Raw genomic sequence first — 72,089 nt, 5'->3', positions numbered from 1 at the left:
GTGGGGATTGACCCATCAATTCACCATCACCATAAGGACGGTAGCTAACATGCGCACCATCGTGAGTAACCATATTATCCCGTTGTAGACATCCCATTTTGACCAACCTTAAAACTTGGACACTTTATATTTTGAATATCCCACGATAAAAATTGGAATATGCTATTTTGTGAATTTCTCAGCATAAAAATTAAATTGAAGTTTTAATCCCAAACCTCACCCATTTTTGTCAAATTATTTTATCACTAAAATATTTTATATTATTTTATTAATTTGAAGCATTTTATAATTTCTTATGTGTTTGTACATATTTTAGGTTTTTTGATATAAATAAAAAATAAAAAAAGAAGAAAATAGAAAATAATAAAACAAAATAAAAAAAAGAGAGGTCAGTATTTGTTTTTAATTTTTGGGTGAAGAAAAAGAAAAGATGCTAAAGAAAAGATGCTGAGAACATTTGGTGGAAGATAGATGATTATGTTTTTTGTGCTGGGATAGAAGGAATAAAGAAAGGGGGGCTCAAACAAAATTGGTGTGTTGAAATTGGGGGAGTTGATGTGTGTGGGTGGAGGATTCTTTTATGTAGAGATCATATAATGAGTGGGTGCAGGGGGTGGTGACAAAGGTGGTGGAAAAGAATTTGTTTAAAGAAAAAGATAGAGTGAGTGATCTGGGCACTATGAAAAAAACATTATCATACATGATCTTCAATCTCATCTCTATCTGGGGTGGAGCGTTGATCTGAAATAAATAAAAAAAAACATATATTGCTTTCTTATCTCTTGGCTGGGCGTATGGGCAAAAGGGGTGAGGACAGCCCATACACACAGACCACAGACAGCGCACACTATAGACAGCTATCTATCTCTCTCTCTGCTCTAACACACTGCTACACCACACACACAGACGGTCGATACACCAGACACACACATGCACTCTCTCGCTCGGATTGTTGAGGAGGGTTGATTTCTCATCTGCAGACACAGATATCACATGCATCACACACTGATATAGACACACGGCAGCACACTCGGATGAGGGAGAGGAAGATGGATACACGCTACACACCACAAAACACACAACACACACACGGCTATCATAGACCCATCACACACATGCACAGAACACAGCCGATACACATTCATATAACACACCCACACACCCACACACCCACACACCATGCATGACAGACCCATAAACACATTCATATAACACACCCCACACACCATGCATGAGAGACCCATAAACACGGCATCACACACCCACAAACACGGCTATCACAGACCCATCACACACATGCACAGAACACAGCTGATACAGCACATTAACACACCTCACACATATATCACATATCACACACATATCAGAGGGATATCACAGAACACAACGGACAACACACACACAAGCTCTCGATCTCTCTCCCTCTCTCTCTCTCGGCACCTGGGCTCTCTCTTCTCTGTGGTGCATGAAAACAATCAAGGTAGCATGTTTGGGTTTTGAGAGAGAAGCACTCAACACAGCACAGCAGATCCATACACACACAGATGCATCCACACACACCCAACACATTGACACACACATTAGCACACACGCGCATACACACTGGTTTTGAGAGGGAAGACAACACTCACACACAGACAGCACAGCGACAGATATGCACATGGCCTCTTCTCTCTCGCTGGGCCTCTGGTCTCTCTCGGATGAGCTCTCTCTCTAGCCACCCAAAAACTCTCTCCCTCTCTCTCTCTCTCTCGCCTCTCCTTCCACGATCTCTTTCGCACCATCACCCCAGCGTAGCACCGTCGCACCTCCGTCGATCCACCATTGGAGCATTATCCGAGGAACTACATACAGTCTTGGTGTTTTGTGTTGCTATTCTTCGGTGAATAGAGAATACGAACTACAGCTTCGAGGATTCACCAATGTATATATAAACTGAGCAATTCCTTGCCTTTGGTGCTCCACCACCTGTAATTGAACTTGTTGCACAAAGAATTCTTTGAGGACTTAAAGGTTAAATCTTTTCTCGAAATTCTTTGGATCATTCAAACTGGAACGACGGAAAAGATTCATTTTGGCTACCCACTCAGGTGGTTGGGTTTGAAACCAAATCCCAATCATCAACATCAGCGCCTCAACATCAGTTCTTGGGTTTCCCTCATCGCTCTCGATTGCTACTTAAATCGGTGTCATTCTGCTTGATGGTTGCTTTGCCAGGAACAAGCAAATCAAGTCAATAACGAGATCTTTGGCTTCAATGGATCAAAGTAATACAGGGAGGTTTGCAGCAGTTGTCTGAGTGACCAAGAGGCAACAATTGCGCTAGTGCATACAGAACCTGCTGGATTGAAGTCAAACGAATGGCCAGGTGTTTGAAACGTTGGGCTTCCTAATTTTGGGCCAGCAATGCTAGGTATCATGGAAAACCTTTCATGAAAATAATCATGAAAGTTTTGTGACCCTTGGATTACACTTACAATAAATCACCACACACTAATCAAGGTAATCTAAGGATCATAACTCTTTCATGATCATTTTCATGATCCCTAACTTTTCTCATTTTGGGCTTTGGGTTCTAGGCCCGGTTTCAGTGGAGAAAAGGAGTGGATGGTGCCAGAGGGTTACTGAGTTGAAGTTCTTTATTTTATTTTTATTTTGAGTGTTTGTGAGGATTTTATTTCGTTCATCTCCCTCGGATCTATAATATTTAAAGTGTTGTAATAATTCATGTTAGAAATTGAGTGCCCATGTGGCATGACCCTTCTTTAAACCTTTTGAATCTTATTCAAAAAAGTTTAAATTTGAATTAAAAACCTATTTGGATAACCACTCAGGATATCTATATCTATCATATCAACTGATATGGATAGATGACATAGATATCCTATATATCTAATATGATATGGGATATAGGTAATCAGAAAAATAACGTACGTTTTTTGTTTTTCCTATATACTGACTCTCTCCCATAAAACAACGATCAAGCCATTTATACTGTGACTTGTGTGGGTGATACTCATTTTATAGTATCACTTTACTGCTGGGTTGGTTGTTCACATTCTGGAAGCACGTGATTTACCCACGAGATCCTTCACTTCAGACTCTGCTAAAAGGTATGACTATGAAATTTTTTTCATCCGTTGCGTTATACTTTGATTTACATAGGTATCAGAGCATATATGGGTATTTTTGTGTTTTCTTTAATCATGTGTATAATTTTTTATAAATATGTACACATTATATACATGAATATTAATAAAGAAGGAAGATGTCCACTCTCATTAGATTAAGAGCATAAAATACCTCATTTTTATGTTCATTAAATCTCATTTTTAATACCATAAACATATTTTTTTTGGAAAATGGAGTCCGGCAATACCAAAATTGGACCAAAAAACACCCTGGAAGGCGGCACGTGGTCCGCATGCACCACCTGACGCCGTGAGCGGCTTCCATGCGCTGCCACGCTCTTCTACGCACCAGACGCGCTTCCGACGCGCCTCCACGCGCCATCACGCTCCCTTTAGCGGCGCCGTCCGGGCCACGCACGCGCGCTGTGCCCTGAGCCGTACGCTAAGCCGCGTTCTGAGACCGCGCTAAGCCGCGAGTTGAGCCGCGCCGTTTTCCTCCGCTGGCTTGGCTGCTGATGTGAAGGCACTGTTTGTTTTGTTTTTAATTCTGAATCGCGTTAAATGGTCATAAATAATTCGTTATAGATTTGTTTTATGTGTGGTTGGTACTATTAGACTCAGAATTAAAATTTTCATGTTTTGTAAAATTTTAAAAATTTTATGAAACTAAAAAGTATTTTTTCTATGATAATAATTCATTATTTATGCTTTAAAATGCTTCTGGTATTGCATGAATAATTTTCTGGGATTGAAATTTTTATTGTAGACTACTGAAAAGTTTTACTATTTACTGGTATAATTGTTTCAGTTTATCAGATTCTGGAATTTTTTATTTCTAATTTTATGTGTGTTTATTAGTTATTTAGAATTCCAGAAAATTTCAGAATGATGTACTTTTTATTATGGCATAATCTGAATATTGTATACAGCATATTTTTTTAGGATTTGTAATATGTTGCAATTAAAGAAGCATGATTAGTTTTTATTTATTTATTTGAATTCCGTTATTAAATGAATGTAGCATGAGTTATTTGTAAATTTACATTAAGATGCTATTGTATGAAATTTATCATATTTTATATATGCCATAAGTAGTGGGAGATTGATTGTGCACATGGAATTAAATTAAATTTTGATAATTATCACTAGAGGCGCAAGAGATGATTACGAGCATAGCAAATTTTCGATCTTGAGACATGTGTAAAATTATCATTATTTAATTTAGATTCTTTTGTTGCAAAATAATTTTTTGTGTTGCTATCATTAATATCCCTTGCGCATTTGTTTACTCTGTATGTAGAAATGGCTGCTAAGACAGTGGTGACAGACTTAACTAAGGGAGAGAAATTGGATGGCGATAATTATGATATATGGCGCCGTAAGATCCAATACCTCCTCAATGAGCAAGAAGCATTGACCACACTTGAACAAGTGATGGTTGAGCCAGAGCAGGGCAATACAGCTCAACATCGTCGTGATCTTGAAGTCTTTCAGACTTGGCGTAACAAAGATCAGTGTGCGCGCTTTACTATGTTGAACAACATGCACAACAACTTGATTAGTGAGTTTGAGCATTGCCCGACTGCATTTGAGATATGGGAAGCTCTCAAACAAAAGTTTGGTATTACCTCCTTGGCAAAGCTACGTGGGCTGACTATGAAGTTTGACTCCTATCAGAAAAGGGCGCATCACTCGATGAAGCAACATTTAAGGGTCATGTCAGCCATGATACGTGAGCTTGCGGCTGCTGGGCACAATTTGACTCAAGAGCAGCAAGTACAAAGCTGTGATTCGCTCTCTGCCAAATTCTTGGGAGTAGATGAAGCAGAACATGATGCATAATGGGAGTGTAAAAACATTCGAAGACATATCGCGTCATTTGGAACTAGAGGCTGAGCGCCTTGAGGTGGCTAAGTCTGATAGTTCTACTATGGTGGTTGAGTCAAGCTCACGTAAGACTTCTCAGTTCAAATGTGGAAAAGCAAAAGGTGCCCCTAAGAAGCAAGCAGCAGCTGCGCTAAAGCCCAATGGCGCTAGAAATTTCAAGCATAGGGGCAAGAGAGGTGGCAAGAAGGTAAAGGCTAAATTGACATGCTTTAGTTGTAACAAAGAAGGACACTTCGCTCGGGATTGCCCTGAGCAGAAGAAGGTACTCCCTTACTTAATTTCTTGCATTCAATGCTTTGTGTCTAGTCAAGCACTAATTGCTCATTCTCCTCATTTTTGGGTTATAGACTCCAGAGCAACAGACCACATCGCGAGGGACAGAGTAGGGTTCGTTGAGTATCGCCGAGTACCTGCTGGGAGCAGAAAAGTTTACATGGGGAATGAGTCCAGCGTGGAGGTACTTAGCATTGGCACACACAAGCTGGAAATGCGACGAGGGCGCACCTTGTATCTTCATGATGTTCTTTATGCTCCGGATATTCGGCGAAACTTAGTTTTAGTTATTAGCATGATGAGCCATGGTTTTAGCTTTTGTTTTGAGAATCATGGTGTTAGCATTTATTTGGGAACAATTTTTTTGGTTTTGATTATTTTTCATATGGTTTTTTAGTTTTGGATGTGGATGATTCTAGTTATAATAAAAATGCCAATGGCTCTGTTTCGAATATTGCATCTTTTTGTGACAATGATTCTATGAGATGGCATGCTAGATTAGGCTACATAGGGCAAGGCAGGATGACTAGATTGGCTAGAGAAGGTCTTTTAGGCCCACTCGCTAGAGTCACTTTGCCTACTTGTGAGCACTGTCTTGCTAGTAAGGCAACAAGGAAACCATTTGGGAAAGCCATAAGGGCATCTATCCCGTTACAACTTATTCATTCTGATATATGTGGACCAATGAATGTGAGGGCAAGGCATGGAGCCCCTTATTTCATCACATTTATAGATGATTGCACGCGTTTTGGTTATGTCTATTTGATTTCTCACAAGTCAGGAGCATTGGATTGCTTTAGACAGTATGTTAATGAGGTTGAGAATCAATTAGACAAGAGCATTAAGGCTCTAAGGACTGACCGAGGACGTGAGTATCTATCTGAGCAATTTAAAGTGCTCTGTGAGGAAAAAGGAGTTATCAGGCAATTGACAATTCCTAGGACTCCACATCAAAATGGTGTAGCGAAGAGAAGGAATCGCCCATTGCTTGACATGGTTAGATTAATGATGGCACAAGCTAATCTTCCCATTTCTTATTAGGGAGATGCTTTGTTGACTGTTGCCTATGTCCTTAACCGTGTGCCCTCCAAATCAGTTCCTTCCACCCCATATGAGATGTGGACTGGCAAAAAGCCTGATTTGGGCAATTTGCGGCCTTGGGGTTCGACAGCTTACATACACAACACTTCTCATAAGTTTGGGAAGTTGGGCCCTAGAGGAAAGAAATGTATCTTCATTCATTATAGTGAGCATTCTAAGGGCTATGTGTTTATTGGGGAGCATCCGGATGGAAGTGTGACTGAAATTGAGTCACGAGATGTGAATTTCCTAAAGGAGGATTTCCCTAGCAGAGGTGAGGTAACTAGAGAAGAAGAACTCTATGAGATGGAAGATCTACTTGAAGGCGTACCTAGTAGCCTAATAGAGAATGAAGAGATAATCCCTCAAGCTCCTAGGGACAGTGAGAGCGATCTACCTGCCGATGGATTAGATCCAATGGATGAGGATTCTCAGGATTCTCAACTACGTAGAAGCAAACGTGGAGCCATACCCTGTCGTCCTTTTGAGATTGAAGGGGAGGCATTCATGATTGCTCCGAGTGATGAGATGGAGCCTAAGAATCTCAAAGAGGCTCTCTTATCCCCTGCTAATAAAGAATGGAGTACTGCAATGGATGAAGAAATAGAGTCTATGAAGAAAAATCATGTCTGAGACTTGGTTGATTTGCCGCTAGGGCGCAAGACTATTGGGAACAAATGGGTTCTCAAAATCAAGCGCAAAACGGATGGTTCCATAGAAAGGTATAAGGCTCGCCTAGTGGCGAAAGGTTACACCCAACGAGAGGGTGTGGACTATGAGGAAACTTTTTCACCAGTTGTAAGGTTTGCCTCTATTCACCTAATCCTGGCCATAGTAGCTCAGTTGGACTTAGAGTTATATCAAATGGACGTTAAGACTGCATTTCTCAATGGAGAATTGGATGAAGAGATCTATATGGATCAACCAGAAGGCTTTGTGGTAGTAGGCCAGGAGCGCAAAGGTTGTAAGCTTCAACGATCTATTTATGGCTTAAAGCAATCATCCAGACAGTGGAATCTGAGATTTCATCGAGCCATTGTTTCTAATGGGTTTACGATGATTGATGAAGATCACTGTGTGTACGTTAAGCGGTCCAAGGACATTTTTCTGATATTGTCATTATATGTAGATGACATATTATTGGCTGGAAATGACAAGGAGATGATTGTCGCCACTAAAAGGTGGTTGTTCTCTACATTTGAGATGAAGGACATGGGTGAGGCGAGCTATGTGCTCGGTGTTAAGATCCTTAGGGATCGCTCTAGGAGACTTGTTGGTTTGTCTCAAGAGACTTACATTAAGACTATCCTAGAGTGATTCCAGATGCAGAGTTGCAAACCCATTGACACTCCTGTTGCGAAAGGCGAGAGCCTAAGCCTTGATATGGGTCCTAAGACTTAAGAAGAGAATGAAAAGATGGCCCGTGTTCCCTATGCAAATGCTGTTGGAAGCTTGATATATGCTATGATGCGTACACGCCCTGACATTTGTTATGCAGTCGGATTGGTGAGTCGTTACCAATCCAACCCAGGACCAGCTCATTGGAAAGCAGTTAAGAGGATATTACGATATCTTAGAGGGACTGCAGATTACACACTTTGCTACCAAAGTTCAGATCTACATCTAGTTGGCTATTGTGACGCTGACTGGGGAGGAGACTTAGATGAGCGTAAGTCTACCTCAGGATATGCTTTCATACTTAGCGATGGTGCTATTTCTTGGAGCAGTAAGAAGCAATCCTGTATCACCTTATCGACTATGGAGGTTGAGTTTGTGGCTTGTGCCGTTCAGGAAGCCGTTTGGTTGAGGAGATTCCTTCAGCATTTGGATGTTGTCACACACACTTCAGACCCTATGACTATCCATTGTGACATCATGGCTGCACTCGCTTACGCTAAGGATCCTAAATACCACGACAGAACCAAACACACTGATGTGAGGTTCAACTTTATCAGAGACATTGTGGCCCAGAAAGAAGTGATCCTAGAGCACATCCATACGAGTCGCATGGTTGCGGACCCTTTGACTAAGCCCATTGCTAGAGATGTTTATCTTACTCATGTTAGGGCTTTAGGACTACGCATGTGGTGATATATTTATGTGTATTCAGTTGAACTCATATTTTTTGGGATATTTATGCCATTAGTATTCATATTTGTTTCTATTACACATTTATGTTTACTACTTTTTGCAATGGTTTGTGAATTAGCATACACAAAATAATTAAATTGGTGTTAGCAGGCAAGATTGGCTCACTCACATGAGCAATCGCCCTTAGCGCTAGGTAGCGAGTAAGGATGAGACTAGTGGCTTATTGTATTTTGAGCAAATAGAGAAGCTAAAATTATCCACTAGCTATGTCGCCTTGGTTGGAACCAAGATGAGGTCTTGTTAGAGACAGACCATGGATATGAGAGTACCCACTTTTCCATGATGTGCTTGTTATGGATAGCTAGATGCGAGATCTCATTTGATGCCTGAGAGGCGAGCAAATAGAGAATTCGAGTTAGACGTTAGGAAGCGACTTGTGCGCTTAAGAGCGACTAGACTAAGATCTGTATGGTGTGTGAGTTTAACATCACTCTTTGGAAGAGTTACTCCACTATAACATGCATTCGTACTGCATGTGCTTATCGACCCGTTAGCGAGGTGAAAGAATGGATCCCTGCTTTTTCACCGTGTAAGTCCTAAAAGTCATTTTTCCCTAAATGACTTTACTTTGTGCCTTTTTTTGACCTTTGACTATGTCATAAGATGAGGAGTTGATGTTCAGCTACTTTGGTATGTTGCCTGCGGTCATGTATGATTCGGCTTTAAGGGACATTACTGGAAAAGCGGTCAATTTCAAATTGAATGATATGAGAGTAAAAAGAAGATCATCTAGTTCTACATCTCTACTCTATATTCATTGTCGACAACTCACATTGCTCTTTATAGAATGCTGATTGGGTGTGAATATAATGCGGGACCTAGAAGAGTCAAACATGCTCTTTGAGGGATTAGAGATGTTTTTGGACCAATGTAGCTAGATGGGTCTGGGTACATGAGACACTATTTCTGTTCATTTTGGGTTGATGTCTCTATGCTGACTCATATTGAGTTTCTAGTATAGAGCTTCCACATACAGGTGTTCTCAGCGGTCGCACGGTGCATTGGCTAGTATGAGATTGTTCATTTTTGAGGAGATTGAGATAGAGATGTGGCAGTGTCATGCCAACTCATGTGCGAGTGAGAGATGTTAGAAATTGGGCGCCCATATGGTATGACCCTTCTTTGAACCTTTTAAACCTTATCCAAATAAGTTTAAATTTGAATTGAAAACCTATTTGGATAACCACTCAAGATATCTATATCTATCGTATCAACTGATATGGATAGATGACATAGATATCCTATATATATGATATGATATGGGATATGGGTAATCAGAAAAACAACGTATGTTTTATGTTTTTCCCATATACTGACTCTCTTCCATAAAACAACAATCAAGCCATTTTGCACTGTAACTTGTGTGGGTGATACTCATTTTGTAGTATCACTCCACTGCTAGGTTGGTTGTTCACATTCTGGAAGCATGTGATTTATCCACGAGATCCTTCATTTCAGACTCTGCTAAAAGGTATGACTATAAAAAAAATTTCATCCGCTGCGTTATACTTTGATTTACAATTCCCCACCCCGCTTCTTTCTATCCCATTCTTTAACCGCTTTCCCTAACTGTACATATGTATATATCTAACATACCATGCATATCCATGTTTTGCATCCATGTTCCATGCATCCTGATTCGGCTAAATTTGCATTTGTGGATTTAATCAATTCCTACATGATTATGTGCTCTATCACATGTTTTGCAATGTTTCACATGTCATGTTTTAGAAGCCGAATCTTTAGCTGCATCTCGTGAGTGAATTACATTAGGAATTTGTATATAAGATCATGCATATTTTTACTAACTTTGTTTTGTAGCTGTTCGAGGGACGCCGAATCTTTAGCATCCCATTTGTGTGTGTTTTTCTTACTATGTGTTAGCATTCTACCATGAGGCTATTTGCTTAAATGATAAATTGTTTGAATGCCTGTGGATGAAGGCTTGTTGCTTGAAATTGGACTTATTCAACAAATGCACGTTTTAAGCCCACTTTGTAATGGCAAATTCACAAACTGTAAGCCCACTTTGTCAAGTGGCAAATTCAAACCCTTGTCGAAAAACAAACATGACATTGAATTGTTTCAATTTGAGCAAACTAGTCTATACTTGTATGCTTCATATAGTAAATTTTAGGATTTACTACATAATCAGAACATGAACATATAAAGAAAATAAAATTCATATCATGGTTTAGTAGAGGCCGATCTTTTGATTGGGTGAGCGGGGGTGCTCATTATTGACCCTCCCCTCTCATACCTAAGGTTCTGAGCCAAACATCCTTGGTTACGACGAACAGTGGCCTTGACACTGAGTCATGGGTTTCCTAATTTTCCAAAATATTAGGTGGCGACTATGAGATCTGGTGACGCAGTCCATTTTTGTTTCCAAAATAAAATGGATTTTCAATAAAAGTTATCAAATTTAGACTCTCATCTATGTTTCACATTGCACTCGTGAGACTAGATCAAAGAGATCTCGAGGGTCCAAACTGTTCAACGAGCACAGGCACCCCCTGGTCATGTTACACCCGCGCATCACCACCACCGCCATCCTCCAACATAAATGCACAATCTTCTCTACCATCGACATTACCTATGAGTTGTATTTCACTGTTTTAACACCCCAACCCACCAATATATGGTGGAGGATTGTAGAGAGAGAACACAAATTGAAGCAACGGATATAGTGGGAACAAGCTAGTTTTGGCCTTCTAATTAGGATTCGGGGTTGTCTAGGGTTTTGTAATGGAAATCCATTTTCAAAGATTTCTTGAGGAAGAAGATAATGGATTTTCAATGGCGGTTTGATGCGTGTAGTGAGAGTAAGGGCTTCTTGGTGGTGGTGGAGACGATGGTAGTGGATGAGAGATGAGGAGGGTGGCAGAGAGATTTAGGAAATTCACGGAATGACAAGAGAGAGGAAGAGATGGTGAGTTTGCATCTTTCTTTTAAAATTTAGGGTCAAAATATATATATTTTTTTCAACTTTTTCTGTTTAAATCTGACGGTAGAGGCCAAATTGATACGATTTCAAAAAATTTGAGAGTAAAATTAAAATTATTCAAAGTCTGAGAGTGTAATTGATCATCAAGGCAAAATATAAGGGTAAAAATAAAATTTTCTCAACAAAAAATAATCAAACTGTTTATTTTTCACAAAAATAAGTTTAAAAATCAACATATTTTTTTTTAAAAAAAAATTGAACATAATTTTGCAAAGACAATTTTACTCACATGATAATTAATTATTTTAATAAGGACTTTATAACAATATAAGTGTAATATGGTAATTTTTCACACAAAAACAAATTTTTTTTTTAAAAAAAAAAAAAAAAAAAACCCTCACAAACCTTTCTCTATGACAAAGAAATATGACTTTTTTAACAATCAACAAATTCAATAACTTTTCTTAATTCTAAAAAAATGAAAAAATAAATATAAAAGAAAAAAACAATTATCAATCCTTTTGTCACAGTAAACAAACATTTCAACATATATTCTGATACTAACAGCTCCATTTGAGGATAATTTTCATCCCTCACCCCTTAAATCTTTAGTATCTGACATAAATGCACACACAAATGCAACCACGTGGATGTTATAAGGGTGCCAATGTAATATATATTGCTATTATAAATTTAAAATTCAACTTTTCATGAACATATAGTCAAAACATATTTATTTTTTTTTTTTTTTAAAAACCCAAAAATGTTAAAGTAAACACAAAAAAAAAAAAGCAAAAAAACAGCACGTTGACGATTTTCATTGATATACTAGTGCACTAGTCAAAAAAGAGGATCTGACAATCATACAATCATCAATGAAGCAGATTTGATCCAGTGTTCTTTCCGTCGAAAATCCGATCGGGGTTTCTGCAATTTCGTTGTATGCCTCTTGCCCCAAATGCTACACCTCTTTACTGAGCTCAGGAATGCTTGATCGACAATGATTTCTGAATTCAGTGTACTTTTTTCAATGTCTCTTGTTGGTAACGATTTTCGAGTACTCGATGAATTCCTCTGAGCTCAATTTTCCATGATGAGAGTCAAAAACCGGTATAAAAAGAGCAAAGATGAACCAAAAGTTGTTTCAGAACCTAATGATTTAAATATGATTCCCAACCATCTTTCTTTAGGCTCGGTTTGTTTGTTAGAGATGGAGGGTGAGATAGTACATAATATACTGTGGGCCTAATATATCTATTGTTTGGAAATTTTTTTAGAAGAGGAGATAATATACCTCTTCATTGTATATCCCTTATTTTGACTGGATATACAATAACACTACCCCCCGTTATTGTATATCAGGGGGGAGGGGATAAGAAAATATTTTACTTTTTTACCCCTTGCTATATATAATAACCCACACAGGAAACCCTACATCATTCTCACCATCTGTCGTTGCAAGAAGAAGCGATGGAGAAACGGTGCTGACCAGTTGCCGATCTACCCCCGATTGCCGATTTCTGTCGCCGGCATCAAACATAAGGTTCTCCTCTGTCATTTACTTTACCTAAACACACAGATTTTCTATTTTCTTTATTCCTCAAAAATCGCCTGCATCAATCTTTATTCCCCATTGTTGATTTGTGTATATATGCAAAATCTGTGTCTTCTCTCTTGTATGTGTGATAGGTTTCCATAGCTTTGAGCCAATAGGGCTCAGCTTTGGCCAAACCTTCATATACATTGAGCCCCAGAATAGCTTCTACGCATCCTCATGCGCCACCTGAAGAAGGCATGTGAATCCCAGTCTCACACACGTGTCATACGCAACGTAAATATCACCGGCGTGTCATCTCAGTCTCAGGTACGTGCCCGATGCGCGGTGGAAGGAAAAAAGAAAGTCCCTCTGCACGTGATAGTGACATCATCACCGCGTCCGCACCATGTCATCAACACGTACCTGCCACGTCAACGCCACGTGTCCGTCACGCTTCTGCCACGTCATCGCCACGTGCCTGCCATGTCAATACGTTGTTTGACCAGTCAAAGAGTCAGGTTGATCTGACCGGACCTGGAGATAGAGAAATTATCCGATGCTACGCGGCTATAGTACATCCACAGATCTGAACCGTTGACCATATTTTTGTTATATCTGAGCCATTTGATGTCTGATTTTGGTGATCCAATAGTGTTTTCCAACTATTTGAAGTATTTTGAAGACATCTGTACGATCAGATTTTTGAATTAGAGGTCCTATAAAAAGTAAGAAGACGATGGAGGAATTCACATCAACTTCAGGATCCATGATCAAGTTAAATCCTTCCAATTATGCAATCTGGAAGCCGCGGATGGAAGACATCCTATATTATAAAGACCTGTTTGACCCTATTCCTTTAAAAGAGGTTAAACTGGAAGAAATGAAGGATGAAAACTGGATAACGATGAACCGGAAGACTGTCGGTTGTATCAGACAATGGATTGACCATAGTGTGTTTCACCATGTCGCCCAGGAGACAAATGCATATGTCCTTTGGACAATGTTAGAAGGAATGTACCAGTCAAAGACCGCCCGAAACAAAGCCTTGGTGATGAGAAGGCTTGTAAATCTAAAGTTGAAGAATGGTATGTCTGTCGCCAAGCACACCACTGAATTCAAGAATTTGGTGAATCAATTTGCAACCGTTAAGATGCCCTTGGATGATGAAATGCAAGCCGTTCTACTACTCAGTTCTTTACTGGACATGTGAAGCCCCTGAAAAATGTATTTTCTTTAAAAACCCTTACGTTTGAATTATTTCCTTAAAGTCCCTTAGCTTCTTAAATTATTTCGAATCTTGCCGGTTAACATTTTTAATTTTTATCGGAACAAGAATATCCTAGCCAAATTAGGTTCCTTAGCCTAATTTAATTTAATTCTACATGAAAAAGGTTCCAATGCATGAGTTTAATTCCAAGCCCTCACTTCTTTTATTAATTTCAAGATTTGCCCCAAACTAGTACATGTACTTTTTATACTATAGTGCCACCAAATCAATTTGTGGATCTATATATATATATTGGGAATATCTCTATAGTACACATATATGGAATAGAATATATTCCATTTCCCTTCCCCATGGTCGGCCAACCTAGGGGAGTGTGAGGGATCAATTTTCAAGGCTTGTAATCATGGCATTCTAGAAACAAAGGTACCAAGTACCCCTAAATCAAGGGATTATGTTCCCAACCTAGTTCCATTCCAACTAGAGGCTAACTAAATTAAGTCCCCTAATCACTCCCTATTCCTTTAGACTCCAAGTAAATCCCAACTTCTCAATCTAATTCCAATTAATGGGTCTTTGTGTCTTTTCACACCAAATTTGCCTATATATACAACCACCCTCTTAGCATAGCATACACAAACAACACACACACGCCTACATTCGGCCTAGAGGAGAGAGGAAGGAAGAGGAGAGCAATCTTGTTCAACTTGGCCTAGCCTAGCAAATAAGGCACAACACAACCCTCTCTTTTATTCTCCTTTTTCAAATACATGCTCTTAAGGGTTCTAAGCATTGTTTTCAGATGTGTTTTGGTGATTTTATTGTGTTAAAAATGAAAAGAGTTGAGCCATGATTCTACTCTTCTTGTAGTTCCCCTTATTCGGTACAAAATTATCTTTTTCATACCAATCTCTCAAACTTTCCAAAGGCACGCCTTCAAGATAAATTTCTGACTTTAATATATTATTTAGCTTATTTTCGTCACACAAAAGAAATGAAAATTTCCCTTAGTGGATCTCTTTCCTCACAAATCTTCTTGTTGAGTATTGTGCATTAAAAATCTGTTTTTACAGCCAACTTTCAAAAATTCTAGAAAAACGTAGACAAATCTTCTGGACCTCATTTTTATGCCAAAATCTTCCTTAAGAAGTTAGTTTTCAAGGAAAATTGGTTTCATTGAAAAAGAGTAAGCAGTTTGTAAGAAAATCCAATTTTCGTAACGGTCGGCGAATCTGGACAGCGCTGAAGTGTTTCTTAAATAACTAAAAATCTAGAAAATCTATTCCATTTCCGAAATATTTTCTGGAAACTAGATTAAATTTTCTTAGAACCATAGGAAGGCCGAGTTCGAGAAAAATCTGAAATGACCCTTTCGATTTTAATCTTTAACTGGTATTAAATCTGAAATTTCTGTATAGCATTGGTATTTCATGTTATTGTGTTCATGAATATGCTTGTTAATATATATGAATGTGTCTTAATATGATAACACACTTGCCATGGTTGTATATCTTATATGTTAGCCCTTCAATGATACTTACACTTATGCAAGTTTATTCTTGTTACTTGCTTGTACTAACTAATTTAGAACATTAATCTAAACAGAAACTTAATGGGGTGGCTAATGGGGTCTCGATCATATAAAATATTATTATGAGATAAATTTATGTCCCAATTGAATTGTTTGGCGAGGCGTGTTCGCTTTTGAAAGTTACAGTCTTGCGCAAGTAGTTGTTCGGAACCCTTGAACGAAGTAGCTGTATTCGGACCTTAGGTGGTTTGGTGTGAGGGAATGGGCAAGGCCCTATTTTAACGTCTCTTTTGAGGCCCTGTGGTTGGCGCTACGAGGTACATAACCATTGGTAGGCATCCGAGGTAAGGTCTACAACAAAGCAGCAAAAAAAGGGGCATACCGAATAATCCGCGTCCGATTCTTGTGGTTGGGAGGACGAAGTCTCTTTGAGGGATTTCTAGTTTACTAACATCTAACTTTGTAACCCTTTTCTTTTTTAGTTGAATATCATGCTTCATTACTTGTTGTCATATTTGTGATTGTGTATTGGACTGGGAAAAAGGGACGGGGTGTGTGTGCGTTTACTGGGCATTCAAAGCTCACGACATTTCATGCCAGGTGCCGATGAGGAGCTTATAACTGGAGACGATGAGCTAGAAACCTTCGAAGACTTTTGGCTATCTTAGAAAAGTTAGAAATTTCCCTTTTGATATTTTGTAAGGTTCATATGAGGATTTAAATTTTCTTTTGGGATGTTATGTAATGGAACGAGCTTTTGTAATTAAGGATATTCGTGGTTATTATGTACTTGTATTCTAACACCTATATAACCCTAACATTGCTTATGAGACCTTCTATCAATACCTCTTAAGATCTGTCAAAAAGGTTGTGCGCTACCTAAGAAAGTTAGACTTAGAAGGGAGGCTAATTTGACTCCTCCGGCAATCTGGGATCTTACTTGGTTGTTGACCATAGGACTCATTAGTTACTTTCCCTTGACTACAACCTATAGTGTAGATTTGGAGCGTCACAATTTGGTATCAATGCCTAGGTTCAACCCTTAGCCTGCGCAACCCAATATGCGACTCTAGAAGTCCTTACCCCTTTACCTTATCGTATTTTACTATCATACTATTATATTTAAAAGAGACTAACAAATAAAAATCTTTTTCCACCTTAGGATGTCATTGGGAGGCCATCCAAGACCCGGCGTCAGTCTCGACTCGTGGGGCACTTTCCGTATGTAGGGAAGGAGGGCCTTGTCTGTCAGCCTCTACTTTAGCCGCCGACGCTATGCGATTGCCGCTGAAGAAATGATCATAACAGAAATACGTAAGGTGGAAATAGAGTACTCCCGCTATACGAGTGAGCAGAAAAGGTCCCTGGTACGGCGCCGCCTACAATTCTTAAGTCGGGCAGCGAAGAAGACAATTTGAATGGAGCAAGATGACCAGAGAATGGACTGCTTGATACACCGAGCTTTGGCCACCATAGCATTCCACCAACTACCGACGCAGGCTGAAAGTTATGAATCTCGTTATCAAGGGCCAGTCAACAAACAAGCAATGGATATGGAGCAACCACTCGAACAGCAAGGGGCAACCCAAGCCTACCCTATAGAGGTGTCATCTGAACAAACAACCAATGGTATACTCGGATGTTTGTGGCCCAATCGAAGTGGAGTCACTTGGCGGCTACAAGTATTTTTTGACTTTCATTGATGATGCATCAAGGAAGTTGTGGGTGTATTTCTTGAAGACGAAAGATGAGGTATTTCAGTGCTTTCAGGAGTTCTATGCAATGGTAGAAAGAAAGACCAGAAAGAAGTTGAAGTGTTTTCGCACAGACAATAGTGGTGAGGATACTTCCAATGTTTTGAAGCATATTATGCCAGTAGAGGTATTCAACATGAGACAACAGTTCCCGGTACCCCACAACACAATGGTGTGGTAAAGAGGATGAATCTCACTGTTGTTGAAAGAGTCAGATGCATGCTCAAAATGACAAAGTTGCCAAAGTCATTCTGGACTGAAGCCGCCCGTACAGCCTGTTATCTTATCAATAGGTCGCCTTCAGTCCCGTTGAATTTTGCGATACCTGAGGAAGTCTGGTCCAGAAGAAAGGTATCACATTCTCACTTGAGAGTGTTCGGGTGTAAGACATTCGCACACATCTCCAAGGAAAATAGACAGAAGCTTGATGACAAGTCTACTCCATACATATTTGTGGGCTATCCAGATGTAACATTTGGGTATAAGTTGTGGGACCCAGTGAACAAGAAGATGTTCAGGAGCAGAGATGTTGTGTTCTAGGAAGACCAGACAGTAGCAGATTTTGAGAAGTCTGCAAAGTCAAGAGATGTCATCACTTCAGACTTGTTCCCATCTTTTGAGCCATCACAAAATGCTAGATGTGATGATGTGCAACAAGAAGTGCCAAAGTTACAGGATCCTATGCCAGAAATTGAGGATCAGGAGGAAAGAGATGAAGAACCGGATGAAGAGGGTGTTGAGCAGGGGGAGCAACCCCCTTAACCAGAGGCAACTGGGCCTCAATTGTGGAGATCTGAAAGAGCTGTCGTGCCATCAACCAAATATCCCGCTTTTTAGTATATTCTGATTACTGATGAGGGGAAGCCCGGAAGTTTTTCTGAAGCAAAGAGTCATACAAAGAAAGACTGTTGAATGCAAGCCATGAAGGAGGAGATGAGTTCTTTGCAGAAGAGCCACACGTATGAGCTTGTTTCACTTCCAAAGGATAGGAAGGCATTGAAAAACAAATGGGTGTACAAATTGAAGAAAGATGGCAACGGTAAAATATTACAGCTTAAAGCTCGCTTTGTGGTCAAAGGTTTTGGGCAGAATAAGGGAATTGACTTTGAAGAGATCTTCTCCCCAGTTATGAAGATGACTTCCATTCGAGTAGCTCTGGGATTAGCAGCTCGCTTGAATCTGGAGGTAGAACAGATAGATGTCAAGACTACCTTTCTCCATGGTGATTTGGAGGAAGAGATTTATATGGAACAACCAGAAGGATTTGAAGTTAAAGGGAAACAAAATCTAGTCTGCAAACTGAAGAAGAGTCTTTACCATCTGAAGCAGGCGCCAAGACAATGGTATAAGAAGTTTGATTCATTTATGGTGGATCACGAGTACACAAGAACAATAGCAGACCAGTGTGTATATTTCCGAAGGTTTTCGGATGGAAACTTCATCATCCTACTGTTGTATGTCAATGATATGCTAATCATCAGACATGATATTGCTATGATCAACAAGTTAAAAAAGGACTTGTCGCAGTATTTTGACATGAAGAATTTAGGCCCAGCACATCAGATTTTAGGCATGAAGATTGTTCGTGACAAGAAAGCCAGGAAGATATGGCTGTCACAAGAGAAATATGTTAAACGAGTGATTAAAAGGTTTAACACGAAAGATGCCAAGCCAGTCAGCACACCACTGGCCAACCATTTCAAGGTGACAAAGCGTTCGTGTCCCACGACCAGCTCTAAAAGAAAAGAAATAGAGGCAATCCCTTATTCTTCCGTAGTAAAAAGTTTGATGTATGCAATGGTGTGTACCCGGCCAGATAGCTCACGCAGTTGGCGTTGTGAGCAGATTCCTTGCCAATCTAGGAAAGGAGCATTTGGAGGCAGTCAAATGGATTCTTCGGTACTTGAAGGGAACTTCAAAGATGTGCCTATGTTTTGAGGGAGCTGAACCAATTTTGAAGGGTTTTATAGATGCCGATATAGCGGGTGATCTTGATGGTAGAAAGTCTACATCAGGATTTCTGTTCAACTTTGCATGGGGGAGCTATTTCATGGTAGTCTAAACTGCAGAAGTGTGTTACTTTATCTACAACAGAGGCAGAGTACATTGCTGTCGCAGATGCTAGAAAGGAAATGTTGTGGTTGAAGCAGTTTCTCCAAGAATTGGGTCTACAACAGGAAGAGTACAAGGTACATTGTGATAGTCAGAGTGCAATTGATCTGAGCAAGAATTCCATGTACCATTCTCGTACAAAGCACATTGATGTCCAGTATCATTGGATACGCGAAGTGATGGAAAAACAGTTATTGGAACTGGTCAAGATCCACACAGATAAGAATCCAATTGACATGCTTACAAAGGTGGTCTCGATAGACAAACTCGAAGTATGCAGGGACATTACTGGGATAGACTTCCAGTAAGGATCCTACTCCCCATAGGTGTTGAGAGGGAGAATTATTTAGTATCCACACCATTGTGAACTTGGCTATGGAAGTCAAGTATGGAGGCTACAAACTTGCTGAAGTTTTTCAAACATAGGGTGGCCTACCATTAACTTTGGCAGTTGGTTGTTGGCAAGCAGAGGTTGAGTTTGGCATTCTCGTTTGTGTATAAAATGGGAAGAGGTGAGCTGAGTTAGATCAATCAGAAAGAGAAAGACAGAGCAGAGAGTGTAATCTATGAGTGAGAGTGCTATAGAGAGAGAGTGAGGTGTGAGACTTGTAAACTCCCTCCGGAAAAAATTCTATAGTGGATATCTCTCCCGTGGATGTAGGCTATTGCCGAACCACGTAAATTTCTTGTCTCGTTTCTGTGTGTGATTGATTTCTAGTGTGCCTTAATCCTAACAAAAGTAAGTTAAATATTTTTTAAGAAAAATATTGTAATATCATTTTCTAAATAATGATTGACTTTTAAAAATTCCGTAAGTTAATTTTTACAAAGTTGCCTCTCATTCACTACTTTTTTAACAGATTTAGCCTTTTTAAATAAATATTTTAGCTCATTAAAAAGTCATAAATGACACTGTATTGAATCAAAATTTCTATTTTAGGCAATTAAATATTTTTGTTTCAAGTGTCAACCAAATGTGAAAAAACAAAAACAAAAATATGTTTCTGTATAAAATCAATTTACAAGAAACATATTTTTTTATGTAAAATATTTTACATCGAAACAAATAAAATCTTAAAAAAAAATTTAACAAGTAAATAAGGGTGGCCTATAAACAATGCCCACATAAAAGAGTACAAGAAGTAACAAAATCGAAATGATACATACCGATTCATCGTAAAGCTTCCTTTTGTAGTCTAGCTGTAAATTGTAATCTATGCTGCTGTCACATAGAACCAATTTTTAATGTGGTCCAAGAATTTGACATAGGCATGTCGCATTGGACTCTCACAAAGAATAGTTTCAAAAACTACCCAAAATCCAAGGGTGAAACCAATCCCCATGCTAACATAAAATCCTGAGATAATAAACCTGTCCTCATTTTCTTGAATCCCTTTAGTAGAAATTGGAGGTTCCACAACTACTTCCTCTCCTGGGCACTTATTTGGCAGTGGAAGCCCACAAAGTTCAGGATTTCCAGAATATGCAGGGGCATGAAAGCTTTGCAATTGAGTGCTTGATGGGATTTTTCCTGATAAGTTGTTATTTGACAAGTCCAATATGCTCAGATAATTTAGATCAGCAAGGCTTGCAGGAATCTCACCAGAAAGTCCATTTGCAGATAGGTCTAGCGCTTCCAACATTTTCATCTGACCAATATCTTGTATGATTATTCCAGCCAAATTGTTTCTTGACAGGTTCAAGGAAACCAACTCTGCAAGACTCCCAACTTGCTGAGGAATTGTTCCGTTTAATTTATTGTTAGAAAGATTAATGATTTTTAGTAGTCCTAGATTTTTTCAGTACTCCCTTTCTTGTCCTTTCCATTGCACAAATGCATTGCTCTCAAAATAGTTTTCATTAAGGTAAATAACTGGTCCAAGGATTATCGAGTAATTGAAATCAATGGATTCTTCTAAACTATTACTTTGAACCAAAACAGAAAAATTGTTGAAGCACTGTGGTAGCGCTCTCGATAAATCATTTTGAGAGAGGTCCAAAACTTGAATATAGTTAAGGTGGAAAATATGCTGAGGAATACTTCCATAGAATTTATTGGATTGTAGACTAAGAACAATTAACCTTGTGAGATGCATCCCTATCCATGCTTGTATTTCTCCTGTCAAACTATTTTGTCCCAATTCAATAATTCTCAACTCTACGCAATTATTCATTGACTTTGGCAATATCCTCGACCGGATCGGGCCAAGGCTGGGTCCGAGTCCGGGTCCGGGTTCGTGATCATGGATTGTGGATCTTGGATCTTGGGAATTGGGACTTAAGACTTGGGACTTGGGCTTGAGGCTTGCTGAAATGGGTTGGGTTTGGGTTGGGCCGGATTGATGGCCCATCAACCTAATCTTTTTTGGACTAGGTCAGATTGGTGGCTATAGATATATGCATATGTGTAAATTGTGTGTAACCTCTACACTTATGGTGATGATTTACATCATCAGCTTTGCTGCATTTGTTTATTTAGTTTTGCATAAATGAATTCTGTATTTGTTACTGGAAGGCTCTTCCCCTCTCATCTTTTGTGTATAAAAACCATCCTCTTTGGTTGGAGTACATAAATTTTGATCTCATCCAACATAGTTAGTCTACAAATATAATTCTTCCTATGTGAGAGAGTGATGTCATTGTCAGTTCGCCAAAGCTATACAGAAGGTGCTTCTGACTTAGCTGGTTCCAACCGTCGTATCTTGGGAGACAGATGTCACGCCCCAAAAATTGGACAATTAAATATTAAATTAGGACTAAACCCCAATCAATATTCCATCATCCAAATCCTAAAGGTGAAACAAAAAAAAAAAAACTAAACGCCAACTAAGCCATCCACCATAATTTCATAACTAACCAATACCTCAACATTAAGGTAGCAACAACTAGTCAAAACAACTTAAATAAGGTACGGTTACAAACCATGCCAAATTATTTCAATACTAAAGTCATAAAAAAAATAATAAATACATAAATTAATATCAACCCTAAGCTCAAGAAAACAAAAAAAAGTTCAAACGATATGTCCTACGATCATAGTTATTTTTTGTCACCCCCATAGCCTCAACTAATTTTGCAAAGGAAGTTCGGCTGCACTCAAACAGAACGCACCCGAGTTGCCAAGAGACAAAACGGGTCAGTATACAGGTATATTGGTATGAGTACAAAATTTAACACCCACATGTCCACCAGACACAAACAAAAATACATTTAATTCTTATTACGGGACAAGACAAGTAGTTCCAACCGCACCGAGACGAATGGGTAGTTTCCCGAGATACGGTGGCATTTAGTTTTTTGTCTGTACACAACGAAATATAAATTGATTATAAAATAAACAAAATAGAAATAAAAATATAGTGGGTCAGCCCTGCATAAAAAAGTTAGTAAGTCCCACCGTCCTGCAAAAAAAAATAAAGTTAGTATAATTTAATTATAAGTAACTTGCTGAAGAAGTATAAAAATACACTGTTTCATGCTTAAATAATGCGAATTAACCAAAACTTAAAGAACAAAAGTTGTACAGAATCAAATTTTCTAAAAGACGGCGCGAACGAATTTAACAGAAACTGAACAGGTTGAGAGAAAAACTTGATAGAAAAACCTAGATAGAATTCAATCGAAAAATCTGAAGTTGAAAATGAACAAAAATTACCCTAAGATGATTTGTTTCGGAAAAGTTCAAAACACGAAAAGTGTGTAGAATAATATTTTACTTCATTTTATGCAAAACCAATAAAAATGAGTTCGTTTCGTAGGTTAAAACAGCATCTAAAATCTGCATTGCTAAAATGAATCAAAACTATAATATCTAAGATCATCTGATTATAAGTTCTAATCGATCTTTTTAATAAAAAGTTAAAACACAAAAGTTGTCTAGAATCACGTATATATGTCCCTTCTCAAATTTCATAATTTATCGAGATCATTTACTATTTTTCAATGTAATGACCCCAAAACGACCCCAAAACATGTGTCATATTTATCAGTAATTAATCATGTGTTTATGCGAATTAATTGAAGAATATCTGTTTGACTTAGAAGAATATCTGTTGAGATGAGAACTTTGGGACTGAAATTGATGACCGTAATGGGTTCAGAAAACAAAATTGAGCGCGTCTATGAGATACCGGGAATTTTTAGAACCATTTGGGAAAATAAATTGAGGACTGAATTTCGTCTGAATCGCTAAGTCTTGTTTGGCTCAAGATTATGGCACAATTCTATTTTTTTATGGTATATATATGTATATAGATAAGGATGTTGACCATGTTTTGACTCAAAACAAAAGAAAGAAAAAAAATCTAGAAGGAGAGAGAGAGAGAGAGAGAGAGAGAAGAATTCGTGGAGGGGAGAACCAAGGGAGGAAGAAGAGTAAAGAAAGGGGAAATCAAGCTATCTTCTTCATTTAAATAATCAAGGTAAGGATCTTCTCTAGTTTCTTGAAATAAGGTTGATTCATGCATGACCTCATGGTAAATAAGTGGATTGAAGAAGAAATATGTTTAATTTGAGCCTGTATGGCATGAATAGATGATTTATGTTTATATTTGGCATTCTTGAGGAAGAACCTCCATGGATATGAAGAAATAAAGCTTTTACATGAATAGTTATGATTCTTCACCTCAATTCATGGTTTGATCTTGTACATGATGCATGTGGGTTTTGTTGAGAAGTTGTAAGGTCTAAATCAAGTGGTTTTCAAGTGTTTTGGGGCTTGGTTTCCATCGTTTTGAAGTTATTTTTGTTAAAGGAAAGGTTAAAGCTTTGGAAGAGCTTAGAATTTCAGATTTTCGCGCAGTCCGCTCGAGCGGAGGTATTCCCGCTCTAGCGTGAAAATCGGCCTCCCAACAGTTTTGGAAAATTGTGCAGTCCGCTTGAGCGGACAAAGTGGCGCTCGAGCGGGGGACTTATTTTCAGGAAAACTTTGGAGGTTGTATTCAGTTCATATATGGCATGAATTACTTGATTTTATCATGTTATTGGCATCATTTGGCACCTCATGAACATGAAATTTCATAAGGAAATGATAGAATGGCATGAATTAAGTGATTTAATGATAATGTGTATTGAAGAAATGTGTTATAATGTTGATACTTGCAGGTCAAGAGGCGAAGACCGTGCAACCGGTTTTGGAAACCCACTGTGAGTAACATTTCTGTAAAGATATGTTAGTATAATCTATGTTTAAAAGTGCTACATTATGCTATGGTTTTGAAATGATAAATGTTTTCTGTGAGCGAATGTCCAGTTTGCGAATCTAGTATGGCATCCATAGATAGTCCTAAGTGGACCAGTTTACGAGATCTCGGTATGTGTTTAATCGGTGTCCGGGACCGGTTACTCTAGTCGTTGGACGACAAATGTTATGTCCTATGGAGTATGCCATTATGTATGTTCTGATATGAGATGATTATGTTTATGAATGATTTATTTTATGGATATATGAAATGTGGGATTCGTTCACTACCCCTTTACTTTAATGTTACTTGCTGAGCTTTAGCTCATTGTTTGTATATATGTATTATAGGTGAGCATTCTGGAAGTCAAGCCTAGGCGGAGTCCGAGCTGAGTCGCCGTTTTGAAGCCTACCCGGTGTTTTGGTGCCTCCGAGTTGGGGCTAGGCCGTTAGGAAGCTTGGTTTTGGTTGTACATGTGGCGTGAGCCTATGTCTTGTATATGAATTTTGATTATATGTGATGTAATGTAGTGGGTAAATTAACATTTTTGGCATGTAATGTATGTTCATATAAATGCACAGCTCTTTGGACTATTAGTGTTTTGTTTTCGCTTCCGCAAGCCCCGGTTATGTATGTTTTGTACAGAAAGGCCTGTGGTAATCTAGGATTACTGGCCGGTCTCGTTGCCAAACTCCTAGGGGCGAGTTTGGGGCGTGACATTCAAGATGTACAAATTAATACAATTTACACTATACTAATAAACTCATGATTAAATTCTTTGTACCTTAACTCCACCACTTCGGCATCCACTTCCGGCCTACATATATATCCCATGTGTCTCCTGTATACCTAACACCGCTCCGAAGCCAAACTTGCTCAGGGATATCGTCCTGAGTTTGACTCACACTCCCCGGATGATTAGCATGTACGTACGCGCATAAATCAAAACATTCGTCTACTCATGAGAACGAGGCAACAATATACATATAAAAACATCTCACTTTTGAAAACAAACATAACAATGCCAAGCCTAAGGCATTTAAATAAATCTCATAATCCTCATTTTTTTTATACACTCTTTCTCTCCAACACTCAAATAAAATAACAATCCATGGAATCATGGTGGAGTATAAGAAATTTATCTATGGGTTCCTAATTAGTTTTAATTTCATATAACACAACCATAAAATAAATCCATATAAAAACCCTAAACCTGACATACACAACTAAACAAAATAATTAAAATCAATTAATCATCTAAAAACCCTAAACCTTACATACACAACTAATCAAAATAATTAAAATCAATCAATCATCTAAAAATCCTAAACCTTACATGTACAACTAATCAAAATAATTAAAATCAATCAATCATCTACATGCAAATATAAAATCAATTCAACATCAAATAAATAAATAAAAATAACGAATTAAACATAAATCAAGGGAAGTGAGTTTTGTACTCACAATATTTTTTTAAAAATCAAATAATTATTTGAAAAACTAATAAAACCACAAAAACAAAACCCTAATCTTTTTCTTCCTTTTTTTCTCCTCTATCTCTCTTTTTTTTCTTTCTCCCCACTGTTTCTCTCTTTCTCGGCTCTATATCTTGATTACTCTCTCTCTCTCTCTCTCTCTCCTTCTCCCTTTCTCACGGCTGCTGCTTTTCTTGGAGAACTTCACTTTCGTGATCCAAACTAGGTCAAGCAACTTATATTAAAACCTAATTGACTATTATATTATATCTTACACTTATCACATATATATACATAGATATAATATACGTTTTATCAATATTTAAAACACCTTTTATATATATATATATATATATATATATATATTTAAATTAATTATATATAATTAAATACACATTAAATTAATTGAATATCACATTAACTTCTCATGTGACCACACAATTAATAAATCCAAAAATAAAATAAGATAATAATAATCATAATAATAATAAATAATGACTTAAGAAAATTAGGGTCGCTACAACAGACATCGGCATACCTCCAGCACCCGCGATGAGACAACGAATATGTTTTAAGAAGACTGTGGTATTACATAGGCTTCGATTTATTTTCTTTTTCTTGTTTCAATATATATTTGTTATATATTTCTGTTTATCAAATTGTAATCTCCAGTATAAAGTAGTTCTATTATTTCTTATTCTATAATCTGAATTTAATTAAATATGAATTTATTTATTTTAATTTAATTATACATTTTGGACAATTGTGTAATCATGTTTACTATTAATCCATAACAATAACAGCAATGTTAGGTATCACGAAAAACCTTTCATGAAAATAATCATGAAAGTTTTGTGACCCTTGGATTACACTTAGAATTAAGCACAACACATTAATCAAGATAATTCAAGAATCATAAATCTTTCATGATCATTTTCATGAAAAAATTTTCATGATCTCTAACTTTTCTCTAACAATAATTAGACTTCATAAGAAAACAAGCATGAAGAGAAACTTAGACTAAACTCTCTCTCTCTCTCTCTCTCTCTCTCTATGAGCCACATGACCGTTGTAGACACAACTAGCTCTCATGGCAGATCAACCGAAGAGGATGATTACTTGGCAAAGAGCACAAAAAAAATCAAAGGGGATATGATTGAGAAGGAGAATGAAGTAATAGGTAATGAGCAAAAGGCAGATCAAACCCACGATCCAGAGGATGAAAGGATGGAAGATTTAGCTACAACCAAACTGCGAGATGAAGATATCAATTTGTCCCAAGTCAAGCTGAATGAAGTAGAAGAACAAAAACCCTTCAAACAAGTCATTCTCCATTTCAGATTCAATGAACACATCAATGAAAAGAATTTTGACTGTGAAGTGGAAGTTCTATCATCAGATAATGAAGATGAAATGCAAGACGAGAACGATGAGAATAATAAGGAAGTAACAGAGGAATCCGAAATTGAAGGCATCCCCAAAGTAAAGATACTAGCTGGGCTTCTTAGAAAAATCAGAGAACCATGGAAGAAATGTCTAATTGTTCGACTCTTGGGGAAAAAAATAGGCTATAAACTTTTTGTTAACAAAATGAAAAAGATCTGGGGACTCCAAGCAGATTTCGTAACCGTGGATATTAGTAATGGATTCTTTATTGTCAAATTCAAAATGATGGATGAATACACGAAAGTCTACACTGGTAGATCATGGGTGACTATGGATCACTATGTGACCATTATAAAATGGCCACACGATTTCAAGTCTGATGCTACTGAGGAAGACACTACTGCTATTTGGGTTAGATTCCCAAATCTACCAATTGAGTATTACGGCCCTGTTTGGTAAGGCTTATTTCCAGCTTATAGCTTAATTTAAGCTATTTTGATGTATTTGGTTTAGCTTAACAATACAGCTTATAGCTTTTTGTAAGTCAAAAATCAACTTATTCTTTGAGTGGGGGGAGGAGAAGCTTAATTTATAAGTCAAAAATCAGCTTATGTTCACAGTTATAAGCTATAAGCTGTTAGGTTATAAGTTATAATCACTTTCCCACAACTCTACCAGACGGGGCCTATATCAAAAATGTGTTACTCCATATCGTTAAGGTTTTGGGAAAACCATTGAAGGTGGACATCAATACATCAATGGCAGCAAGGGGCAAATATGTTTGTGTGTGTGTGTCGAAATGGATCTGTGCAAACCATTAATATCACATTTCATGAGAGGTAAACGTAAATATCTCATTGAATATGAACATTTGCATTCATTTTACTTTTATTGTGGCAGGATCAGTCATCGGAAAGAAAATTGCTCTGACATCTCATCAAAAAAGACACAACAGAAAGCCATTGAAAGATAGGGAAACCAGAATAGGCCAAATGGGATGAAGGACCTAACTGGGCCAAGCCCATCAAAAGGGTATCAACCAAGAACAAATGGAAATAATAAGGAAGCTACTGGGTCCAGCTTTGGCCCATGGATGATAGTCCAAAATATAAAAAGGCAAGGAAGAAAGCCCAAGGCCTAGAGACAACCAAACAACACCCCAAGAAACATATTTGAAGCCCTACAATACTCACACGATGAACCACAACATGGTAATAGTCCTGAAGCCCAAGTAGACTAGGGAAATCGTAAATTAGAGATGAAAAGCACGGAAATACGGTTCAAATACAAACAAAAGACCGTTAACCTAGGAGAGAAAATAGCAGGTCAAATCCCTAAGATGGATTGTAAGAGATAAGATGCACGAGGTCATCAGAGAAAGCAAAAAAATGGCCAATGAGGATGCAACAAACACAGGGGTTTTAAATCACACTGTCATTGACACAACTACTCAAGGCCTGAGCACCATCAATTCCAAGCAGATTGTCATTTCAAACACATCTTTTGAAGCAATAAACCCTAAAGCTAGCAAAGAACCCCTAGACAAAGCTAAAACCCAAAAATAGAGGGAGAAGAGACTCCAACCGAGAAAATGGAGATAGAAGAACGTTTGAAGAACACAATCAACCATAGAGCTTCAGAAAACAGAGTGATGCTATGCCTGGAACAAGGGAATGAAGCCTCTCACCTCGTCGCTTTAGATTGCTGGATAGAGGAGGTGAAATTAAAGATTCAATTGTCGTGGCATTTCGAAGCAAGCTAGAGTTGGCACCTAGTAATAGTGAAATTCAAGCTTCCTATGGAAGAAACCATCATGGAGTTAGGAATATTCTGAGTGTACCAAAAAATTCCCCAATCCCAAATATAACCCAAATGCCTGTTACGGATATGCTTTTTTCGGAAGTGTCATGGGGCGGGAAATAACAAGTTCAGAAGAAGTATGAAGGAACTGGTCTTTATACACACACCATATATCTTGGTCCTAATGGAAACAAATGTGGAGTTAAGCTTAATGGACATGTTCTTCAACAGCCGTGGATTCACAGCATCTGCACACGTGGACCCAATCGGAAGAAGTGGAGGATTTAAATGCTATGGAACTCAACCTAAGTCAATGTTAGGGTCTCTGAAGCTAACTCCGAAATGATCTTTTCCAGCATTTCCAGATAAAACTACCTTTAATGGCTGCTCGCTGCTGTGTATGCTAGCCCCAATCCTAGAACCAGAGATGAACTCTGGGACAGCTTAGAGCATCTCCAACGGTTCACCTAATGTTTCACCAAATCTGAGTAAAAAAATGGCCATTTCCTCAATTTGATACTGAATGCTCCAACGGTTCACCTTCATCAAATCTCCTTCAAGACAACCGGATGGTCGACCGATTATGGGAAATTTTTTTTTTTTTTTTTTATCTTTTTGAACTGTTTGAACCGACCATCGTGGGTCGACCAGTTGGTCGACCGACAAAGGCAAATTATTTTTTTTTTTTAACCTTTTTAAACTATTTGAACGTACCTTCACAGGCCAATTTTCCATGCACTGGTTGACCGGTTGGTCAACCAGATGGTCGACCAAGGGATCGACCAGGTGGTCATCCAGGTGGTCGACCACCATGTGTAAAATTCTGAACCTTTTCTGCTCCAACGGTCACACACAGTGATTTGCTGAAATCAGTATTATGTCCTCAGTTTGATGAATTGTTTGGTGAATTCTCATTTTGATATCGATTTGGTGCAACCGTTGGAGCACCAAACAGTAACTTTTTCATCAAAATTTAAATTTGATGTCAAGTTTGATGAACCGTTGGAGATGGTCTTAGAAGACATAGCACATAATAATCATATGCCACGGCTACTAACTGGAGACTTCAATGACCATACTGGTCTAGAGGAAAAGCGAAGCTTCTCTACAAACCAAAACCTTAACCAAAGTCAAAGCCGCAGTCGAAAGTTCGTGACCCATATCGACAACTGCAACCTAATGGATCTAGGCTACACTGGCCCTAGCCTCACTTGGTTGAACAATAGACAAGGTTGGGAAAAAACTCTTATTCGCCTTGATCGGGCTCTTTACAATGCGGAATGGAGAACCCGTTTTCCAGAAGGCTTTGCTCGCAACCTACCCAGAATACTCCAACCATTCACCTATGCTAGTCTGCACCCAAGGCAAGCTTCCTAATAACCCTCTTAATAGGCAGTTTACATTTGAAGCTACTTGGATTGCTCATGAGGGCTTCAGAGATGTAGTTAATTCTAATTGAGATCACTCTAATAATGACCTCCTTGATAAATTACATAATATGGCCATTACTTCTTTGGACTGGAATAAAAATGTTTTTGGAAATATTTTCAGAAATAAAAGATGGCTTTTTTGGAAGAATTGAAGGGATCCAAAAATCCCAAGCTAGAATGCACACACACAACCTGCCAGTTCTGGAGAAAAACTTGATTGACCAATATAATCAAATCCTCTATCAGGAGGAGCTGCCCTGGTTTAAAAAATCTAGATCCAAATGGGATCGTAACACCAAATTTTTTCATCTTACTACTCTGATTAAGAGAAGAAGACTTAAAATTGAGGTTCTTAAAAATCATAATGATGTTTGGATTGATGACCCCTCTGAGCTCAAAAACATGGTCCTAAACTTTTTCAAAATTTTGTTTAATAATCCTATTGCCAACTCTTTAGACCACTGGTGTAATAAAGCTATTGTTAAGTTGTATGAAGAGGATAATAGAGACTTAAATAGGGCTATCATTCATACTGAGATCAAGAAGGCTATGAACAATAGTAAAGCCTTTAAAGCTCCTGGGAGGCTATCTTCTACCACAAGTACTGAGATATTATTGGTATTGATGTGTGTTCCTTTGTTAAAAATTGCTTTGCTAACAACTCTATTTCTAAGGAGATCAATAGAACTCTAATTGCACTAATTTCTAAAGTCAATAGCCCTGAGAGAGTTAAACAATTTAGACCCACCAGTCTTTGTAATGTGACCTACAAGGTCATTACAAAAATTTTGGTGGATCGAATTAGACCTCTCCTCGATAATATTGTTAGACCTAATCAGAGTAGCTTTATCCCTGGTAGGAATACCAATGATAACATTATCATTAAGCAAGAAGCTATTCATTTTATGGGACATATGAAAGGTAAAGCTGGTAGTATGGTCATAAAAATTGATTTTGTGAAGGCCTATGATAACATATCCTGGAATTTTCTTAGAGAAACTCTTCATGAGTTTAATCTAAATGAGAAGTGGATTGAACTCATCATGTGATGTGTCACTACCGTGCAATCTTCTATTTTGTGGAATGTGGAAGCTTTAGAGGAGTTTAGACCTATGAAAGGTCTAAGACAAGGGGATCCCTTATCTGTTTGTGCTTTGTATGGAAAGGCTTTCTAACATGATTAGCCATTTGGCTAAAAAGAAAAGTTGGAAGGATGTAACAATTGCAAAGGGTGGACCTTGCATTACTCACCTTTTCTTTGCAGATGATCTTATTTTATTTGCCAAGGCTAATTCTAGAAATTGTGACTTGATTGCTGAAGTCATGGAAGAGTTTAGCTCAATTTTTGGACTTACAATCAATTTCCAGAAATCAAAGCTTTTTGTATCACCTAACATTAACAGAAGAAAGGCTAGGGAGTTGAGTAGTATATGTAATATTCCTATTACTTCTGATTTGGAGAAGTATCTGGTAGTACCTATTTTACCTCAAAAAGCTAACCGTAGCCATTTTAACTTTATTTTGGGAAAATGCAAAGCAAGTTGGCTGGGTGGAAGATGAAAATCTTGTTTATGGCAGGAAGAACAACTTTGATTCAATCTGTTACATCTGCAATGCCAACATATTCCACGCAAACCTTGGCAATCCCCAAGAGGGTGTGTAGTAATATTGATCGTATTAATCGAAATTTCCTCTGGGGGGATATTGTGGATAGGAGGAGAATTCATCTTGTTAAATGGGATGATGTGTGTAAGAGAAAAAAGTTTGAGGGGCTAGGAATCAAGAAAGCTAGTGAGCAAAATGTTGCCCTGCTATCCAAACTTGGATGGAAAATTCTTAATGAGAATAGCTTGTGGATTAAAGTTCTCAAGCCAAATATCTCAAAAATTCCAATCTTTGCAACTGGAATAAAAGAAAGAAGACTTCTAATATGTGGAGAAGTATAGCAAAAATCTAAGAACATCTTGAAAAAAATGGGTTAAATGGTCCATTGGTGCCAATTCTAGTGTCAATCTGTGGAGTGATTGGTGGTGTGGTGGCGTGGTGACCAACCACTGGAACATACTATTCCCCACTCCCTAATTCCCCCAAATGTTGGTTCTTAGTTGATTAAGGTGAATTTTCTCCTTAATGAAGAAGGTGATTGGGATGTAAATACTATTAACTAGAGTTTCCCAACCAGTGTAGCTGAAGCTATCATTAAAGAAAGCCCCCCTCTTTACAACTCAAATACTGATCAACCACACTGGAAGGGATCTCCGGATGGTTGCTTTTCAACATCCAGTGCTTATAGTTTGTTTATGGAACATGATGAACAAAGCGAAAATTGGCAGTGGCTTTGGAAATGCAAACTTTCCCAAAAGATTAAGTGCTTCCTTTGGGTTGTGCTTCATGGAAAGCTTCTAACTAATTGTATGAGGGTGAAGAGGGTTACTGAAAACCATCTTGCCCTTTTTGCAATGAGTTGGAAGATTTGGATCATCTTTTTAGAAACTGCTCTAATGCTAAGGCTGTGTGGATGGTTGTTTTTACTAAAAATTGGTACCTAGAGATGAGAAATTCATCTTGGAGGAACTGGATTTTAAGGGTGTGTTTGGTAACGTTTACGTTTTCAGTTTATATTTACAAAAATTTTATAAACTGGTTTTTGTTTATTTTTTGTTTATTCTTATAAAAACATAAACTACAAACGCGCTTGGTAATTGACAAAATGTTTTAAAAAAATTTAAAATATAAAAAAGAGTAAGAAATGGTAAGTAATGGCAAGTGGCGGCGAAAGACGGTGGTGGAAAGTGGTGACGGTGGGTGGTGGGTAGCTGGGTGGTGGTGGTGGTGGTGGTGGTGGTGGTGGTGGGTGGGTGGGTGACGATGGCGGGTGGTAGGTGGTGGGTGGTGGTGGCAGGTGGGTGGCCAATGGCGGGTCGGTGGTGGTGGCAGGTCGGTAGTGGGTGGGTGAGTGGGTGACGATGGTGGGTGGTGGGTGGTAGGTGGTAGCGAGTGGGTGGTGATGGTGGTGGCGGGTGGCGAGTGATGGTGGCAGGTGGGTGGCGGATGGCGGACGGTGGGTGGTAATGGTGGGTGGGTGGGTGATGGTGGCGGGTGGTAGCGAGTGGGTGGTAGTGGTGGTGGTGGGTAGCGGATGGCGGGTGGTAGTGGTGGTGGGTGAGTGGGTGACGGTGGCGGGTGATAACGAGTGAGTGGTGGTGGTGGGTGGCGGGTGGGTAGTGGGTGGTGGTGGTGGTAGTGGTAGTGGTAGTGGTAGTAGTGGCGGGTGGGTAGGTGGCGGGTGGCTGGTGGTGGTGAGTGGCTGGTGGTGGAAGGTGGTGAATGGTGGTGGCAGGTGGGTGGTGAGTGGTGGTGGCAAGTAGGTGGCGGGTGGTGGTGGCGGGCGATAGATGGTAGTGGCAGGTGGCGGGTGGTGGAAGGTGGTGAATGGTGGTGGCAGGTGGGTGGTGAGTGGTGGTGGCAAGTAGGTGGCGGGTGGTGGTGGCGGGCGATAGATGGTAATGGCAGGTGGCGGGTGGTGGCGGGTGGATAACAGGTGGGTGGCGGGTGGTGGTGGTGGTGGTGGTGATGGTAGCGAGGGGTGGATGGTACGAGTGGGTGACAGGTGGGTGGTGGCTGGGTAGTGGTGGCGGATGGTGGCAGGTGGGTGGTAAATGGTGGTGGCAGGTGGTGATGGGGGGTGGGTGGTGGTGGCGGAAGACGGTGGTAGAAAATGGTGGCGGGTGGTGGCTAGTGTTGGGTGGTAAAAAAAAAAAAACTCAAAACTCAAAACGGAAACACATTTTTTGTGTTTTCATTTGTTGGCCAAATTTATAAACTGAGACCACTGATTTATAAATCAAAAATTTTATCAAACAAGTTTTTATTTGAGTTTTTAAAATTTTTATAAATATAAACAAAAAAATGAAAACGTAAGTGTTACCAAACAATGCCAAGTAACTTAAAAAAGAAAAACAGTACTGGTAACAATACTCCTTGGTACATTGTGTTTTCAGTTGTTCTTTGGCAATTTTGGAAAAGTAGGAACTCAAAAATCTTTGAAAACAAAACTCTTAGCATTGTTGAGAGTGTCAAATTTATCAGTTTTTTTCCAGAGAAATTAACCAAGCTTTTAGAATGTCTGTTACTAACCCAAGATCAACACTTACGCTAATCAAGTGGATGCTTCCTCCTTCAGGTACCCTCAAGATGAACATTGATGGATGCTACAGAATTGCCAAACCTGGAGGCTTTGGAGGACTGATTAGAGATGAAAAGGGAGCATGGATTTGTGGCTTCTATGGCAGACTAGAAAACTGTACCAGCCTTGAGACAGAGCTATGGGCAATGTACAAAGGCCTTACCATTATCCTCTAAAAGGGCTTCAACAAAGTGATTATCGAAACAGATGCAGAGGAAGTGGTGAAATTGCTTGTAGAACTGAGGAAAAATATCTTCTCAAAGGCTTAGTGGAAGATGCAAGAATAATTTTCAATGGATGTCAATGTACTACACAAACGTCTACAGAGAAGGTAATCTATGTGTAGACGCATTGGCCAATCTCGGGGCAGATCCACCTGAGGATATGCTTCTTGTTAATGACCCACCTGCAGAAATCAGAGCTCTCCTGGTTTCAGACATGGTGGGTTTAGCTAGGGAAAGGGCTTAGTCCCAGTTTGGTTCTTTTAATTCCGATGTATCTATAAAAAATAAATAAATAAGAAAACAAGCATGAGATAGTCATACTGTGATGCATATTATCCCATCCATGCCAATGCCATAACTATTGACAACACTGATAATCCAAAACAAAAGATTGGAGTCCTTCAAAACGCACACTTAATCCAAAATAATTAAATTACACACTTGAGTTATTTATTTAAGTAGCTACATCCTTCGTGAAAGAAATAGAGGGCCTAAGCAAAGAGGGTACCAGCAACTCCACTTCATATGTCACGAACTCACCATCACAAGCTCATGTCTTACGTATAGCAGCTTCCCTTGAAAATATAGCAACCAAAAAAAAAAAAAATGTTAAGCAGCATCAATTATCACTTAAAGCAAAATAAATATTGGGCAGCCATTAATAGTTCGTAAATTTATTTAGAATCATAGAAAAATCTAAATGTTTAGAATCTAATCATAAAATAAAATTAGATATAATCACAAGATGGAATCCATTAAAAATGCGTATCTTATCATCCCATATGAAAGGATTACATGTGGTTCTGTGATCGAATTTTGTACTCATAGAAGAGCTGCAAAATCATTGCATAAAAGAGCACTTAAGTTCAGTTATTAGGCTTGAAAAAAAAAAAAAAAAAAAGAAACGAAAAAAAGAAAGAAGCATAAACGACCACTTCATTGAGCACATTGTTACACGATTAGTTGATTTTGTAAAAAGCGAATTACACTAACAGTCCTTATAGTTTGTGACTTGTGTGACTTTAATCCCTGACTTTTCAATTGTGATATATTTGATCTTGAATTTTGAATATTATTCCAAATAAGGACAATCAAACATGTTTTCTTTGTAAATGGTCCATTTCAAGGGTAAAGTCGTCATTTAAATTATTTTGTGTTGGTTAACTTGTATGTTATTTGAAATGTAATGACATTTTTTCAATGAATAATGCTGAATTTTTTTATTATTATTATAAAATTCTGTTTGAATTGATTTTTAGAATCAATTTTTCAAAAAAAAATTCTAACAAATTAAAAATTAAATTGGTGAAAAAAATTAATAACACATCATTTTTATATAATTTTATCTGTTGAGAGGGTAGAAATACTTTTTTAAAATTTATTTTTTTTTAAATTTATTTTCGTCAAATTAGTTTCAATTTTTTCAAAAGTCAAATATGGCGACAATTTTGATGTCATTATTAAACTAATCCATTAAATTAAAAAATCCAAAACTAAAAATATTTCATATGTTAAACATATCAATTACACATTAAAAGTCTAATAACCATCAATTACATGATAACCATAAAAAAATATCTATTAAAAACAAATACAACCATCTATTACATTATGACCATCCAAAAATGTCAGCAAAACAACAACCCATTATATAATCATCATCCATATATATACTAAAAATTAATTTAATAAAAAATATATAAAAATAAAAGATTTATTATTTTATATAATTTTATCTTTGGTAGATAGAAATAATTTTTAAAAATTCAAAAATAATTTTTTAACATTTATTTTCTGTCAAATTGGTTTATATTTGACCAAATTAAAGACTTTACCCTTGAAATGGAGCAACAGTGTCTTCAATTGTCCTTATTTGGAATGTGATTCAAAATTTAGAGTCAAATGTATCACAATTAAAAGGTTAGAAATCAAAGTGGCACAAGTCTCAAACTACAAGAACCTTAAGCGTTATTCGCCCTTTTGTAAAATTACAATAGAAGTGGAGAACTCATGGGGGAAAAAAAAAAAAAAAAAAAAAGCTCTTCGACCAAAAAATTAAATTTGAAAAGAAGTTGGTTTTTTAAACATCTAATGTGTTAATGTAACTATCAGACCATTGTTTGGTCATGAATTGATGTGGAAATAGAACTTACCACAGAGCCAAAGGTACTTGTACTAAAATAGGACTTGAATATTTTGATTAGAAAATAGAACTAAGATAAACCCACGGTTTGCACTTTGCAGTTAAAAAATCTTGGTTACAATTTAAAAAGAAGATTTTAACATGTAAACAAGGGTGGCCTACAAACAATGCCCACAAGAATACAAAAAGTAACAAAATCGAAGTGAGACATACCGATTTTCCTTAAAGATTCCTTTGTAGTCTAGCCATATTCAATACTGCAGTCACATAGAACCAATTTTGTATGCGGTCCAAGAATTTGAAGTAGGCATATCTCAATGGACTGTTACAAAGCACAGTGCCAAAAACTCCCCAAAATCCACGGGTGAAACCAATCCCCATGCTAACATAAAATCCTGAGGTAATAAACCTGTCCTCATCTTCTTGAATCCCTTTAGTAGAAATTGGAGGTTCCACAACCGTTTCCTCTCCTGGACACTTATTGGGTAGGGGACGCCCACAGAGTTTTGGATTCTCGGAATATGCTGAGGCATCAAAGCTTTGCAATTGAGTGCTTGATGGAATTTTTCCCGACAAGTTGTTATTTGACAAGTTCAATACATCAAGAAAAGTTAGATAAGCAAGGCTTGTAAGAATATCACCAGAAAGTCTATTTGCAGATAGGTCAAGAGTTTCCAACATCTTCATCTGACCAATCTCTTGAATGATTCTTCCAGCCAAATTGTTTCTTGACAGGTTCAAGGAAACCAACCCTGCAAGACTCGCAACCTGCTGAGGAATTTTTCCAGTCAATTTGTTGCTAGAAAGATCAATCAATTTAAGTAGTCCCAGTAGTTCTCCATACTCCCTCTGTTGTCCTTTCCATTGAACCAATGCATTGCTCACATAGTATCCTGTGAGAGACGCACCATCTGCATATGTATTGTAGGGAGAATAAATGGTTCCTTCTGAACTGTTACTTTGAACCAAAGCAGAAAAATTGCTGAAACATTTTGGTAGTTTTCCAGATAAATCATTTTGAGAGAGGTCCAAAACTTGAATTTGGTTAAGGTAACAGATATCTTGAGGTATGCTTCCATAGAATTTGTTGGATCGTAGACTAAGAATGATTAAGCTTGTGAGATGCATCCCTATCCATGCTTGTATTTTTCCTGTGATTCTATTTTGCTCCAAGTCAATAAATTTCAACCGTATGCATTTATTCAAAGACTTTGGCAATCTTCCAGAGAAACTATTGTTGCGCAACTGCAATACTTCAATGGCATTTATGTTGTGTTTGGTTAGGGGATTTGAAGAGAGATTTGAAAAGAGAAATGGAAAAGATAGGTAAAATGTGAATAATATATACAAACTTTGAGTTTCCAGTGGAATCAACTTAGTGGTACATTGCCTGATTTCACAAGATTTTCATCCTTGAGGGAATTGGATCTCAGTCACAACCAAATTGAATGGGCCTTTCCCAGAAAGTTTTGGACAACTTCCCAGTCTTGTTCAACCAAATTACTTCGAATTCTTTCCAAGGCATAATCTCTGAAGCCCACTTCTCAAACCTCTACAGTTTGCAATATTTGGACTTGTCTTTTAACCAACTAGTTTTGAACTTTAGCTCTGATTGGGATCCTCCTTTTCAACTTCACCAAATATACTTGGCATTTTGCAAGTTGGGGCCTTATTTCCCAAAATGGCTTCAAAAGCAAAATAAAATTTCCAAGCTTGATATCTCTGGAGCTGGAATTTCAGATACTGTCCCTAGTTGGCTTTGGGATCTATCACCCAAGTTAAATTATTTAAATCTTTCTTGCAACCATATAAATGGCTTGTTACCAGATTTATCTTCGAAGTTTACTGATTTTATCGGCATAGATTTAAGTTCTAATCGCTTTACAGGTCAAATACCACCACTTCCATCCAATTGAACATTTTTGAATCTCTCCAAAAACATGTTTTCGGGGTCAATTTCTTTCTTATGTGCAGTTTCTAGCGCTGCAGTTTTGTCCTATCTTGACCTCTCAAGTAACCTATTATCAGGAGGACTTCCAAATTGTTGGGAACATTTGAAAGCACTTAGAGTTATCAATTTGGACAACAATAATTTTTTTGGAGCACTTCCTAGCTCAATAGGTTCCCTAACGCTGTGTTTGGTTGGGAGATTTGGAGAGGGATTTGGAAAGGGAAAAAGAAAAGGTGTGTGAAACTATGTGAAATATATTATTCACATTTTACCTATCTTTTCCATTTCCCTTTTCAAATCTCTCCTCAAATCCCCTAACCAAACACAACATAAATGCCATTGAAGTATTGCAGTTGCGCAACAATAGTTTCTCTGGGAGATTGCCAAAGTCTTTGAATAAATGCATACGGTTGAAATTTATTGACTTGGAGCAAAATAGAATCACAGGAAAAATACAAGCATGGATAGGGATGCATCTCACAAGCTTAATCATTCTTAGTCTACGATCCAACAAATTCTATGGAAGCATACCTCAAGATATCTGCTACCTTAACCAAATTCAAGTTTTGGACCTCTCTCAAAATGATTTATCTGAAAAACTACCAAAATGTTTCAGCAATTTTTCTGCTTTGGTTCAAAGTAACAGTTCAGAAGGAACCATTTATTCTCCCTACAATACATATGCAGATGGTGCGTCTCTCACAGGATACTATGTGAGCAATGCATTGGTTCAATGGAAAGGACAACAGAGGGAGTATGGAAAACTACTGGGACTACTTAAATTGATTGATCTTTCTAGCAACAAATTAACTGGAAAAATTCCTCAGCAGGTTGCGAGTCTTGCAGGGTTGGTTTCCTTGAACCTGTCAAGAAACAATTTGGCTGGAAGAATCATCCAAGAGATTGGTCAGATGAAGATGTTGGAAACTCTTGACCTATCTGCAAATAGACTTTCTGGTGATATTCCTACAAGCCTTGCTTATCTAACTTTTCTTGATGTATTGAACTTGTCAAATAACAACTTGTCGGGAAAAATTCCATCAAGCACTCAATTGCAAAGCTTTGATGCCTCAGCATATTCCGAGAATCCAAAACTCTGTGGGCGTCCCCTACCCAATAAGTGTCCAGGAGAGGAAACGGTTGTGGAACCTCCAATTTCTACTAAAGAGATTCAAGAAGATGAGGACAAGTTTATTACCTCAGGATTTTATGTTAGCATGGGGATTGGTTTCACCCTTGGATTTTGGGGAGTTTTTGGCACTGTGCTTTGTAACAGTCCATTGAGATATGCCTACTTCAAATTCTTGGACCGCATACAAAATTGGTTCTATGTGACTGCAGTATTGAATATGGCTAGACTACAAAGGAATCTTTAAGGAAAATCGGTATGTCTCACTTCGATTTTGTTACTTTTTGTATTCTTGTGGGCATTGTTTGTAGGCCACCCTTGTTTACATGTTAAAATCTTCTTTTTAAATTGTAACCAAGATTTTTTAACTGCAAAGTGCAAACCGTGGGTTTATCTTAGTTCTATTTTCTAATCAAAATATTCAAGTCATATTTTAGTACAAGTACCACTACAAGAATTAACACTTTTGCCGACCAAAAAATTGGTCGCTAAAAGTCCATTTTTGGTCGGCAAAAATTATCCGCGACCAATTTTTTTGGTCGCTACTTTGGTCGCCAATTGAGGGTCGGCAAAAGTAATTTGCGACCAAAATTTTGGTTGGTCGGGAAAAGTCGGATTTGCCGACTAAATTTTTGGTCGCGAAATATATCATTACCGCGACTAATTCATTTAGTCGCTGAAACACTTTGGTCGCAAAAAGTGATATTTTCCCGACCAAAAAGTTTGGTCGCCAATTATCACATTCAACGACCAAAAAGTTTGGTCGCCAATTGTGACATTCTGCGACCAAAAAGTTTGGTCGCCAATTGTGACATTCCGCGACCAAAAGGTTTGGTCGCCATTTGTTACTTTTCGCGACCAAAACTTCTCGTCGGCAAAAGTGAGTTTCCACGACCAAAAGCTGTTTTGGTCAGCAATAAATGTATTTTTTGCGACCAAAACTCTTGGTCGGCAATTGTCATTTTTTAAGAAAAAAAATTATTTATTTGTCGCGACTAATAAATTGGTCGCCAAAGCAGAAAAACAATGCACCTGCAATTCCTAATAATTCATTCAATCCATAATAAACCTATAATTTTAAAGCATCATTCAAATTAAGGATTGGTTTGGGATGTCCTAAAAAAGTGCACTTTTTGACTTATTGGTGGGTTTGGGTTGGGTTTGGATTGGGTTTGATGTGATGTGTTAGAGAGGTGATGTGATTTAAATAAGATGATGTGACTTAAATAAGATAGTGACTTTTTGACTTATTTAGTACATGCCAAACTAGCCCTAAGTGAACAACCTTGGTTAATGATGCCACCCTGGTTAATGATCCCACCACATCAAACAATTATTTGTACCCCCAAAGTCAAATGTAGTGCTAAATTTTGTACATTGCCATTCATTTAATTAAAATCCAAATTTAATTTCCTTCAAAAAAAAAAAAAAAAGTATATAACTTGCTAACCAAGTCCAATGTAATGGCAGATCAATCATGAGCCTTGTGAAATGCACCTCCTCAGAAGACAAATTGAACAAAGACTATGGGATCTGAAATAACACAATCAAGATTACATCACCTTCTTATTGCTGGCTGCATCTTCCGCTTGTTTAACCAATGCTGTACCTTCAGCAGTAACATGCTGCATAAAGAAAAACCCAGCCAAACTTCAAAATAAACAAGGGGAAGAAACAAATAATACCAGAGGCACAATGCTACATTCTTTACAGAACAATGTACTGCAAGTTAAAGACCAAAACCTGTTTAACCAATGCTGGCTGCATCTTCTTATTGCTGGCTGCATCTTCCGCTTGTTTAACCAATGCTGTACCTTCAGCAGTAACATGCTGCATAAAGAAAAACCCAGCCAAACTTCAAAATAAACAAGGGGAAGAAACAAATAATACCAGAGGCACAATGCTACATTCTTTACAGAACAATGTACTGCAAGTTAAAGACCAAAACCTGTTTAAATATACTAGAAACCGGATTTAAACCTCCAGGTATTTTGGAAAAGAGCCTATACATCCTTGATAAATCCTCTATCTACAAGAGAACAAGAAAAAAATGTTAATAAACTTTAGTTAATTGCAACTGAAATAACAGCAAGAAGGCTTGAATAATAACATTGTCCAAGTCTGATAAAAAAAAATGGTCCAAATGACTACCTTGTCATCCCTAAGCAATGCATGACATCCAGAGTGCTCCTGCTCGAGCAATTGGGTTGCATAAACGGACAACAATTCATGTTGAACTTTCTATAGGAAGACAAAATTACCCATAATTATAACAGCGAAAGTGCATATCTTCAAAATTGGCCTGAAAATAAATAAATAAATAAAAGAAGTAACCATTAAAAGACTAATTATTATTGGGTAGAAAGAAATTTAGTATCTAGTAACCATTAAAAGACTAATTATTATTGGGTAGAAAGAAATTTAGTATGACTTTACAAGAGGAAGAACAAACCTCAAGCAACTTCAGCTCGCTACTAGAATGTAGGTAATGAGCAACCCTATCCTTCTCTCGTTTCAAACACTCCTCAACCTAGAGTTACAAAAGGATTTTTTAGAAATTATATAGGATTATCAAACAAATATATCTGACCTTAACAAGAAAAAAAGAAAATGAATAGATGTTTACTTTCAACATATAATCTGGACAGGAATCTTCCAAGATCCAGTTTGAAGCCTTTCGAGAATAATAATCCGCGGTATCTTTCAGCATATCTGCTTCAAAGTCATTCTCACAATGATCCATTTGTCCCATTCCGATCTCAACAAATATATCCAAAACAAAGTCATTCTCACAATATATCCATTTGCCGCATTCTTATGAGATGATCCAGCTTCTTACGGGCTGATAATCTGCATACATACCCATCATTTGTTATGGATGAAGATCAAGCTGACTATTATAGCTAAAGTATATATAGTCAGCATATCTTCATTTGCTCATAAATAATCAAGAAGAGGGACTGCCCCCTATAAGCTCGCAATTGTAAATATAGTCAGCATATCTTCATTTGCTCATAAATAATCAAGAAGAAGGACTGCCCACTATAACTGAAGTACCCATGAGGATGGCAAGATCTTTCAATCAGAAGGTAAATGAACAAGCAAAGTCATGAGAATCATGTGGAATGTATTTTCACTTCTCATTTAAACTAGGCTACCAATAAATGAAATAACAGTTTGTTTTTTGTTTTTTTTTAAAAAAAAAGAACCATCTCTAAAAATAAAACAAGAATAAAACCATATAGTACTTTCAGCATGACTTTCAAATCAAACCAAAATATGTTTATCAGATTCGGAGATGTGTTGGAGTCATCATTTCACTAACATACATTGTGATGTTCAAAAGAAGCAAAAATTGAAAAGAAAATAGGAACAAACCTCAAGCCCAAGAAATGGTTCGTAGCTGATATCACAAGAGTATGGTGCCCCAACATACTAGATGCAAAAAATCCATAGTATGATAAAGGTAATCCAAATCCGAGAGCATAAACCAAAGGAAAAAAAAATATCCCTGAGAGCATAAACCAAAAAGGAATTTACCTTTGCAATACTGACAGCTCACAGTTTCCTTGAAATTGGAAAAAAAAAATCAAATGATTTCTTGTATAATGTGCGCTTGCTTGCTTACTTGCGTGCATGTGTAAGAGTGAGAGAGAGATGAAAAATAGAAAAGATTGGAATTGGCCAAACCTTGAATTTACATCATCTTGCATGCTCATAAGGGCACAAATACCTCCACAGCAGCTGTGGCCAATGACTAGTATATTTTCAACCTGTAGAAAACTTTATATTTACCAAAATGTTTTCCCATCAAAGTTTGTCGCCAAATAGAGTGGCCAATTTGTTTGACACATTGATATCAAGAGGTCAATTACAGCAATTCCAGTCATCTAATATATTTGTGTACGGTATTAGTGACTTAGTCATGAAACACAGAGACATTTTTTTTAATAATGAATCAGCAATTCCAGATTATTCATTATTGCAACTATATCATAGTCCACTGTAAGCAACTCTAGAATGAGAACATAAGCTTCATAATTGGTTACTAATTGCTATACTTTTGCAGACAATTCCCTTTCTCCAAACTTATTCTTACTTTATCTCTTTTTTTTTTTGTTTTTTTGAATGACACATGATGTCAAATTCTTTCAGATTTTTGAATTCCTAACATGTCAGCAGCAGTCCCAGTCAATGTGCAGACCATAAGCAACCAATAGTAACTACACACATTTTTTCTGCCTTGGTTGACAAAGAATAAAGCAACTTGGCAGAAGATTTGTCTACAGAAGTAACTTACTTCTAGAGAATTGACGGCAAATTCAAGGGCAGCATTTGTTTCTGTTGGTCCATTCTGCATCAGAAAATAAAAAAGCATAGGCCTATTCAGAATTTTGCTTCTAAATACACTTATCACAACCATATATTTCCGTTTTCCCACATTTATGCTTACAATAAATGAAGAACTAGTAGTACTAAACTAAAGCCAAGAAAACACAAATGCAATGTATATGGTACCTCAAATGGGGGCACCAGATTTGCCACATTGCGGACTACAAAGGCTTCTCTGGGTTGAAATCCTAGGATGTAGGAGAGACAAACCCTAGAGTCTGCACAAGCAATGACCATGAACTGTTCTTGCAAGCATCAGTTAAGAAAATCTTAACCAGTTCAGCACAAAATTGAGGCAAATTGCCAATGTAATCCCCAGATGGCTCCAAAATATATCATGGACTACAAAAAAGTTAACCCTAAAAAACCCATCATACCTTCGGTGCTTGACTCTTGGCAAGATTTTCATAGCATTCCAAGTTCTCCCTGTTCAAAGAAAACATCACATCAGGGAAACTCAATTTTCTGTGAAGCTAAACAAGAAGATGTCAGAATTATAAGCTTGCTTACAGGAATTTCTGCCTTTTGAAACTCAGAAACTGATGTTTCATTTCATTGAACAGATCAGACCCATTTTGAGTTCCTATTATGCTCTCTTGTTTGCTATTTGTGAGCCCCTCAGTCAGCCCTGGTGGTTCCATCGAGGCCTTCAACCTCAAAACAGGATTGCTTCTGTGAATTCAATCATGGAAGGTAGAAATTAAGAACAGGATACAAAACATGTTACTATGTTTAGTATCGGCAAAATACATAGTGCATATGTTTCAAATCAAATCAAATACATTCTCATCTTTTGAGCTCAATCCCGAGGTTGCATGGTAGCCTGTAATCTTAAAAAGAATGACTTTCCTATAAATCAATAATCAGACAATAAAATTAGAAGCTTATTATGTAAGAGTTAACACAACAAAGAAGAAACATGGCATTAAGCTCCTCCAGTATAACCTATGAAGCACAAATACTTTTACAAGAGAATTGTTTCCATATCATACAAATCACATCCCAATACAAAAAAGAAAAAGACAACAAAACGGGGAAAAACAAATAAATTACTAAAACTGAACCAAAAAATAAAAAACACACAACATCAGATGCCCTGACAGTGACAAAAAGTGAATCTTATCCACCAAAAAAGAGGAGAAAATATCAATTTAACACACAGTTTCTAACACATAGAAGATCCTTCCAAATAAGAAAGAAATAAAGATTGAGAACCAACAAAGCAATTGATGTTAAAGAAGATATACTGCTTTAGGCAAAAAATACACAGATACATCTACAGACTCTATGTTCTATGCTTCCATGATTTTGTTTTGTCCACACAAAGTAACATGAAAGCGAATGTAGCTAAAACAGAAACAAGCATTAATCTATTTATTTATAAGCAGCAATTAACAAAGCCAAAGATGATTTCAAGACTACATAAATCCAATCGACTAATTACAATCAAGCAATGATGAATTCAAATCAGATGTAAAACCCAACCATAAATCTAATCCGATCATCGTTAACTCAAAAACTAAGGAATGCATGCAAAAGTACTTTTTTTTCCATTCATTAACCAGGATAGGCATATGAAATAGTATGATATAATGAATTTTTTGAAAAGAACCAATCAATTTTCAGGTTGAAAACCAGACAACTCTCAATTATTAAAGAAAAGACAGAGAACACAAACAGTTCACTTTTGAGGAAATGCAACTTCAGTGGTAGATACAGATCTTACTTTTGAAGATCCAAAAATATATGAAATTGTACCACACAAAATAAACAACATACATCGTAATTACCAAGTAATTCATAGAAAATAGATTTAAACCACACGATGTAATTAGACTAGGGAGTACTGAAATATACAACACACAGAAATAAACCCAAGAAACATCTGATTTTTGGAAATCGTCTTACTTTGACTTAAACTAAGTTAACCTTTTAGAGAAGAAAAAGTTACATTCATGCAGTCATTATCCATAGTGGCTGTCCAGTGATTTTAAATGCTCAAGGCACACCAAGGCGCCAGATTCAGGCGTAGGCGCAAGGTGAGGCGCACCTTTTTGGTAAGAAATAGATAAACTAATAATTCAAACTTGAACAAAAGCAAAATGAAAGAACACAGGTAAATTGTAGAAGAATTCTCAAAGCCATAAAAGCCACATATCATTCCAAATGCAAAATAGTCAACATTCAACAAAACTAATAATTACTAAGCTTTACTCTAATAGTCATTCTGTATCAAATTTTATTGTCCTTAGATAATTTATTGCTTGTACCAGAATGACCTAAACATTAATAATCACAACATTATTTTAGCTAACAGTTTTTAAAGTTAGAACTTCAATTTTGAAGTTAGTAATATTAATTTCACTATTTGACTTATAAAAATATGTCTATTATATGAAAAGTATAGTGATACGGCATGCAAAACTAATACTTGATGGAGAGGATTATTTCATCATTGGCGACATCTACTGACCATAAGAACAATTTAACCCACCATAAAACAAACTACAGCTTGATGGTAGTTAAATTTTCAAAATTCACTGCACCTTATAATTATAAATAAGTTTCATTAGTTATGAAATTAGCCGTAGAGAATGAGGAAAAAAGACTAGACATAGATAGGAGCACAGTGAAGATCTTAGCTCATAGTATAACAATCAACTAAATGGTAAAAACATAACCCTTATTTCGTGTATTTCCCTTGAACCCATACCTAAATGTGGTCCATTAGGTAAGCCAAAGGCACTCCTGCCTTCCTAAGATCCCACAAAACTCAGCCTACAGTTCTGACAAATTAGAAATGACAATCTACAGAACAAGCAGTCTCATTAAATAAACAATCACTGTAACTCTTATCAATTCTCGAGTCTTTTTAAGCCAACATACTAAAGTTAAAGTTACTCTTAATTATCTCCCAAAAGCAGATAATTCCAAGAAATTATTCAGTGACTTGAATTCCTTGAACATTTAACTGTGAATAAAAATAAATAATACTCACAAATTCAGCAACAAAGTGTTGAACAAACTTGATTAGTTAGAGATATTATGAAAGGAAACATATTTCATTATGCCACTTAGATTGTTTCGTGCAGTGCAGTGCCACTTAGATTATTTCATTATGCCATTTCATTATACCACTTAGATTTTTAAACCTTTTTTTTTTCTTTCCCATTTTGTCAATCTTTATTTTGAACAGCTACAGCAAGCAACAAAGTTTGGTTCCTCCTCAAAAGATTGTTTTTGCCATTAAGGATGTTAATTATTAAAGAGAATGCGAGGGGAAAGAAACTATTAGAATCAAAGTAAATTTCAGGGCTTGAATAAATGAAGTAATCCTGTGTTTAGCATTGTCATAACTTTGCATCAGTTCTGAATACATCCCAGTAGCAGCATCTGCAGGTTTAAAAATAAATAATTAGTCAAATAAATGTGAAACGAACAATGCACAGAGATCGTAAAGTGATACAAAGTGCAATCAAAGGCAAAACCTTAAACATTGTTAAGAGTGAAATATATCTTACGAGCACATTGGGACGCAATCTTTCATACTCCCATCTTCAGGTCTTGTCTAACCACCAAAACCTGCCATCACAATTTCCCAACTTGGAATTTGGAAATCAGAATTAAAATAAAATAAAAAATAGAAAAATAAAAACTAGTAAATGCATGAATCATCTTCAAAGTCAAATGAAACCAGTTATATCTATATCTATACCTACATCTTTCACCTTTATGTGCTCACATGACTATATAAGAAATTGAATAGAATCGTATATATCTTACAACACTGCAATCAAAAGTCCACTATCAAAGTAACAATAAACTGGGTATATTATTCTCTGCTTAGCAATATTTAGGAAAAAAATTAATTAACCAACAATTTGGGCTTGTAACTATCATCTGTCCACTTACGACGTTTATTAACTATTGCAATTGGATCACCCAAAAAAAGCACTTTTTTGCAATTATATTGCAAAATATATATATACAATAATAAGGAAAACGGAAATGGCCATTGCCCAGTGCTGGTCTACATTAGTCGAGGATTCCAGATTGGGTGGATTGGTATGGATCTAACTTTTCTTCTTATTTACACAAAGTCGTAGTTCATTGCACTAAAACCCACATTCTCATGGTTATAAGCTCGAATTTTTTACAATTATATTAATAAAACAGGATGTCTTAATTTTTGATTATGTGAAAAAAGTGTAAAAAGTTTTTTCTCAGCTTGCTCAATTTTTTTCATGTTGTGTTGTTGACACAAAATTCCAAAAACAAAATTACACTAATTTCACCCAACATATTGACAGATCAACCCACTGAAATAAATCATCCAAAGAATGGTCACACTAATCACATCAAAATCAAATTAACTTCATGATAGAAATGAAGAAAAGTACTTACACCAAAATCAGAGAGCTTGAATTCGAGATCGCGAACAAATGAAACCATAAAAGGGTCTTTAGGGTTTGGCACCAGAACTTCATTCGCAGTTATAATCGCTTTAATATGTTCCAAATTCACAACAATAGCCCTCTCTCTTCGGAGAATCGCAGAGGGGTTCGAGAGCTCTGGTTCAACAACCCTCAAATCCTGAGCCTGGACTCCACTCCTCCGCATTATCTCTTGCTTCCCAGTTTATTGTTACACTGTCTTGGAGTATGAATATCATCGACTCCACTATCAAAGTCCTCACCATTGACACATAACACACAATCAGAAATGAACAAATAAACTAAGAGTCACAGATCTAAAAAAAAAAAAAAATCACCATTGACACAGAAATGAACAAAAAATCACCATTGACAAACAATCTTAGTCACACAGAGTGACACAGATCTGAATAACACAAAAAAATCAGAGATCGGAGAGGAAAGAGAGACAGAGACAGCGACATAGAGATCCGTACCTGGGAGGTCGATCGGTGCGATGAGAGTATGAGGTCGATCGGTCAATCTTGCGATGAGTGAGAGTCGATCTCTTGCGAGGTTGATCGGCCGAGATGAGTGATGAGATGAGAGTGAGAGAGTGAGTATGAGAGACTGATCAGATGAGAGTGAGATGAGAGTGAGAGACTGAAAAACGAGAGAGAGTGTGAGATGAGAGCTGCGTAATGCGTTTTTGAGTTTAGGGTTTTTTTCTTTTCTTTGTTTTGTTTGGGTACAGATGAAGTGAAGTGAACGGTCCAGATCTTCTGGAAAAAAAAAAAAAAAAAAAAAAAAAGTTATGCGGGCGGGTTGGTCGGGTGCGGTTCAATCCCGCAACCCGCCGACAATCCGAAAATTAGAAATATTTCAAATCGCATCCTATCTTATTATATTTGCGAAACCGTCCATACGCGTACGGGTAGGGTCGGCTAGGACGGGTTGTGCGAGTCGAATGACCCTATGCCCAGCCCTAATTCCCACCTCCACGTTTCAAATTTCCTTCCCAAACTTTTGGCGACCAAATATCATATTAGTCGCAGAAAAAGTACCTTCGCCGACAAATTTTTTTAGTCGTCAAATCTCAATCAATGGCGACTAAAATATTAGTCGCTAAATGTACTAATTTGGCGACCAATTTTTTTTGGTTGTTGAAAATAACTTTTTGGCGACCAAATTTTTGGTCGCCCAAAAATATGTGACCTTCCGCGACCAAATTTATAGTTGGTCGGCAAAAACATACCACTTTCTGCGACCAACTCATTTTTTGGTCGCCAAAATATAACCTTTTGCGACCAATAATATTTGGTCGCCAAAAATAATGATCATTCGCGACTAATTAATATTTGGTCGCCAAATGTCATTTTTTTGCGACCAAAATTTTTTTGGTCGGTAAAAGTGGTCGGCAATTGTGTAAATTCTTGTAGTGTACCTTTGGCTCTGTGGTAAGTTCTATTTCCACATCAATTCATGACCAAACAATGGTCTGATAGTTACATTAACACATTAGATGTTTAAAAAACCAACTTCTTTTCAAATTTAATTTTCTGGTCGAAGAGCTTTTTTTTTTTTTTTTTTTCCCATGAGTTCTCCACTTCTATTGTAATTTTACAAAAGGGCGAATAACGCTTAAGGTTCTTGTAGTTTGAGACTTGTGCCACTTTGATTCCTAACCTTTTAATTGTGATACATTTGACTCTAAATTTTGAATCACATTCCAAATAAGGACAATTGAAGACACTGTTGCTCCATTTCAAGGGTAAAGTCTTTAATTTGGTCAAATATAAACCAATTTGACAGAAAATAAATGTTAAAAAATTATTTTTGAATTTTTAAAAATTATTTCTATCTATCAAAGATAAAATTATATAAAATAATAAATCTTTTATTTTTATATATTTTTTATTAAATTAATTTTTAGTATATATATGGATGATGATTATATAATGGGTTGTTGTTTTGCTGACATTTTTGGATGGTCATAATGTAATAGATGGTTGTATTTGTTTTTAATAGATATTTTTTTATGGTTATCATGTAATTGATAGTTATTAGACTTTTAATGTGTAATTGATATGTTTAACATATGAAATATTTTTAGTTTTGGATTTTTTAATTTAATGGATTAGTTTAATAATGACATCAAAATTGTCGCCATATTTGACTTTTGAAAAAATTGAAACTAATTTGACGAAAATAAATTTAAAAAAAAAATAAATTTTAAAAAAGTATTTCTACCCTCTCAAAAGATAAAATTATATAAAAATGATGTGTTATTAATTTTTTTCACCAATTTAATTTTTAATTTGTTAGAATTTTTTTTTGAAAAATTGATTCTAAAAATCAATTCAAACAGAATTTTATAATAATAATAAAAAATTCAGCATTATTCATTGAAAAAATGTCATTACATTTCAAATAACATACAAGTTAACCAACACAAAATAATTTGAATGACGACTTTACCCTTGAAATGGACCATTTACAAAGAAAACATGTTTGATTGTCCTTATTTGGAATAATATTCAAAATTCAAGATCAAATATATCACAATTGAAAAGTCAGGGATTAAAGTCACACAAGTCACAAACTATAAAGACTGTTATTGTAATTCGCCTTTTACAAAATCAACTAATTGTGTAACAATGTGCTCAATGAAGTGGTCGTTTATGCTTCTTTCTTTTTTTCGTTTCTTTTTTTTTTTTTTTTCAAGCCTAATAACTGAACTTAAGTGCTCTTTTATGCAATGATTTTGCAGCTCTTCTATGAGCACAAAATTCGATCACAGAACCACATGTAATCCTTTCATATGGGATGATAAGATACGCATTTTTAATGGATTCCATCTTGTGATTATATCTAATTTTATTTTATGATTAGATTCTAAACATTTAGATTTTTCTATGATTCTAAATAAATTTACGAACTATTAATGGCTGCCCAATATTTATTTTGCTTTAAGTGATAATTGATGCTGCTTAACATTTTTTTTTTTTTTGGTTGCTATATTTTCAAGGGAAGCTGCTATACGTAAGACATGAGCTTGTGATGGTGAGTTCGTGACATATGAAGTGGAGTTGCTGGTACCCTCTTTGCTTAGGCCCTCTATTTCTTTCACGAAGGATGTAGCTACTTAAATAAATAACTCAAGTGTGTAATTTAATTATTTTGGATTAAGTGTGCGTTTTGAAGGACTCCAATCTTTTGTTTTGGATTATTTTGGATTAAGTATTAGCGACGGCTTCCGGAGCATTTGCGACGGCAATTTACCGTCTCAAAAAACGCTTTTTTTTGTAGTGTAATGAGTTCTCAGATCGAGACAACTTGTGAAGAATCTCAGAAAGTTCTTCTTTTAAATTGTTGAAACTCATTTCTAACGATTGTAAATGACTTAGATTGACGAACGACTTTGGAATGCCACCTTCTAGGTGATTAACAGAGAGATTGAGATGTACAAGGGATATCATGTTCCCAAAAGCATCAGGAATCGGACCTTCTAGATTATTAAAAGAGAGATCAAGATACCTTAAGTTGGAAAGGTTCCCAAGCTGATGAGGAATCGGACCACCAAAGTTATTGTCGCTGAGATTGAGGACTTGTAATCTGCTCAAGGAAGCAATGAACTCTGGGATGCGCCCTTCAAACGAATTTACGTTAAGATCTAAGTACTTCAATTGCTGCAATTCAAGCAATGAAGGACTAATCTTACCGCTCAAATAACCGTCATCAGGACTGGACGCATGAAGATCGAGTATGGTTACATGACCACTGCGGTTGTTGCAAAGGACTCCACTCCATTTGCAACAGTCTTTCTTATCTTCTTCATTCCCCCAAGAAGAGAGAATACCATCATCATAGACAGCTTCTTTAAACTTGAGAAGAGCTTGTTTCTCCCTCTCTATGCACCTGATTTTATTAGCAGCTTCAACTCCTCCCAAGGAAAGTCCAAGAACAGGTATGTAGTTTAACAATAATAGTGAAAGCACAACCACAAACACATGGAGAAGTTGAATTGATTTTGGTAGCATAATAATATATTTTGTGCCCATGATGGATGGATGGCCAAAATTTGAGCGTATTTGAAGGATAAAAGATTTTTGTTTGTTGTTTTTCCGAGTTCTGTTTGCCATCGAATGGCCACTTCTTATACTATCTGAGATTGCCATATTTTTATTTTTATTTTTAATTTTATTTAATTTAACCTTTTTAAAAAGAGAGAGACTTGGGAGTCAATGAAGAAGTCGACACGGCTGCTGCCAAATCATTCATTAATATCTCGGCATTACTTTTTGAAAAAGGGGAACACTGTACACACTCATTTGAAAAAAAATGTGTATCACATATATTATGTATTTTTTTTGGGAAATGATTTGGAGCCCTAAAAACATCCCCTAATCCCCTTAATTTCCATTTTAGGCAACTTTTTCCTTTTTTTTTTTTTTTTTACTTGATATGGAAATTAGGGGGATTAGGGGGTTTTTTTTAGGGGATGTAGCATTACCCATTTTTTTTTTGATAAATATTATGTATTTTATGATAAATGCTACGTACGTTTTGGTAAGAATTATGATAATTTGTGATTCACAAATAAAGTTATATATTTTGTTATACAAAATATATAATAGAAAAAAATAATCTTATATATATTTTGTGATTCACTATTGTCTTAACAAAATAGAAAAAAAATACATAAATTTTTATAATTGCATTCTACCAATTTTATTTATTTATTTTTTAATAGTTTCATAATAATCTTATCGTCAATAGTGTTATTTTTTATTAGGTATATAATCAAGCAATCATTCAACCATTCTATTCTACAATTGATATTTCATTTGGTTTTGAATATCAATAAGAGAAATGTAACAGAGGGAGATTAGTATCATAAAAAAATGTTTGAAATTCTAAAAATGCTCTCCAAATGTGGCATTATAAGTACTAATTTTTGATTTGTCATATATTCAAATACATAAATTCAACGCTCAACTCTTTTATCACATCATGAATTTATAAACATAAAATTTAAGATCTCTTACATTTATCAGGTTCTTAATGGAGTCCCTTTGGTTTTTTTAATAAGATCAATTGATTATCAAATAATTTTTTTACTATAATTTTTTTTTTTCAACACTTCTTGACAACATGATCGGTGGCTAGCGTCGCCCCTGGTAGTACTATAAGATGAACAATGTTACAGACCCCCAGTGACGTGACGCGGCCTCATTGGCTGAAAAAAAAAAAAAAAAAAAAAAAATTTCGCCCAATCAAGACCCTACACGCACGACCCCCGGCACCCCCACTTGGGGTCGGTGGCATTTTCCCTATAGGATTTCCCTTTGAAAGGGAAAAATCAATCTGTGGTCCAAAATAGTAAATTGCACATCACAGGATATCTTAAAATAGGTCTAGATATAGACATTTATATCATATTTTTTTTTGTGAAGTAATTTATAATTCCTAATTTATTTAATATTATACATTTTTTCTTGTTTTGATCAATGTTGTTCTAATATATATATACTAGTGTATGCCCGTGCCTAAAGGCACGGCGTAAAAAATGTTTTGTTTGAATAATTTTCATTTATTATTCTCTCTTAAGCTAGGAACATTGAGAACCAAGTATACCTAAAATTCTGTTTTCCAATGACATACAAAAAATGAATAGATAACATATATTTGAGCAAGATCCCCTTTATTATAGACACAACTTCAAAATAAGAGGAATCACAAAGTGGTGTTCTCCCTTTGGAGCACATCATGCCAATATGAAAATTGTATTTTTGATCAAAATCTAAATAACAAACACCTCCAAATGTCTACCTCTCAAACCAAACCAAATCTATATAAGTTTACACAACGGCAACTTGCCTCTAAATATTCAGAAAGTATATTAGTATATTCACAAATTACTTTCACATATGCACATGATAAAGTTTTAGATTTACACTTGAAAACGAAGTGCATAGTTTTATACACTTGAAAATGACAAATCAATATAAGTTTCTTCATCAGCAAAAGGATAGAAATCAATTGTCGCAAAAACAAATGTAAAACTAATGATGCCTAAGGTCTCCTACATTCCAAAACAATTACCAAATCATTTAATAGAAGTGTCTAGACGAAAGTCGGAATACTTAAGACAAAGCTTTAAAGATAAAAGGTTTGCAATATATAAAGCTTAACAAATTGCTTAAAATTTGAAAAATTCTAAATGACTTAGTTAAACTAACCTAGAACGATGAAATTCTCAACAACCAATCAGAGAATTCTAAAAAAATAAAAAGACTTTTGCTAATGAGATTAATGAAAGCTTGAACATTATGAAACTACAAATTCAAACCAATTAAGTCATGAATTTCAAAATCAATTAACGAAAAAATTGAAATCCTAATCATTAACACAAAGAAGCCATGCAATTGAAATCCTAATCAAGAACATGAATTTGAAATTTTAGTAGATAAAAACTTGAACTCAGCTTTTGTAGTTGTAAAACAAATTAATTCTTGAATTCTATAATTTTGTTAAGAGCCTACTCGTTAAAATTGCTTAAATGGTTGAATTTACAAAATCATTACATTCATATAATTCATATAATACCCCAATGTGACTAAACTAATCATGTAAATGAAAAAGTACTTTAAATAAGAGTAATTACACAAATGATTAATCTAAAAGTCATTAATTACATCAATTACAAAAACTTTAAAATTGAAATTGTTGCATTAAAAAATAACTAAAGTAAAACGACTTTATAGTGGTCCAATAGCCGTTTTAGTAATGATATATGAAATAAATAAAATAAATAAATCAAATCAAACGGATTAAAGGAATGCTATTCAAAGAAAAAAAGAAAAGAGTCTAATATGAGTTCCTAGCATATTACTCGTGCCTAAAGACACTCTCATATAAATAGCTTAAATGGTTGAATCTTTTCTCTATAAAAAAATAAAAAATAAAAGATAAATCACATAACATGGAAGTTTGAAGAGATTACCTTGATTGGAGAGTTCAAGGGTGCCACTGGTTGTTTCCTTCTATCAATGAACAACGCTGGACTCTTTCAAAAGCTTCTTCATCTCATCCAATTCCTCTAGATTCATATCCAACCAACAGCGGTAGAGTATTTAACATGAATACGGAAGAAGATTAAAAAAGCAAAATTACTTCAGGAACATAAAGTCTAAATAGGAGTATTTAAGAACATGACATATTTTCATAGTACATACCGTGGAAAAAAGTAGAAAATTTAAAATTTGCTTAGCAAAAGTGTCACCCTTCAAAAATATATAAAAACAATACCCAAATAGTACACATTAAAATCCATTTAAACTACTAAGAAAATTGTGGAACATAAAATTTTGTAAAATTCACGTGAGTTTACCACTTTGGATGCTATTTAGGATAAAGATGAAAGAGAAATGTGCCTTCAAACATTATCATATCTTTTCAAACAAATTAAATGAAGTATGCAAAAATTGTTGCTCACTCGAGATTGCCACTCTTTCAACATGTTTAGTTTACACAACAATAAATACAAAATGTCTGATTCTTTGCCTTTTAATGAACTCTCTCAATAAGCCATCCTCTTTCTCCGAGGCCAAACACTATTCTTCTCTCATTGAACCAGTTTCTGCTCATCATCTCCCAAACAAAATCTCTAAGCACCAATGTCATATCACTAAAATTTTAAAAAATTGCAGTGCATTTCAATCAAAATTTACAGACAATATATAAAATTTTTGGAAGCCAATATATAACATTTTTGGAAGCCAACAAAGTCGATGGTTGAAAACCAACAAAAATTCATTTTTGAAATCAAAACCAATTTGAAAAATGAACCCATTTCATGAAGATCAAGTATTATTTTAGATCCAAAACCTTTTAAAAAATTAAATCCATTTAAGAAACAAAACTTGTTTCAAAAATCAAAACTTATTTCTTACTTCAAAATTAAACCCATGTCAGAAGCCAAACTGTAAATAAAAACCCACACAATGACCAACCCAACCAAACACTTGAATTTTGTAAAATTTCAATTGAACAAAATTACTCGGGCATAATTTTGTAATTTCAATTGAATTTTTGTAGTTTCAACTTTCAAATTTCAATTGAATTTTGTAAGAACAAAGTTCTGGGCATAAATTTGTAAGAACAAAGTTCTTGGTGCTTGGATGGGTTTAATTATTGGGTTGTAATTAATTGTGGAGAATGGAATTCAAATAAAATGTATTAGATTGATTCAAAAATTAATGGAAACAGTATGGATTCAAAAATTCGCCCTAAAATATTAAAACTGAATGAACCATAATAACAATATGTACATAACCTTGAAGCCTCAGGATTCTCAATGACCCACAAAGAACTGAAGAACTGAAGAAAAATCGATGAAGGTAGTGAAACAGACACAACTTTAATGGAAACAGCCACCGCCACATTTAATTAATTGATTCAAAAATTAATGGAAACAGCCACCGCCACATTTAATTAATTGATTCAAAAATTAATGGAAACAGACACAGCCACAAAAACAATGTAAAATACCTCTGTTTTGAATTTTCTAGTTTTAAATTTCAAATTTCAATTAGTGCTTGGATGGGTTTAATTAATTGTGGAGGATGGGTTGTAATTAATTGTGGAGAATGGAATTCAAATAAAATGTATTAGATTGATTCAAAAATTAATGGAAAATGGAAATAATATGGACTCAAAAATTAGTATTGAACCGAAATAGTATGGACTCAAAAATTAGTGCTTGGGTGGGTTTAACAGTATGTACATAACCTTGAACTGAAGAACTGAAGAAAAATGAAAACAGACACAGCCACATTTTAATGGAAAAATCAATGGAAACAGACACAATTTTAATGGAAACAACCACGACATCAGTTTGTTGTTAGAGATGCAACTCGTTTCCATCATTTCAAAGATGGAACCTGTTCTTGCAATGAGTACTGGTAAAACTTGACCCATAGAAAATCGAATGTCAACTCAATATTTATACTGAAAAGTTCATACAGAAGTGCAAACACAAGTGACGTTTCAACTTTGAGTGCTGGGATTGCCACAGTTAACAACTACAGTTATTTTCCAGAATATTTAATTGATCTACATGTGGCAGTTGAAAACAAATCAAGGGAAGCTGCGTTGGCAATGAAGTAGACCGCAGGATTTTTGGCTACGGGTTTGAGGAGGTTAAAGCACTATGGAGACTGATTAGATGATTCAAAAATTAATGGAAACAGACGCAGCCACAAATACAATGTAAAATACCTCTGTTTTGAATTTTCTAGTTTCAAATTTCAAATTTCAATTAGTTCTTGGGTGGGTTTAATTAATTGTGGAGGATGGGTTGTAATTAATTGTGGAGAACGGAATTCAAATAAAATGTATTGATTGATTCAAAAATTAATGGAAAATGGAAATAATATGGACTCAAAAATTAGTATGTACATAACCTTGAACTGAAACAGAATGGACTCAAAAATTAGTGCTTGGGTGGGTTTAAGAGTATGTACATAACCTTGAATTGAAGAACTGAAGAAAAATGGAAATAGACACAGCCACATTTTAATGGAAACAGACACAGCCAAATCTTGGCTCCAACAATTTATCCAACTAAAATTAAAAATAAAAAACTTAAAGCATATATAGAGAGGTACCGGAGCTCCCATGGCTCAGATTTGTAGACAGTGTTCTAGAGGGTTCCTCCCCTTCTCCATCTCCTTCCTTCTTCGCCGCCACTACTCCGGTGAGCTCTTTAGCCTCGGCAAAGAAACAAAACCTTCAGTGTCTGCATTGAGACATCAACAATTAATTTCTAATTGTGAACAATATATTCAAGAGAAATCAAAACCCATTTCATAGGTTAGAAACAATTTATTCAATAGAGATAGAAACCCATTTGCTGGAGGTTACACAACCAAAACTATCCAGTCCAGAACCGAAACCAGAGAGCTGGGCAGAGAGATGGAGAAGGTTTGTGTGACAGTATGAGGAAGAGAGTTTAAAATCAAGGATGATGAGATAGAGAGAGAGAGAGAGAGAGAGAGAGGGGTAGGTGGGCGGCCTTTCAGAGACGTGGGAGAGAGAGAAGAGTTTTTGGGCGGGAACTAAGTATTTATTATATTTGAGAGGATTGATCTGAGTCATTGATATACATCTGAGATTCATCTCAGCCATTCAATGGAAGTGTGTCTCTGATATATTTTTATACATTTTCAAAAACCTTTCTCCCTTATTATATAGATATATATGTGTGTGTGTGTCCGCGCTTGCGCAGGGTAGTAAAATTGCACAAGGCGCAACATTATTTGAGACACAATACTAACTCTTAAATATATTTAATCTTGCTCTTAATTATGTCACATAAAATAATTTTTAAAACAATTACATTTATTCAATATTAACCCTCAACTATGTCATAGGCTACTCTATGTGTTATATATTTCTCCATTAATTATACGAGTAAATTTATGAATATGAATATATAAAGGACCGGCAAGAGGAAATTGTCTATGAATAGAGAACCAAATAATTAATCAACAAGGTTATATCAAAATTCTTGCATTTACTAAGGGTTAGAAATTTAAATTTTTCCATCTGTATGCCCGTTTTCGTTGTGTATTTGTTTAGAATTGTTTCTCACTTTGAGAATTTTTTTAATATCATTACAAGTTGTATTTAATTTTCGTAATAATTATAATTTATTGAGTTATTATAATATGAGCATATTTTTAAAAAAAAAAATACTAATTAGCGGGGCTACAAGTAAAAGATAAAATATTTGTATAATATAATACAATTTGCTCTAATTTTAATCTATTTTTAATAAAATCTATATTTTTTTTAATATTTTTATAAAAAAATTTACTTACTTTCTAATATTAAACAATAACTATAAAACACTTTGTTAGGTTTTTGCAATTGGCAATCCCGTTTGACAAAAAAATTTTCAATTGTAATTTTATTCGCTCTTTTGTTTTAATGAGGCTATGAGTATTTAGGTTGAATCCAACACGAATTGTGTTTATGCAGAGGAATTTATGATCTTAATCCTTTCATATTTGTCACTTCGCTGACTATGTACGAGAAGTAAAAATGCAACTGAAGTTATTTGACCGCTCGAGGGATCATTTGTGCACTCGAGAGGAAAAATGATCATCCAGTACTTTTGCAAAGTGCCTGAACTTCTGGGAAGAAAATTTTACCACTCAAGTGGTGAAAAGGTTGCGTTTGAGCAATCGGCCTATATGTTTCGTACCGTCTTTACTCACACTGCTCGAGTGGTCGCTGCTGGAAAGTTTGCATTTAGTGGCGTTTAAAAAATGCCGCTAAAAGTATAAAAAAACGCCGCTAATGCTTTTTGTGGCGTTTAGTATCAAACACCAAAGATGTGGCCGTCGCTCTAACGTTATGACGTTTTTAAAAACGTCGCTAAATTTGTATAGGCGGCATTTTTAAAAACGCCACTAAATGCGATAAATTATGGTAAAAATGATGTCATCCAATATTTAGCAACGTTTTAAAAACGCCGTGATAGATTTTTTTCTATTTCAAAAATATGACTAAATTAGTATAGGCGGCGTTTTTACAAACGCCACTATAGCTTCTTTTTTTTTTTTGAAATTGTGCTAAATCTGTTATATACCTGTAATAAAGCTGAAAAATAACAATAATAAGAATAAAATTTTACAGCTATTTCAATATATTGATTAAATAAACATTACATGATTATTTCTAAACCAAAATCAAACAACAAACACAATCAAAAAATAAAAAGAAAAAATATATCGAACTCCAGATGTATGCAAGAGCGATCAGACTCGGGTTTGTGAAGTTCTCTCTTAATAGCAACATTAACTCTTCAGGCAATACAAAACACTTAAAGGTCAGTAAAAAAATAAACAGTAATAATAATGACAAAAAAAAAACTCTACCCTTAGTATCTATGTACATCCACTCAAGCTATATAAATCAGAATTTAATATATGAACCTTGCTATTCTCCAAAACAAATTTGGATTTTGCTTGTGTCACCAAATCAAGCTTAGCTTTTGCAGTGTAACTTAGTCACTAGGTTCTTCACTGCATCATCCTGAAATTCCAAAGACAAATAAAACACTGAAACTCCATAATAGCCAAAAGGATCATGAAATGATATGTCCATACCACATTTTCTAAACCCTTAAATATGTTCAAAAGTTTAGACCAAAATCAGTGGAACATAAATATACTTGTGCCCAAGGCATAATATAGAGATATATGGTGAATTGTCCAAGCCACATCCACATAAGCAAGCAACGGAGCAAAGCATTATCTAGTGAAAATATTCTAAATGATGGAGAAACCTCCTTTCAGGTAGAAACACTCATGCAAAATACAATCACATGACATGACCAACCAACAGTGCTTAGGATATAATCATAGACATAAACAAAGGTACACAACAATAATGTGATCAATTATTTATTAGAAACAGAATAATATAGCATACTTCAGTTTTTCTTTTTCTTTTTTTCCCTATAATTTGGAAGGTTTGGGAGGAGTTCAGTTCATGCTAATGAAAATAGCTAAGAAAAGAAAAAAGTGGGGCGCGGGATTTTAATAACAAACAAACAGGGGGAAAGACTTATGGAAATTCATTTTCTAATTAGTTCTCTTCACTTGTAAACATCAAAATCTCCAGGTCCATATAATATTATCAAATGTCTGAAATATTTCTTGAGGTTCTCACTGCACTCATCCAATGCCTATATTTGGTGAAAAGCAAAAGGAAGAGATCACACAATTCACTTACTACCAAGAGCAAAATTGAGTAGCTACTCAAAGCTCATCATTTCCATAACAAGGATTGAAAAACATCATCTGATGCCATCATTTATTGAAAGCATCAACACAAAAATCATTTTGACTAAACAATTTCAAAAATTTATTGCCATTAAATTCTAAGAAGAATGAAAACTTTTGCAAATTTATCAACATGAGGAAACAAAGCATTTTGCATCTCCTGTTGGTCTCAAGCATATGATTCTTGGGATCCATGTGACAACATACAAAAGTTAGACAGCCTCACTTATGGCCCCATATAAATGTGCATGAATTCCCAGTAAGTTGAAATAATGAATAAAAGCCTACCTCATATAGAGTGAGATTGCTTCCTCCAGTTATGTTCCAGACTATCCCAGTAGCTCTTTCTATACCAATATCTAATAAAGGTGATTGAATGGCATTCAATGCAGCATCTCTTGCCCTGGTCTTGCCTGCAAAGGAATAAGAAGCCAACAATTTATCAATATAGGCATGCATGTCAAAAAAAAGGTCACGCAAGTAATTAGGGTTTCATACTTCGACCGTAAATAATGGTAATCTCATTTGGCAAGTAGTGGATACAGAGTTGCGAGTTGTCAAAATTCTAAACGGCAAGGGAATAATAGATAAAAATCCATGGGCATGGTACTTCTCATCAGTGTTTGTGCTTCTTAATTGCAACTGCTATAATTTTATTTATGCTATCTAGGTTTTAGAGTTTATGCATATTTTGGTAATTTTTCATTTATTGACCATGGGATGCTAGCCATCAATAAGTATTATTGTAAGTCATGTTTTACATATCTTTGTGTTGTAGGATTTAGGTAGTGAGGCAATTTCCATATGACGAAACTTGAGTCCATTGTCAAGTGCTTGGGGTTGCGTTGTAATGGGTAAGTATGAGTGTCCAAGAGTGCTAGGGTTAAAGAATGGCATAAGAGACTCTGATATTGCTCTGTTATTAAGTATAGTATATCTGCATGAGCATGTTGCATTACTTTATGACATGCTTTTTAAAGTGTACTAACATTGGTCAACTTCTTTCTTGTACCCAAAAAAAATTGGTCTACTTTCCTCATCTTCCTAATTTGATCATGCTATGAGAAAAAACCAGAAATTTCAGACATTAAACAGAAAAATAAAGTTAAAAGCAGAAAAAAAAAATAATAGAAAACCAGCAATTCCGAAAATATCATGCAAGTAAGAACTCAATCCTCCCTCTCGTATTAGCCCGTATTAGCTCTATCTTCATTCTTTTCTTGAACCTCCTTTGTTCCTTTCTTGAGATCTATAAAGCATTTGGTAAATAGAAAAAAGTCAGCAAATAAAGATCCACTTAATTTACCAGTTGCAGTTCCTATTCCCATTAGAGATGACCCTGCATTTTCCATGATAGCTCGCACATCTGCAAAGTCAACATTAGCCAAACCTGGGACCTGCAGTTGAAGTAACCTACCACCAATTAGAAAAATAAAACATTTTAAAAATGTAGAAGCTGACAAATGGGAAACCTTTGACAAGAAAACCCCAACATTTGAAAAATATATGAACCCAAGACCATCCTTTAAAGTGGAAAGAGAGAGAGAGAGAGGACTCATTGAATGATAATAGCTAATAAACACACATTATACATAACAGCATCCTAGGAAAGCATAATTATGTAATTCTAGCCACCTAAGCAATACTTTTTTCCTTCCATTTTTTTTAAGATGAACACCAACCAGTTTTGATCTATGTTTATTGAGGGTGTCAAAATGAGTAATACTTGTTCTTCATGTTTTAAGTTGATAATCTCTTGTTTCATTATGTTTTAAGTCAGTAAAAAACACATATAATTGTTTTTTATCTTTGAAAAATTATTTATAGTTCCACTACTCTCTTAAGGTTAAGTCATTTGCTTGCACATGCAGATGCAATGGAATAGTCAAGCAGATTACACATCATTACACTGCAGAATAGCCTCTTGGATTCGTATTCAATTAATCATAATAGGTTCATGTACAACAGAGACAATTTTGAACAGGATATATTCCCAAATCCCAGTCAATACGAAGGAATTTTCATCCAAGAGGGCATATGAAAATTCATAATTGTTGTACTAACCAATGCCTTCACTAGTACTTGAAAAACAATCTGAACAGAACATATGGACCTTCTTTAGTATAAGTAACATCTTTAAGGGTTTAGAAACATAATTATTACTCTTACTAATATATTAATGAGGATTAGGGAACATAATTACTGTGTATGTAATATGGTTCATCATTACTTTGGACTATTAAGGATAGTTATTATGATCTTAGTTTATCAGGTAAAATAATTCATACGAAATCATGTTATTAGGATATTAAGCATAGATATCAAAATATCTGATAAATCTGACTCTGAGATGGACACCATCTAGAGCTTTATAACATGAACACAAGCAACAATTACACCACCAACAACAACAATGGGTAAATCTTATAATAGAGTGAGTTAATGAGAAGCAAATAGATAAAAATTGGATAGATACCAATACAGGGGATTCAATTATTATACAACCATATCTGATTAGACAGAGCACAAGGAGCATAAAAATGACAGAAATGTTGTTGGTTCACTAATGAAAAGAGGGTAAAATTCTAAATTCTAATATATTCTCCCTCTCTCTATCTTACATACCATTTTGGAATTGAAGCTAACTAGTTGACCCTTTAATGTTTGGAAACAAAATCCAATTGATAACAGTGTATTAATATTTGTCCAATATAATTGATATTTTGCTATGCCTACAGTTTTTTATTCTTGAGGGATAACAGTATAAACAATTTATGAGAACAGAATTTTGGGAAATCTTGGTCACTTACACAAAAGCACATGATAAATATGGAGTCCATTATAAGATTTTCCTTAATCTCAGCATATAGATTTTCTGCATTCTGCAACATATTTTTAGCACACTGCTGTTGATTTTCAGCACTTGTTTTATGAGGGAAATTTCTTTCCTCTTTACATTAGAACCTCAAAATTGCATTACTAAATGATAGGGATTTCATCTTAAATGGAAAAAATGCATTAAACAAGAAACTAAGCCAAATTTAGAAGAAAATAATAATAATGATGACCACAGATTTGATGAACTTTTACATTCAATAGATGATGGCATAATCAGAGGTATATTACAAACTTACAATTCTTGTCATCCACAAATTTCCATGTCAGGCTCTGTAAAAAGAGCAGCAAATGATTGCAGCATTTTCCGACTTAAGATATATGACCCCACCTAACACTAATTATAGACTCGACAAGGCAACAAAATCATACAATCCTAGTTTCCAACAAGTGAATTAGGCAGTATGAGTCTGAGTATGAGGAGCATAAAGTTTTGAAGACCTTACTCGAATGAAATCGGTGAGGACGCATGAAGGCAGGATCTTGGGCGGCTTGTGAAACGTGAGCTGGACCAACTCCCTCATCTTGTCAGGGGTCGGCGGCAACAATATGGTAGCAGCCTCATCTATACTCTTGACTATTAGTAAAAGTCTAAACAATCTAAAATAGATTCTTAAAATAAAAAATAAAGAACTCAGATAAACTCTATCAAACATAGACATACATGTGACGACATCGGTCCATAAAGGTCTCAGGGTGGTCTGAGTAAGCACAGGATATGAAGGAGATGGTTTCGCCGAGAAAATGTCATCCAAGAGTGCCTAAAGGAAGATTAGCGATCTTCTACAACTCCTCCTCTTCTACAATTTGAGTACCTGTTGCAACTGTGATTAAAGCAGTGTAAAACATCCCAATAATGAGCAAGCATAAAAAAATCATACTGCATGTTCCACCCCTTACTAACTAATCTGACAAACTTAAACTCTCAAAACCTGACCCTCCATGCGATTACTGGAAATTCCTAGGAAAATAATAGATTAAATTTCAACTCTTAACTCCTACAATTCATGTTCTTTTTGTTTCAACAAGCAAAAAAACTCCATGATTTAAAAAATAATAATAAAATAATTTCAAATCAGCCAAAACTTGTTGGCTGCTAGATTCTTGGCTATTTGGGAGCCAAAATCGTGAGAAACCTAACATCATATTTTAATAAATTTTGTTTCCTATATTTCCTTCTAACAAAGTAGAGCAATAATTTAAATTCAATCCTAGTTTCTTTACATCTACATTTTCTCAGCAACCAACAAACAAAGACTGCATAAGTATAAAAATGCTCTCAAAAGACAGGACTCTCACCATAGGATGCCCCTGTGTAGTCTTGAGAAGAGAAAGTCGAAGTTGAAATAGAAACAACCAAATCATTAAAAAATGATACGACAGATCTCCAAAGTACACCAAAACAAACCAAATCATTAAAAAATGATACCAGAGATCTCCAATGATACCACTTGCCTCTGGTCTCATACCACACAAGAAATAGAAATGAACACCACATTTAACCTCTTAAAAGAAACAGAAGGCAAGAAAAACAAAAGTAAAAACAAAAACACAACTCTCTCTCTCTCTCTCTCTCTCTCTCTCTCTCTCTCTTGTTCTTTCTCTCTTCAAGCATTTTTTTGTTCAGCAGCTGAAACAACAAATATATAAATATACAAATCTTGGATATGTGGATATACATATATATATATATATATATATATTGAGAGAGAGAGAGAGAGAGAACATAAACATAAAACTTAGCCATTGTTGTTGGTGAGATTTATAGAATTCAAGAAACAAAGAGGGAAAATCAAGAACACTACAGCCTCTTCTTCATCACTTTCTCACACACACATACACAAACATATACAGAAGTTGATGAAAAGAGGTTTTTACTGAAAACGGAAGGATTTGAAGGAGCTTACCAACATATCTGATTCGAAACCCCCATATTTGGATCAGGTGTTCTTTGAAACCTTTAGATCTGGCTTTAATTAGTTCGAAATCCTTCAGATCTCGTCTCTTGTTCTTTTCTTCAATGAGCACCACCACCGCCATCCTCTTCTACCACTGTAGCTATCGATCTGAGGTGATAATGAGCAGACAGCAGCGACGGTAAGTATGGATGAGATCGACAGAGGAGAGAGAGAGAGAGAGAGAGAGAGAGATGAGTCTGGTGACAGAGAAGAGTGAAAATGAGTGAGAGAGAAAAAAAAAATGAAATCGAAATCAAAATCACTGAGCTTGATGCAGATCGACTTGATGCAGATAGGTTTACCTCTCGGTAAATGAAATCGATTCTGAAGCTTGATGTAGATAGGTTTACCTCTCAGTGATTTCTATGTAAATGGAATAGGTAAACAAATTAAATCACCGAGCTGATTCCAATCGATTCCTATTCTGAAATCACTCTGAGATTTAAGGGATCACCGAGCTGAAGCGAGAGAGTGAGCGAGAGATTCGAGGCATCTTCTTTCTGAGACTGAAGAGTAAAGAATGAGAATCTCAAGAGGGAGGGAAAGGGTGTGAGAGATTATAACACATTTCGGAGGCGTTTTCTATCAGCTAAACGGTGCCGTTTTGATTAGCACAAAAGGCGACGTTTATAAAACGCCGTTAAATATTAAAAAAGATGACGTTTAAGAAAACGCCATTATATAAACGCCGTTAAAACGAACATTTCCCGTAGTGGGTGAAGTGTGCGCTCGAGCGGTCGTCGCGGCTCTGTTTCCTATAAAGTGCGTCGTTTGCTCTTTTTAAGTTTGAAGCCGTCCAAAATCTTAAAGAGAAAGAAAAGACAAAGTGTTTTCTAATGGAGACTGTTTTATATGAGTTTCCTTGGTGTATAGAAAGTGATCGATTGATCAACAAACTACAGATTGTCTAACATCAAGGGTTGTTCTTATTATTTCGTCCACAAAAGAGAGAGGCACTCTTTGGTGGATTCCGAAAAATTTGAGCTTAAAGTTTTGGTAGATTCTGGAGTAGCTAATTATCGTAGATTCGACATCAACGTTGTGGATTTAACGTTGGGTGAGACAATTCCAAAGTGAAAACGGTAATGAAAGAGGCACATTTGCGTCGGTTCAATTCGGGCGTGGATTCATTAGGTAATTAAGTACCACTTGTGTAATTCCTTTTTATTTTAGTGCATTGTTTTGTGACTTTTGTCCATAATTTTTTTTATCATAATTAGAAGTGCTTCAATTATAATTTTTCACATTAAATCATTATGTCAATTTATTTTTAATTATTTGGTTAAAATTAATATTCATATTTTAAAATTAAAATATAATCACAAATCAAATCTCAAAAATTTGTGTTGTGTTTGGTTGTGATTTCAAAATGTGATTCAACGTGGTAGTTTGAGTATGGTGTTTGGATGGAGCTGTGAAATTAATTTTCCACAGCTCTGCAAAACGTTTTGTCTGTTCTGTCAAAACCGAGCACGTGTTTTAATTTTTTTTTTCAAAACGGGACGTCCAGCTGGTTGACCGGAATAGTGATTTTTTTTTTTACAATTTTTTTTTTCAATTGATATATAATCGAAAAAAAATTTTTCTGAAATTTTTAAAAAATTTTATGTGCTTTAAAATAATTTTAAGTTGTATGAGTTGTAAATTTTTATATCAAATTTTAAATGTCACATCAATAATTTCCCACTCAAATTAAAATTCTTTTCAAAATTATTTTCAAAACTCTTTACCAAATAAATTTTCTACACTCAAATCATAATTCCACAACACACAAATTCAAAATATAACTCATACTCTCAAATCATATTTATAAAATTCTATCAAATGCTATCTTATTTTTTCACATTTCTTAACATATACACCCAACAAAAAGAAAAATGCTTGGGAGCACTAATTAGTGCTCCCACTAATTAGGTGGCAGTGGGTCCCGCCATTAATGATGTGATGTTTTGGTCTTGGAGTTGTGTTTTTTTTTTTTTTTTACTTTTTTAATGCATTAGTACTATTAGTGGTGATATTTTTAGTGGGATGAATCATTGTTGCAACAAAAATAACAGAGAGAGAGAGAGAAAAGGAAGGGTAGGTGGACAAACAGGCACATTGTCACATGCATCGTAGACAAACAAACAAGACTTGCTCTGATCTTGACTACATCACTATTCATTCTCTTTTTGGGCAAAGGTTAAAGTGACTTTTCACTGATGCTTTATTATTTAGATTCCCCAAAACCGGCACATGATCACATGCGAGCAACCACATTTTCAACACTTTCACGTACCCAAGCAGAACAGTGCAAGGACTTATAAACTATATAAAAATAAACTCTCACAAGTAGTACCACATTTTTTATATGTGGGAGTATTTTGAAATGATGATTAAAAATTATTTTTTTATTTTTTATTTTTTGTGAGAAATAAAAATAAGTTAAAAATTAAAAAGTGATTTTTAATTCATTTTTTAAAATAAGCCATAGAAAAAATAAACAAAATGGCCAAACTAAAAATTTTGGACAATGGTTTATATAGGAAAAATTATATGGTACTTTTGGGTTACATATGGTGTTATATTTTATTAGTTTAACAAATATTTAAAATGATCTAAGTATATATGTTATTGTACTTTTTATAAAAAAAATATATAAATAAATAAATAAGTAATATGATATAAATAATTACACTTATCTAAATAAATAACTTTAAATAAGTGATGTAAAACCCCTCTAACTTAAATTTTCCACACCAGACAATGGGGGTGTTTGGTAGAGCTTTTTTGAGCCAACTTATGGCTTTTGGCTTTTAAAAAGTTATTTTGGACTGTTTAGTTAAACTTATTTTAAACAGTTTCTGATTCTAACAACTTATTTTAAGTCAAAAAAGCTGATTCTGAGAAGCTGTTCACCCCTTGCTTCTGATTATCAGCTTCTGCTGTGGACATATTAATTCACGGTTATACTCTTAGATTTTTTTTATTTTTTATTTTTTTAAAAATAGAAAAAGACACAAATAGACTATAAAATATTATTATTATTTTTTATGAGAAATGTAAACAAATAGTGAATAATAAAAAATAAAAGTTAATTGAAAAAGCTACTTCACAGCTTATTTAACAAACACTACTCAGCAACTTAAATCTATAATCTAACAGCTATACCAAACAGATTAACAGCTTCTGATTAAAGTCATAATCTATAATCTGTTAAATTATAATTTATAATCTATTTTAACAGTTACACCAAACAGCACCAATAAGATAGCAACATATATAGTGTGGAGCTTTTCTTTACAACTATCAAATAATTTCTCCTTATATAATTACGTTTTGACCGGTCAAAGAAACAATAAATATTAAAAAAAAGTTTATTAAAATATTTTTTTAAGTGTATTCCAATGAGTCAATAAGATATTCTTATATTTTAATAAATTATATTATTTTAAATATTTGATCTATTAAATCTTAATTTTTATATTTAAAATATTTTATAGACAATTTTACTTTTATAAATATTTTTTGAAACCTTAACAATTTGATGATGTGAATATTTGTATTAAATAAATTTGACAGTGTGAATGTTCACATCATGAAACATTGATGTGAATATTTACATGGTCAATATAAACATTAATGGACTTCACCATATTATTATTAGAGATATTTTGATAACTATATCATTCATAAGACTTATTAAAATATAAAAAATAATTTGAATTAAGCGAAACATAAGTGAAAAGGGATTTATAAATAAATACTCAAAATATTAATATCATTAAATTATATTATGTTTTTGGTAAATTAAAATTATATACTTTGTTTACCATTGACTTTATTCTATATTGATGGTCTGTTTGTTTCGGTATATATATATATATATTTATATAAAAATATTATCCATATTTTTTTATGTTTGGTATGATTGAAAATGATTCCGAGATCAATTGAAAATAAATTTATTTAAAAATAAAATATTTATTTATTTATTATTTGATAGGATATTTTCTACTTCAAAGAGTACATATTTTTAGACTAAAATTTTATTGCTATCACCACATTACCACAATTAGGGTTGGTTTGACATGAACTATATAATTCATCTTTTTATCTTTTTTTCATCACATCACCTCTCTACTTTTCTGCACATCTTTTCGTAAAAAGACAAAAAGTACACTTTTTTAAGACACCCCAAACCAACCCTTAATATAACCACTGACACATTAATTTTAAGATCGCAATCAAACATCAAAAAAAAAAAATTCTTAAAAAATATTTTTGATTAAAACATATATTGAGCTGAAATAAATGACGGGAAATTTCAAAGGTTACCCATGTTGTTTTCCTAGAAAAAAATTTTAAAAAATATATTTTAAAATTTATGGAGTGCCAAATCCCAAAATTATGGCTCTATTTAGCAAAGAGGTTTGGGGTTATTTTAGTCACAAAAGATAAAATAAATTATTTTAGTCATAACAAATAAAATATCACATTCAATCTATAATCATTATATTTTTTTTTAAAAAAGAGTTAAAAAAAATTAAAAAGCCAAAGAGAGAGAGAGAGAGAAGGGGGGAGTGAGTGAGTGATGTCAGTGACGCGGAGTAGGTAGATTTTGAAAATCCACCACAGACAACAACAACAACAACAAAAAAAAAAAAAAAAAAAAAAATTGATTTTTAAATTAACTTAAATAAAAACAAAAGTTAGAAAAGATTCTTCAAGACTATAGTTCGGAAAGAATGGTTGGATTGGGTTTGAATCTATTTTTAGTTCAGATTAAAATCGTTAAAAAAATTAAAAAATCAACTTATTTTTCAAACGAAAATGTTTGGTTTAATTTTTTAAATTATTGTTCTCATTTATTTTTATTAATTAGTTTTTAATATTTTAATTAATTTTTTTTTCTGTTTTTTAGATACACCTAATCGTCATATATCTAAAAAGGAAAATAAATTGACTAAAAATATTTTAAAAATACTAAAAACAAATGAAAATTCAAATAAAAACCTGTATGCTTTTTTGTTCCGATTTTTGTTTGTTTCTAGTAATTTT

At 35.4% G+C, this 72,089-nt stretch overlaps 3 protein-coding genes across 17 annotated transcripts; 1 reads left to right on the top strand and 2 right to left on the bottom strand.

The window, feature by feature from the left end:
- Positions 1 to 22,263: 22,263 nt before the first annotated feature.
- Positions 22,264 to 53,681, bottom strand: LOC114281431 (beta carbonic anhydrase 5, chloroplastic). 11 transcript variants are annotated; one of them, XM_082883300.1, is made up of 8 exons: positions 52,877 to 53,487; positions 49,837 to 50,121; positions 49,332 to 49,607; positions 48,449 to 48,509; positions 48,285 to 48,320; positions 45,450 to 45,599; positions 45,305 to 45,353; positions 45,054 to 45,145 (listed from the first exon to the last, which is right to left on the bottom strand). In XM_082883300.1, exons 4-8 carry the CDS (start codon positions 48,472 to 48,474, stop codon positions 45,116 to 45,118), a joined length of 291 nt encoding a protein of 96 aa, XP_082739426.1. In that variant the 5' UTR covers positions 48,475 to 48,509; positions 49,332 to 49,607; positions 49,837 to 50,121; positions 52,877 to 53,487; the 3' UTR covers positions 45,054 to 45,115. The 11 variants fall into 11 exon arrangements, 9 of the variants coding, with proteins under 9 accessions (XP_082739424.1, XP_082739420.1, XP_082739422.1 ...); XM_082883301.1 differs by having other exon boundaries at positions 45,438 to 45,599; positions 52,877 to 53,484; XM_082883302.1 differs by having other exon boundaries at positions 45,438 to 45,599; positions 45,710 to 48,320; positions 52,877 to 53,478.
- On the bottom strand, positions 35,687 to 44,103 carry LOC145797083 (cullin-1-like). 5 transcript variants are annotated; one of them, XM_082883306.1, is made up of 10 exons: positions 44,076 to 44,095; positions 43,914 to 43,970; positions 43,329 to 43,385; positions 43,162 to 43,247; positions 42,988 to 43,065; positions 42,687 to 42,776; positions 42,484 to 42,564; positions 42,279 to 42,365; positions 42,098 to 42,160; positions 35,687 to 36,145 (listed from the first exon to the last, which is right to left on the bottom strand). In XM_082883306.1, exons 4-10 carry the CDS (start codon positions 43,243 to 43,245, stop codon positions 36,104 to 36,106), a joined length of 525 nt encoding a protein of 174 aa, XP_082739432.1. In that variant the 5' UTR covers positions 43,246 to 43,247; positions 43,329 to 43,385; positions 43,914 to 43,970; positions 44,076 to 44,095; the 3' UTR covers positions 35,687 to 36,103. The 5 variants fall into 5 exon arrangements, 4 of the variants coding, with proteins under 4 accessions (XP_082739432.1, XP_082739429.1, XP_082739431.1 ...); XR_014338135.1 differs by lacking the exon at positions 35,687 to 36,145 and adding exons at positions 36,196 to 37,979; positions 38,097 to 38,366 and having other exon boundaries at positions 43,162 to 43,385; positions 44,076 to 44,103; XM_082883303.1 differs by having other exon boundaries at positions 43,162 to 43,385; positions 44,076 to 44,103.
- LOC145797082 (receptor-like protein EIX2) lies at positions 39,665 to 52,551 on the top strand. The gene is made up of 2 exons (XM_082883293.1): positions 39,665 to 40,791; positions 52,368 to 52,551. The coding sequence occupies exon 1, from the start codon at positions 39,877 to 39,879 to the stop codon at positions 40,780 to 40,782; it is 906 nt and encodes a 301-aa protein (XP_082739419.1). The 5' UTR covers positions 39,665 to 39,876; the 3' UTR covers positions 40,783 to 40,791; positions 52,368 to 52,551.
- Positions 53,682 to 72,089: the final 18,408 nt, after the last annotated feature.

The sequence above is a fragment of the Camellia sinensis genome, chromosome 8 (assembly GCF_055761805.1).
Source record: "Camellia sinensis isolate YWXY chromosome 8, ASM5576180v1, whole genome shotgun sequence".
NCBI lineage: Eukaryota > Viridiplantae > Streptophyta > Magnoliopsida > Ericales > Theaceae > Camellia > Camellia sinensis.
The sequence above is the reverse complement of the archived record's forward strand: the minus strand, read 5'-3'. Positions and strand labels throughout refer to the sequence as shown.

Bases quoted from the DNA above. Each gene is read 5' to 3' on its own strand.
- LOC145797082 (XM_082883293.1), top strand. From the start codon at position 39,877: ATGCATCTCACAAGCTTAATCATTCTTAGTCTACGATCCAACAAATTC.
- LOC145797083 (XM_082883303.1), bottom strand. From the start codon at position 43,287: ATGGGACAAATGGATCATTGTGAGAATGACTTTGAAGCAGATATGCTG. The intron at 42,161-42,278 runs GTTTTGGTCTTT...TTCTTTATGCAG, and splicing joins AGCCAGCATTGGTTAAACAG to CATGTTACTGCTGAAGGTAC. The intron at 36,146-42,097 runs GTGATGTAATCT...ATGATTTTGCAG, and splicing joins ATGCAGCCAGCAATAAGAAG to CTCTTCTATGAGTACAAAAT.
- LOC114281431 (XM_082883294.1), bottom strand. From the start codon at position 53,517: ATGGCAATCTCAGATAGTATAAGAAGTGGCCATTCGATGGCAAACAGA. The intron at 23,030-52,876 runs GTATCTTGATCT...TTTTTTTTGCAG, and splicing joins GGGAACCTTTCCAACTTAAG to GACGGTGGGACTTACTAACT.